Source organism: Canis lupus, chromosome 14, assembly GCF_011100685.1.
Source record: "Canis lupus familiaris isolate Mischka breed German Shepherd chromosome 14, alternate assembly UU_Cfam_GSD_1.0, whole genome shotgun sequence".
Taxonomy (NCBI): Eukaryota; Metazoa; Chordata; class Mammalia; order Carnivora; family Canidae; genus Canis; species Canis lupus.
In genome coordinates this window covers 55,573,632-55,645,720 of record NC_049235.1, presented here as the reverse complement: position 1 = coordinate 55,645,720, position 72,089 = coordinate 55,573,632, and the positions used below count along the sequence as shown (strand labels likewise).

The window sequence follows — 72,089 nt, the reverse complement described above, 5'->3', positions numbered from 1 at the left end:
GTTTTCACCTAGAGGATAGGAGTTTCCACGGGGACTTTGCCCTGGTGGTTGTTCTTGTCTGCCTCAAAAACCTTAGGCAGGATAAAGAACTTGTCCCACTCCTCTGCGGAGCAGAGAGGAAGAATAGTTGTTTCCAGGAATCTGTGCATTCAGAGCAGTGATTGTGAGTTTGTCAGAAATAAGCAAGTGTGAGGCTGCCGGAGGTGGGGAGGTGGTTGGGGTGGTGGTGAGGCTGGCAAGGTTAGAGGGAGGTCAAGGAAAGCCCTTTCCTGATCAGAGGATCAGGGATGTGCCAGGGCAGGCCACAGACTGTTGGAAGCCAAAGGACATAGAAGAACATGTAGTAAGAAAATCAGGCTAAGGCGAGAGCTGATGAGCAAAAAGTAAGTCTTTACACATGCCGTTTGCTTGATTCTGAAGCAGATTTCAGAATGTGCTTTTTACCGGGCCATCGTCTTCTTAGTCTTCACATCTTAGCCTCATGTGAATATTTCTTTAGTAAATGAATGTATAGATGACCATGCAGAGGAAAGAAATATTCTAAGCCTCAGAGTTTGCCGATAGGAAAGAGGCAGCAATGAGAGCCATGGTAGCTAGTGGTGGCGGGGGAGAGCTCCTCGTGGGCAGGGGAGCAAGTTGCTGCCACCCCGAGAAAAGCCACAGAATCTCCGGGTCCACTGTAAGGAAGTGCGAAGGTCAGGATGACAGCTTAAAAAGAGATCAAGACAGTGCCACTTCTGGGTGTTTATTCAAAAGAATCTAAAGCAGGTTGTGAAGAGATCTTTGTACACTTATGTTCACAGCAGCGTCATTCACACTAGCCAAAAAGTCGGAGTACTCCAAATGTCCATCGATGCACGGAAGGCTAAACAACATGTGCTAAATACAAACAATAGACTATTATTCAGCTTTAAAAGGGAAGGAAATTCTGACACATGCTGCAACATGGATGAACCTTGAGGACATTACGTAAGTGAAATGAGCTGGTCGCGAACAGACCCTGTGTTATTCCACTTACATGAGATGTCTAGAGTAGTCGAGCTCATAGAACCAGAGAGTAGAACGGTGGTGGCCGGGGCTGGTGGAGGAGGAAGTGAGGAGATGTTGTTCAGTGGGTGTAGCATTTCGGTTTTGTTTTACAAGATCAAAAACTTCTGGAGATTGGTTTGCACGACAATGTGAATATACTTACCGCTGAAGAAAATAAGTGTTATATGATGTGTACTTTAGCAGATTTAAAAATATATTAAAAAGAAAAAAAAAAAAACAAGCAAAACCAAACAAAATGAGGAGTCGAGAGTAGATGGTTCAGGGCAGAGTGCCTCAGCCAACATCTATGTCTATCTTTTCCTTGAGCCTGAAACCTCCACCTATAGTTCAGCCTTGTTCAAATCTGAGGAATTTAGGCATTTTTAGTCCAACATTCATGCCATTTATGGTCTAGTTGGGCCTTGGCCTTGTAATATTGCCTTGTCGCATTCCAGTTTTGTGAGCTGGGTCCTCGCATCCCTGTCCTGGCCTGCTGATGTCTCTAGGGCTGGGGTCCTGCCTTGCTCTATTATAGCTCCTTCTCTTCTCATACCTCATCCTTATCCTGCAGTGCTCATAGAAACAGTGCTCATCACCTTTCTTTGCTTGTCTTCCTGGGCCAAGAGAGGGTTTTTGAAATGGCCTGCTGGGGTGGGGGTGGGGGTACTTCTCTGGCCATAGGACAGGGTGAAGGCCTGGGTAGGGTTTGAGAGCCTGGCCTTATTAAACTGGCTCGGACCACTAAGTCAGGGATCAGCACACTATGGCCACAGGACAAATTCAGCCTGGCTCCTATTTTTGTCCAATGAAATAGAGTTTTATTGGAACACAGCCAAAGTGTGGAATGGCAAAGTTGACTAGTTATGACAAAGACCATATGTGCTGCAAGGCTTAAAAATACTATCTGGTCCAGAAAAATTTTGCATTAAGCTATTCACAGATTTAGAGGAGAATTGGTTGAAAATATTCACTTTGTCTCTAACCTCTTTCTGGGGTCAGGACCAAACCAAAACAGGCCACCACTTGGCTCAAAACAGCTACTTCTATAATTTGGAGTCAGCACCACAATGCTGATCTAGAGTCGGTGCTAACAGTTTTTCGTTTTGCAAGCCTTATAGAAAGAGACTTGTGTTTTTCACAGAACTCATTGGAAATTATAAACTAGTGTTTGGTGCAAGTTGGATTTGTGCTCTAAGAACAACAACAAAGCACACACAACTTCTTGGAGGCTGCTTCAAGTTTTCCAGGACCATCATTTTTTATTCAGCCTACAAGAATGCTTGACTGTTTCTTTTATTATTATTATTTTTTGGAACTCTCTTGCTCCCCTTGGGTCTTATTGTTCTTATATGTATTTTTTTATACTCATGAGTCAGAACCTTGCTACAATGAGAAAAACGTTTGGTCTCGCAGGCCTGTGCTAGCGTGAGAGATGGCGATGAGGTGCAAGGATGTCACTGAACGAACTAAATATAGGCTCAGCAAGGCGCTCTCAGGCCAGGCCACTTCGCTGTAGAGGGAGGCCTGCTGCATGTCATGAGCCTCCCCCCCTTTCTCTGCCCTGTGTCTTTACAGGGCTCTGCGGAATCTTTCTCCTCGGGGTAGGGCTGATGAAGTGTTCCTAAATTCCCGGAGGATACGTGAAACATCAGGGAGCTTCATGAACCTTTCCTGGAGGAAGCGAGCTGGTTGTGGTGTCCAGGCATAGGGTTGGGAGCCTCCAGATCCCCCGTTAGAGCATGGGTTCTTCCCAGTTTCTTAAATTAACTTGCTGTGCATGTGGGGGGCAGCACTTAGCTCGGTGTGGTTTTCAATGTGCTGCTTTGTACAGATGAATCAGAGTGAAGTTTACAGATTAAACAATGGGGATGTGCATTTTCAACGACATGAAAATAGTAATGGGATAGGGTCACTTGAGGGAGAGCGTGAACAGTACTATATTTAAGCCAAAAAAGAATTGTCCCGCTGATTTTAAGCTTCCTCACTTGTCTGAGGCTGGCTGGCTTAAATCTTCTTAACGGTCTATGTCAGAAGGTAGGTTCCTGATTTCATGACCCTTCTTATAATTGATTCCCCATGTTCCGAAGCACAGAACCTAAACCCCATCCTGCAGGAGGAGAGATACCCCAGCAGAGGGAGAACATGAAGCCCTGCTTTGCCTCTGACTCACTGAGTGACCATGGAAAATTTTGATTACAAAACATGGAAAAGCCAAGTTTTTCCCTTGAGAAACATCTCCTTGACAGTGTCTGCTACCCATCCACACACCCTGTGTGTCTAACACTGACTCCTTGAGGAGCGAAGGAAGCTGGGACCTCCACAATTCTGAGGGAGAGGGGAGCAGCTGGGGTAACCAACTTGGCCGTGAGCCTCGTCTTGGTCATGGGTGGGTGTCTGTGTCGGTTAATCTGAGTGCAGCTGCTATAACAGATAAACCCTGAAACCTCAGTAGTTCAGCTTTTACTCATGTAAGAACCCATTAGTGCTGGAAGGAGGGGCTGGGTGGGGGATGGCATTTTCCGCTATGTAGTCTTTGGAACACCCAAGAGAAGAGATGCTTTGCTATTCCAACACATGGTTTTCATAGATGCCCTTAATCTAGACATCCAGCCGACAGATGGAGGGACACGTGGGAGGATTTTTATGGCTCAGGCCTGGAAACAGAGCACGTAATTTCTGCCCCAAATCCAGTGCCAGATCTGAGTCACATAGCCATGCAAAAACGGCTGGGAGATGTAGTTTAGCTGTGTGCCCAGGAGAAAAGGTAAAACAGTGTTGAGCACAACTCATCAGTCTCTGTCATACTGGCCAAAGTCTCATTCCCAGCATGGCTGATATTGGTGCCAGGATCTTAGAGTCTGATGATAAGTTGTACCTGTTTCTGAGAGAATCTGCTTAGTTGGAAGAGACCAGTGGCAGAGATGTGGAGAATTTGATTTAGTCCCCCTGGGGATGAGAAGAGGAGGCTTGGAAGAACCAAGCAGGGCTGCAGGGTGGAAGACCATAGCTAAATGATCTGGGCCCAAACAGACTTCAGTCCTGGGAGAAGTCGGAATGATTTCCAGGAAGCCCAAGATGGAAACTTAGTCATGATTCCTTGATCAGTGCAACGAAACAGAAGTTATAACCTGGGCTCTGGGGATCCCTGGGTGGCGCAGCGGTTTGGCGCCTGCCTTTGGCCCAGGGCGCGATCCTGGAGACCCGGGATCGAATCCCACATCGGGCTCCCGGTGCATGGAGCCTGCTTCTCCCTCTGCCTGTGTCTCTGCGCCTCTCTCTCTCTCTGTGACTATCATAAATAAATAAAAAATTAAAAAATAAATAAATAAATAAATAAAAAAATAACCTGGGCTCTGGGTGGTTTCTCAGGGTCTGAGATGAATGTACTGGACATGATATGGAAAGTCAGATTCTAGACCATGCTACGTGGTGGAGAGGGATCTCTAGGGCTCCGCTAGACTCAGTGCAATGAACCCTGGAGGTGATTAGGTAAAGGTCTTGTGTTTCTTCAGTTGGTTGGGGTTGAGGAATATAGTTACACACACCCTTTCTCTCTTCCCTTCAATCTAGTGGAAATTGTTGTTGAGTCTCCAAGATCTATTTCACTACAGCTCTCAACTTATCTTGGTTATTTCTTTCATTTTCCTGACCAGGCAACTTGGCAGAGCCAAGAACCCCCCTGTGAATCTGCGGTTGTAGAATTGATGAGAAAGTTTGGAATTCCCAGCCCCTTTGGTAGCCCTCTGGACTCAGTCCACACCTAGAAGTAACACCTCTTTCAGTTGGAGCATTTTCCCAGCACAAGATATGGAGATGTTAGGGATCTGTCCATTTCAGCTCAGTGAATCCGAGTGACTATGGAATTGTAGCAAATCCACCCCCCCCCACTCATGGTGCCAAGGGCCCCAAGAGAAGAACTATTATAAGTAGGGCATCAATCCTAAGGCAAAAGTAGGATGGGGGGCTAAGAGCCTGAGGACTGTAGTTGCCTACCACCCTCCCTTCAGGTGGCTGGAGACACTGAGGCCAGAAGATAGAGCTACTTGGGAAGCCATGGAGGAGTTCACGGCCCAGAATTTCTGACTGCATACTAATTTTTGAAGGGATGGATTTGCAGTGGGCAAAGTTGGAGTATGTCGCTAATGGTTCAGGGCCAGGGAAGCTGGCATAAGGGGCTTACAGTCTGCTAGAACTAGGGCTTTCCTTTTAGATCTCTGAAATTTTAGGACAACCAAAAAGATTTTACTTATACTTCATTTGCTACTAAACACCAGAACCAAAACAATAGTTGACACGACTTACACTGCTTTCCACCCTGGAGTAAGTGAGGGAAAGGAGTAGACAAGTAGACCTGCCCCCAGGTGGGTGTAGTAGACAAAGGTGGAGGGGATGCCGCTGCCTTTCAGGCAGGTCTCCATAGGATCAGGCCACGTGACCGGATGTTGTTAGCAGCACTCTACCCGTATCCTTAGACCTTTCAGTATGTGCATCTCAAGTTTAAGGGCTTTTTTGGAGGTCAGGAAAGGGAGACTTCTTTGCCTCACAGGCCTCACAGGCTGCAAGTACCAGGGAATTAACACCTGCCACCTCCGCCCTGAGCCCTGGGAGCAGGCTTCAATCAACCTGGGAATTGGATATAAATGCTTTCTCTCTTGCCCACTGGGTGGGATATTGTGAGGCATGTGTTGTGCGTTGTTTTTCTGAGTTTTCTTGCACGTAAGCCAACCACAGTAGCTGACTCTTACAGCTGCCTTTCCTTTCCTGTACCACTTTCCTAGCTCCCAACTGATGTTTCCGCTCTTCTCAAATAAATGGTTTACATGTGAATCTTTGTCTTAGGATATCCTTTTGGGAGAATGCAAAGACTCTATTTTTCCAGAAGATAGCCTGGGCTGCATGCAGGGGTTATTCTGATACTTTCAAAATAGTCTTTCCCTAGGCAGATACTTCGGGATCATGATGGAATTTAGTCCCGACTTTCCCCCTTAGCTAATCTTGATTGACACATGGTGATTCCCATTAGAATTTTCTTTTATTTTTTGATATCCAAAGAAAATTTACCTCCACATAAATTACAATAGTGCCCTAAAAATTTTTTTTTGGTATTATCCTCAGTGAGAAATGTGCTCTAGATTGCAACTCACTACACACACATAAAAGCATGTTTCATAAAAGTGAAACAAGTCTTACTAAATTCATCCTATTGCCTTTGCAATCTGTGATCTGCTCTGATATTTCTTTTTTTTTTAAGATTTTATTTATTTGTTCATGAGAGACACAGAAAGAGAGGCAGAGACACAGGCAGAGGGAGGAGAAGCAGGATCCATGCAGGGAGCCGGATGTGGGACTTGATCCTGGGACTCCAGGATCACACGCTGGGCCAAAGGCAGGCACTCGACCACTGAGTCACCCAGGCGTCCCTATTCTAATATTCCTATCCTATCCTATCCTTGCCTATCCCGTCCCGTCCCATCCCATCCCATCCCATCCCATCCCATCCCATCCCATCCCATCCCATCCCGTCTCATCCCATCCCATTCCATCCTACTCCATCCCATTTTATTCTCTTCCCATTCAAAAATGAAAACTATTACCTACTAAATCAGTTTTGTAATTCTATAATAGGTCAGTGCTCACAGTTTGAGAAACACTAGCTGGAGGAGACATACACTTCAAAACAGACTGACAAAAACAGCATCCTTAAAGGAAGAAAGTTCAAGAAGGGGATTTATACACTACTATTTACTGTCCCTCAAAGTAGCTATGTAGCCACCTTTGTTATTAGAACCCACAATTTTTAACATCCTCTGTTCCTAGAAGAAAGAAAAAATTAGTAAATTGTAGGTACCAGGCTGTTTGGTACCAGGCGGGAATTTTTTCAGATATCTCCAGTTCAATGAGAAGATACTCTGCGTTTTCCAATGGACCAAATAGATATTTGGGAGTATCAAATATCTACTGTTTTAGCTTATGTGCAATTATCCAAGTCTCAGTTGGATAATTGGGAGGAAATTGGGAGGCTTTGGAAGGTTCGGAACAACAATACTGGGTTTGCACTTACTTTTAAGAATGGCTCTGGAGTGTTGACTGGCTGGAGGAACCAGCAGCAGGACACGCCCAAGCTGTGTGCTCACCATCATCTCATACGTGTGTGGTTATCTCTAGGTGGGTCATGGCCTTACCAGGGGCGTATTTGTATGGGGCTTAGAAGAAAGAAAATGAGGAGAAGCACTGAACTCCAAGGTTAAGCCCTATGACTGGGAAAAGGAAGAGTTCAAAGAGAATCTCAACCATTCAAGGGGAGAACTCTGAAGGGAGATCAACACTGTTCTAGTCTCTGTAAATTATCATTCTTTAGCACAAACAGAAGGATGTGTGTGTGTGTGTGTGAGTTTGTGTGTACTTTTACCCGAGCAGCGGATAGTTAACTTTTGAAATACTGGGCTAAGAAATTCATACTTTGTGAATGCTCAGCTAATACTTGAAAGAATATAACTAGCAATATTATAGCTTAATCTCCAGGAGCACAAGAAAGTTTGCTAGTCACCGTATGGGATGCTAGAATATTTTTTTTCATTAGTGAAATGAGTGGTGATCAAGTAATGTGGATTAGCTGAAAATATTGTACACGCACCACTGCCCTCGTGTGAGCAATAGGGAGTTTGACTCCAGAGAGAGCCCTACTGTCCACTCCCTTGATAGGGGTCTTCTTGGACCAGGGCCTTACCCAGGCTTTGCTTCAATCTCCACAGAGGATCCTGTGGCCTGACTTCCGACAAGTTCAGATGAATTCTTCACCAGAGCACTGACCTGCTTGAGTGACCCTTTTATTTCTGATGTTGCTTAGGACTCCATTGTCCTTATTGTCTCAGGGTATATTTAGCTGTTTTGGGGGCCTGCGTGTGATGAGTATTTGAACATGTGGCTTCTTTGTTTTGAAATGTGCTTTCCGTAAAACATATCACTTGATATGAAATTGTGGGAAAGAAGAATTATAATTCTCACTTGTTTTTGGTTGCTGGAAGTGATTAACCTAAAACTCACGAGCAACCAAATTAGCTTGTCAGTTTCCTAGATACACTCATTTGATCTAAGAAGCTTCTTTGAGGGTCAGAGAAAAACACTGGTTTTTGAACACAGCCTGGTAAGTTTAATTGGATTTGTCTCCAGCTCAGCCCTCATAGTTCTATGGATATGGGGCCGTGACAAAGGATGAATCCAAAGGCCACCTCACTATGGCCCTAATAAAAAATGTGGAGTGGAAGGCAGCCCTGCTTTGAGGCACAGTCATAAAGTGGGTAGCAGTATGATTTTTCTTCAAAACACAAGATGTAATATTACATTTCTTTCCTTTCTCTAAAGAAATTTAATATGCTCCAGTCCCCCATTTAGCCTGACTGGTGGAAAGGCCAAACTCTGCCATGATGGGATGCTTCTTGGCATCATGTGAATGACCAAAGGGTATTGGTCCCCAAATAAATAAATACTATTCCTCAAGAATAGGGATTTTCCTGAGGCTCTGTGCTTATTGCCAAGGCTAGGAGAGCAGTACTCAGGGTCCAGCCTCCTTAGAAACATTTCCTTCTGAGGTCTTGTCGCATTTTGGGTCACTGCATGGGATCAGGGTAGAGGCTTCCAGTGCTTGTGGAACCCACGCACCTCTGCTATCTCCCCAGTCTTGAAGGACACTCCCCAAGTCACCTTCTGGTCTAGCTCCTTCCATTCCTTTTATTTCTGGGAGGATCCCATGTCCATAAAGTAAGAGTAACTTACTCTTCAAGGCCTTTAGAAACACAGTGTGAAATCTCCTTCTTGGAAGAGTGGTTGGGAAATAATATGCCAGTATAGGGTTTTTCCTACAAACACAGATCCTGCAATGTAACCCTGTTGTGCTGGCAGCCACATCCAATAATGTGGAGAAATGGGTGAGGGGAATAACTGCAGATTTGTCACTTAAAGCAACCCAGCAAGCAGGATATAGCCTCATGAGATATGAAACAGCAGAAAAAAAGTGGAAATAAAAGTGGAAGAAAGCAACTTTTTACTTTTTTTTGGGGGGGGGGGCATATGTATGTCTTTCCAGTGCAAGGAAATGGATTATTACTTGCTGATAATACATGCATCATAACTATGACAATCATTATTTAAAAGTATTGCTGAATTCAAGATGAATAACATTTTAATAATAATCTACATTTGCTTAGCATTGTATATTTTCATACATGTGATCTCATTTGTTGTTGACCACATTTTGGGAAGGAGACATGGCAGGTAGGGGTTCCCCCTTTTGCACCTAAGAAAAGTCAAATGGTTTTCTTGGTACTTGAGCTCCAAAGTCAGTCAACTGGTAGACAGTTGAGTGGGACTAGAACACAAGTAGGTTGCTCTTCTACTTAAGCGCTCTGCCCTAAGCTATAAGATGGGAGTAAAAATATGGTTTATGGATGGTTTATCATGGCTGAGTAATATTCCATTGTATATGTGCATATATTACATCATCTCTATCCATTCAACTATAGATGGACACAGGTTGCTTCCATATTTTGGCTATCGCAAATAATGCTGCAATAAACATAGAAGTGCATATATGTTTTTGAATTAGTGTTTTCATAGTCTTTGGTTAGATACCCAGTAGTGGAATTACTAGATCACAGGGTAATTCTATTTTTGTTTTTTTGAGGAACTTCCATACTGTTTTCCACACTGGCTGCACCAGTTTGCATTCCTACCAACAGTGCACAAGAGTTCCTTTTTCTTTTTTCTATTTTTAAAAAGATTTTATTTATTTATTCATGAAAGACACAGAGAGAGAGGCAGAGACACAGGCAGAGGGAGAAGCAGGCTCCACTCAGGGAGCCTGATGCAGGACTTGATCTCAAGACCTCAGGATCATGACCTGAGCCAAAGGTGGATGCTCAACCACGAGCCACCCAGGTGCCCCAAGAGTTCCTTTTTCTCCATATCCTTGCCACCACTTGTTGTTTCTTGTGTTGTTGAATTTTGCCATTCTGATAGGTGTGAGGTGATATCTCATTTCTGGATTTTATTTGCATTTCTCTGATGATGAGTGGTGTTGAGCATCTCTTTATGTTTCGCCATCTGTTTGTCTTCTTTGAAGAAATGTCTGTTCATGTCTGCTGCCCATTTTTAAATTGGGTTATTTGTTTTTTTTTGTGTTGAGCTATATAAGTTCTTTATATATTTTGGAGACTAGCCCTTTATTGTATATATCATTTACAAATATATTCTCCCATTTAGTAGGCTTTTTGTTTTGTTGTTTCCTTTGCTGTTCAGAAGCTTTTTATTTTGATCTAATCCCAGTAGTTTATTTTTGCTTTTGTTTCCCTTGACTCAGGAGACATATCTAGAAAAATACTCCTATGACTGATGTCAGAGATATTATTGCCTGTGCTCTCTTCTAGGATTTTTATGGTTTCAAGTCCCCCATTTAGACCTTTAATCCATTTTGAGTTTATTTTTGTGTCTGGTATAAGACAGTGGTCCAGTTTCATTCTTTTGCATGTGGCTGTCCAGTTTTCCCAATATCATTTGCTGAAGAGACTTTTTCCCATTGCATATTCTTGCCTCCTTTGTCAAAGATTAATTGACCATAGAATTGTAGAGTTTTTTTTCTGCACCCTCAATTCTGCTCTATTGATCTATGTGTCTGTACCGTGTTGTTTTGATTACTTCAGGTTTGTAGTATATCTTAAAATCAAGAATTGTGATACTTCCAGTTTTATTCTTTTTCAAGTTTTATTCAGCTATTTGAAGTCTTTTGTGGTTCCAAACAAATTTTAGGATTATTTGTTCTAGTTCTGTGAAAAATGCTGTTTGTATTTTGATAGGGATTGCATTAAGTCTATAGATTGCTCTGGATACTAGTGAGTGAATCGGTGACTTTGAAGTATAACTTTTGAATTGACCACAAAAGGCTTTCTTCACAATATCCAGTGAGTGACTAAATTCTCTCTTCCTTTGGACCACTTATTTAACCCCAACTGAGCTGAGAAAATGAGTAGATATTGAATGCTTCTGGAATTCTGAAGCTGAGAGCTTTTGGAGGAATGTATGGAAAGTTTAGTTAGGTATGTTTCATTCATAAATGTTTGAAGAGCAGCTACTATGTGCCAAGCATCATCCTAGACTCCAGTGCTGCTGTGTCCAATACAGTAGCCATGAACCACAAGTTGTGGTTTAAATTGAAATTAAATGCAATAAAAAATTTTTGATCCTGGTCTCACTAGCCACATTTCAAAATAGCCACATATGACTAGTGGCTACTATTGGACAGCGCAGATACAGATTCTTAATGGAATAATGTTCCTTTTGAGAGCTTCCCACTTATTATAATGGAAATAGAGCATTTCTATAATCACAGAAAGTTCTCTGGGACAACACTGCTTCAAAGTCACAAAATGTAAAGGGATCAGACTTGGCGCCTCTATTTTAAGAATTTATGATCGTTGTAGAACAATCAGCAGAACTTAGAATATGTCACAGTAAATTCTATGACAGAATTACCAGTTAAGTTTAGCAGATATTTATTGTGCAAGTCACTATGCTGAACTCTGTGGACACAGTGGTGGCTAAAAATTGGTTCCTGCCCCATAGTATCTTATAGTTCAATGAAGATAGGAATAAAATACCTCAAGTACTTGAGGACCAGAGCAGCTTTCTCTGCCTGGGAAAGTTATGAGAGGAAAACACAATTATGCCCATTTCTTTTGTCTTCATTTACATGAATAGCACAGAAAATAATAACTGTGTTATGTAATGAGCAATTATTATAATTTTGCATTGACATTCTCAAAGTACTGAGCTCCCTTTGCTCTGTTTTATAAATGAGCCTGGACCATAGGATGAGAACCATGACAGCTCCCAAATTTGCTTGGCAATATTATTCATAACGCAGGCAGTCAGACCTCATGCCAATGATACTTCTTGCCCTCGCCTGCTTAAAGCAGAGAGAGGCTCCCTCCTGTCCTCTTCCCACCACCATGGGTCAGGTGCAATAGATATTTGTATTTAATAATAGTCTCACAGTTCTAGGTGACCAGCAGTGATCTTTTATTGAGACTTCTGGCAGCAGCTGTTTTGTGTCTCTTCTCCCTTTATTATGTCTCATTTAAATTGCATAAATAATGAAATAGTTATGTCATTTACAGTAAGATAACTCCTCGTCTAATTTGTGGGCAGTGGCTGAATATTAATTGTATTTTCCAAGACTCATATGAAAGAGGCATCTATTCATTGGCTGAATTCTGGAGGGGAGTAAAGGGGAGCTCCTCATTGCCATCTAGGATTAGCGCCAAGGATTTAACCCTCGGGTTCTTTTCTCACTGGTATTAATGTTACTTTATAGAGAGGAAGTTGCCAAGGAGTGGAAGCACATTGCTGTGAAGACAGAAGTCCAGTTCAAGCTGGTTTATTCCCTTATTTCAGTGACCTTGGGTAGTTACTTCTTTTTATCTGTGCCTGTGTTGCTGCCTCTACGATTGATACTAATACAGCTTTTGTTGCACTTGCTGTTTGTTTTTAAATCTTTGCAATCTTAATTGCTAAAGAGAGACCTGTCAGCCTGAACTCACAGAAAATCTGGATTTCTTTCTTGCTTCACCAGTCATTCGTTAAGCAACCCTAGGTAAGTCATTTATCCTTGGTGTTTTATTCTTTCCATATATAAAATGGGGTTATGAGTACATTTCTCTTGCTATTTCATGGGAATACAGGAGGAGAGAGATGTCAAAGAGTTTGGAAGATTAGAGTTTTATGGAGATTGAGATTGTCATGGACATGTTTGCCAGCTTGCCAGTCACATCCCTATTGCTAATTAGCTTCTCCTTCCTTCCACAATTCCTTGAATGGGCAACCTTTCAAACCAAACTATGACTGACTAGACCAGAGTGGACATCAAATGTAGGAGGAGCCAATCTAGTCTCTAGTCTGAGCCAATCAGACTAGCGTCTGTTAATATAGACTTGAGTCTGTTAATATATAGACCCAGAAATGGAAGTCAGATGATAATGGATCCTTGTAGGAAAAGTCAGGTAGATTTTGGGCATTTTGACTCAGTTCATATTGATGCGCACAAGAAGAGATATGGTCTAAGAAGACAGGCAAAAGAATGGCTTGGATGTGTTAAGAAAAGCAGGTAAGTGACCCAGAGGCACTAGAGAGAATGAAATAGGGTAATGGAAGGAGAGGCTGTCGGAAACTTTTTAATTTCCATGAGGTCTGGCTTGTTTTAGGCATTTTCACACTTTTATTTGCACCACAGTCTAATGAGATAGGAAGCAATATGGTTGCCAGCTGAAGAGAGCTTAGTTACAAGGCTCCTCCATGACCACAGCTGGTTCTGAGGTTGGTTGAGGATTTGATTGTAGGTTCCTGCTTCTATGGTCAAAGTTTTTTTCTGTTATAGGATGGCTTATTATTTTCATTCATTATTGTTTAAGGTTAAAATAAGAAGATCTAAAGAAATTGTTCTAGTCCAGTGTAAATACTGATATATTAAAGGCTGATATATTATTTGTAAATGGCTTGGACAATATTTGACACATATCTTGGTTATGTGTCCTAATGCCAAAACCTCACTGTTAAATTTATTTCCTCCTCAGGAATATAGATGACACTACTACTTTTTTCCTATTCATCTCACCAATATCATTACTCATTTCTGTTAGAAGCAGAGTGTGAGAGTTTGCAAGATGACATATATTTTAATTGGTATGTATTCATGGTTTTGATAGATATTTTCTGACTTTGGTCATCTCCTCAGTGAGCCTGCATCTTCAAAAAATATTAGAACATATTTAGTGATAATCACAAAAGCAAATATCAACATTTAAGTTCTAAGATAGTATAAAAAATGTATTGTTTCATCAAGTCAATCAATGGTTTCCAAATTTTCTTAGTGATGGAATTATTTAACCAAACAAAATATCATGCAGAAAACTAGTATGAAAAATTACAGTGGAGCTTGTCAGTCTGAAGGAAGTGGTGGATGTTATTCCTCTCATCTCTATCCTTATCCTCTGTCATCTTAGAGAACCTACTCAACACTTCTGTATTCTATAGAGCACAGTTTCAAAGCCATCATATTAAACCATGAAATTTATTGTCAATTTTTATTTTACAAAAAGCTATTTTCTCAGCAGAAAAATGGCAAAACGTTAATTTCGTCTTGGAATTGCTTTCATTGATGCTTTTACTGAGCTTCCTTGAAGACAAAAGCCTTCATCTCACCCATCTTTGTCTTATTTTTCTATTCCCTTACATCAAATAGTTGCTCCATAAATGCCTATTGAAGGAACAAAGTGAACTATTATGTGAGCACAACCTTGGACTAGAGAACATATTATTTGCATGACTTTTAACCACTTAGTGTTCTTTTTTTTTTCCTCTTAGTAACACATAATGCTATTGTAATACTGCCAAATGGTGCTCTGCTTTTGGGATTTCTCCCAAGAATGGGATGAATTTCTCCATAAAGAAGAGCTTTGGAACTAATGTCATGGGTGTTAAACTCACTGGGTAACCTTGAGTAAGTTATTGAACTTCTGTTTTCTGATCTCGAAGACAGAGCAGTCGTATCCTCTTGACTTAGATAAGTAGCACAAAAGCCGTATGGCTATTGTAGGAGTACTGTGTGTGAAATGCTTAGCACATTGCTTGGCATATGTTATATGTTCAATATATGGAAGTTATTTTTATTTTGAGGGAAATATAAGAAACAATGAAGCAAAGAACAAAAGTCACTGTAAAAATGTAAAGTCAACCTCAAGGCAAATTACACCTATCAATGTGAGTGTTGTGCTGTGCATTTCACAGTGCTTGCTTGTATTATAGGATTGACAGAAATTTCTGTTCAGAGTTGGCAGGTAACTAAATCTTACCTTTTCCAAGAGGTTATGCAATGTGATAAAGGATTTAAGAAATATCTTCTCAAAAAGGACTTTGACTAATGCCTGGAATAATTATTATCTCATTAATAGTTGCATCATATTAATAAAAATGAAGAAGAGTAGGCTTCACTCCTAAACGGGTTTGGCATTCATAGAGTGGCTCAGGCTGGCAGCTGTTGTCTTTCTCTCTCTTTTTTTTATTGCTTTTCTCCTGTTGCAAACACCCTATGATTTATGCTAGTTTTCTTATATTTTTCAGTTGTTTTGTTAAAGAGCTATTTGGGTGAATAGTAAATGATTCAAAATTCTGTAGCATCAAATCCACCATTCCACTTGATTTTATTTGCTTTCCTCATGTCTCGGTCTCCCCACTCCTCTCTCATCACACACACACACACACACACACACATACACAAAATCCTTCTTCCTTACTCGTAGCTTTCTAGCTCTGTGGAATTTTGTGTGACTCATCACATAGTGGAATTGATGAAGTCAACAGCTGTTGGAAAGTCAACTTTTTCCTTAGTAACTGTATCAACATGTGTTTGCTATTATTCAATTAAGAAAAATACATATATCAAATATCCTGGTAGTTTTTGCTAAAATTTTCGTTGGCGAAACTCATATTTTGACATATCAAAATGGTTAAATGGGTATAGTAGAGAAAGTTTTGATGGAGGAACAAAATCATGGGGAAATAAAGTGGAAGAAGAAGAACAAATGGCTACATTGTTGGGAACTCTGTAATTTATATCAGAATGTGTTCAGTGACTTTCTTTATGACACTATTAATGGTAAAGCAGAAACTTGGCACCTCATGCCTTCCTAGTGTCAAGGATGGTCTGACTACCTATCTATTCATTTATGCATCTAACAAATAATTGGGTGTCTATTATGGTGAAATATCTGCTTCTTGGAGTTTACATCCTAAGGGGGATAAAGAATAAAATATTGTAAATGGAAAAATAAAATGATTGCTCAATGTGATGCGGGCTGTGAGGGAAATAGGCAAGAAGTTAAGATATGGGTTAATTAGGGAGAACTTGCTTCAAGTAGGGAAGACATGGAAGACCACTCTCTTAGAGGTCAATGAGATTGAGACCCAAAGGATAAGAAGGAGGCAGCAAAGTAGAAAGGCAGATGTAAGAGCATTTGGTCAGAGGGAACAGCTGTGCGAAATCCTGTGACCCGATAGGGCTTAATGCGTTCTCAGAACTGAAGGATCAGTGTGTCTAGAGCACAGATAGTGAGGTGGTCTGAGATAAGGTGAGAGAGAGATGTAGGGGCTGGATCATATAAGACTTTGTAGGCCTTGGGGCAGCCCAGGTGGCTCAGCAGTTTAGCGCCGCCTTCAGCCCAGGGCCTGATCCTGGAGACTCGGGATCGAGTCCCATGTCGGGCTCCCTGCATGGAGCCTGCTTCTCCCTCTGCCTGTGTCTCTGCCTCTCTCTCTCTCTCTCTGTGTCTCTCATGAATAAATAAATAAAAAATCTTAAAAAAAAGACTTTATAGGCCTTGATAAAGGGATTCAATTTTAAACAATATGAGAAGTCATTGGAGGGTTTTAAGCTGTGTATGCATGTGTGTGTATGTGTGTGACTGTGTTGCCATATAGCAAAATGGCCAAATGAGTTAAATGGAGTACAAGAGTGGAAACAGAAAGACTGATTAGGGTAGACCAGGACTTAAATGATGGTTGCTCACACTGAGGTAGTGACAATGGAAAGGTGGCAAGAGTTCCAAAAAAAGATACATAGTCAAGATGGAACTGACAAAATTCTATGACCTGATGATGCAAGAGAAACTGCTAAATGGCATGGAGATCATTTCATGGAAGTGAAAAACCACATGACCAATAAATATATGAAGAAATGCTCGACCTCATTTGTAATCAGAGAGTTATAAATCAAAATGAAAATAAGATACCATTTTATGCCCATTTAATTAGCAAAATTAAGAAGTGTGCCAGTTCCAAATGCTGGTTGAAATGTGAATTGCTATCTGATAATAATGATTGAAAAGTCATTTGTCATTATCTAGAAAAACTGGGGATATGTTATACGTCAGGACTGAGTGATTCAGTCTTAATGACAACTCCTAGAGGAACTTATGTCCATAAGACTCCTCAGGACATTTGTCCAAGTATGTTTATAGTGGCACCATTGGCATCCCAAGGGTCCATCAAGAGTCAAATGGGTAAATAGTGGAATGTTCACATACTGAGATAATATATAGCAGTGAAAATGAATGAACTAGAATGATATTCAATAATATAGATGATTCTTTTTTTAAAAAAAGATTTTATTTATTTATTCATGAAAGACACACAGGTTGGGGGCGGGGGAGGCAGAGACACAGGCAGAGGGAGAAGCAGGCTCCATGCAGGGAGCCCGATGTGGGACTTGATCCGGGGTCTCCAGAATCATTCCTGGGCCGAAGGTAGGCGCTAAACTGCTGAGCCACCCAGCAGCCACCCAGCCTATATTGGGATCCCAATATAGATGATTCTTAAAATAAAGTTAAATTTAAAAAATCAAGTACCAGAATATTGCATCCCACATTTTTTTTTTTTAAGAAAAAAAAACATAAAAATAGCTAAAACTAATTTTCTGCTTGGGAGATTGTTTATATATAAAACTTTTTTTTTTTAAGGCAAGGAAATGATAAATACAAAGTTTAGGAGAATGACTTTTTGTCATTTCTCCATTTTAGCAGAAGGCAAAGAAAAGAAGGTTGAGAGCAAATAGAAGTAGATTTGTCCCACTGTGGGAAGAGGAGAGAATTTGCACTGATAGCTCCAGTAAGTTGGATGAGTAACATCTAGAGAAACTCATTATTGCTCAAGCAACTGGCAAATCTGAGGATGCATATGAAAGTCAAGTAAACGAAAGGATTCCTAGAGAAAAAAATGGAAGTGTTTTTAACCTTAATGGTAAAATGTTTTTGTCAGTTACTTATATCCAATTGGATTCCAACATGTTATTGAATTTTCCGAATAAATAAAAGTTTTATGGTTCATTTAAAAAAATTTATGTTTCTTTCCATCATTGAAATCTCTGTCCTGGAGTCTGTACATTAACTTGTCACTAGTCATTTTATGGTCTTGAATGTCACTAAACTATAATGTGATTAAATATACACTATTGCAAAACATTTTTTATGTTATAAAAATTTATATTGAAGTCTTGTAATCAAAGACTTTGGTAAATCTGTGAGAGTAATTTTAATTTTATATTTTAGATGTAAAATGTCTTAGTTTACATTTTAATTGTCATTCATATTGTTGACCATTATTTGTTCTTGATAGAGGTACAACTTGCTTTTCTGGGGTTTTGCATTACCATTAATTCTATGGTTTGGTGCCATAGTTCAGGCTCCAGACTCTGGATCCGAACTCTATGTCACTTGACTTTGTGACCTTGGGCAAGTTACTTGACTCCTCTGTGTTTAAATTTCCTAATCTGCAGAATTGAGATACTAGTGATAATACATACCTCATAGAATTATTGGGGAGATTAAGTGAACTGATAGATTTAAAGTGTGTAGAGCAGTGTTTGGCATGCAGAGATTATTATAAGGTTTAATTATTATTACTTAACTATTGCTGAAGTTTACTCCAACTCTGCTCATATTACTTGCTTATTATGTATTTAAGGATGTATCAAATGATTCTGCAAGTCAGTAGGAATAGGACACTTCATGAAGAAGAGGAAAGGTTAGGGCTTAGAAGCCATGCAGTGTAGATAGGGGAGAGGAAGGAGCAGGGCTTTAGTTGTTAGACACACCTGGATTAAACAAGATTCTTACTAGTTATGTAAATTGGCAACTCACTAAAATGAAATCTTTTGCGAAATGAAGACAATACATTTTGAAATCTTGTATAAATGACATAATGTCTGTAAAGCACTGGGAAATGATGCAATTTTTTGAAACCTCCTCTCCATTTTTTAAAGCAGAAAAAAAATAGTGGATCTTACATATAATTTTTAACTTTACTTTTTAAATTAACACTACATTACAAGCATATTTCCATGTCATTAAATATTTGATTACATAAGAATATTTAAAAGTTAACAGTTGTTTATTTTATTTAACCAGTTCCTATTTCTGAATATTTATGCTGTTTCCAATATTCTCTAATATTGGCGATCAAATAATGAATGTTTATGGTGATGAACCTTGGTATATCTGTTATTTGTTTTTAAAATTTTATTTATTTGAGAAAGTGAAATAAAATAAATAAATAAAATTAAAATATAAAATTTATTTATTTATTTGAGAGAGAGGGAGAAGGAGATAGAGCGCACAAGTGGGAGTAGGGTGGGGAAGGAGGGGCAGAGGGAGAGGGAGAAGCAGACTTCTTGTTGAGCAGGGAGCCTGCTGCAGGGCTTGACCCCAGGACCCTGGGATCATGACCTGAGCCAAAGGCAGACGCTTAACCAACTGAGCCACCCAGGTGCCTCCCCCGTATTTGTATTTAATAAGTGAAATTGTAGGATCAATCAAATATACATTTAATTGTTCTCCAAAAGGCTTGTATCAGTTACATTCAACCACGCAATGGATGACTGTGCTTGCTTCCCTGCACCCTCACCAACTTGGATATTATTTTTTTTTAATCACATCAAACTCCAACAAAAATAGTATCTCATTGCTTTGATTTGTATTATATCATTATTAATGAGTGTGTTTTCATATGATTGTTGAGCACTTCTTTTTGTGAATTATCTTTTCATTTCTTTGCCTATTTTTCTACCGCTAGGTTCCTCTTTTTCTTGATTTATGAGGATTCTCTATATTTCAGTGAACTATAATGCTTTACTATAATTATATATATGTATATATAATTTGTGTTATATTACAGTATCTTTCTCTGCTCTCCTCTTTCCTCTCAGTTTTATAAATATGGATTTTAATTTATAACTAGAATATCAGTACCTAGATCAGAGATGGTATGAGTCAACTATTCAGATGGAGTTCTACTCTTAAGTTAGTGTGTATTATTATTTAAATAACACCTACTGAAAGTGTGATGTATGAAGCTGCTTATTCCCAATATGGAATAAAAGTTGTCTGAAGCCATGTAGTTATTTGTATGTTCAGAAATGGAACTGTTTCATGTGTGTGGCTGAACCAAAATATATATAAGTGAAGTCTTGATTTTGTTAATATCTATTCATTTAGAAATTCAAACAATAAAATCAAAAGAAAGATAATCCTTCTTTAAAGTCACTTCATGAGTTTTGTTTGAATTGGGTGTGTAACTTTGGCCAGGATTTCATATGCTGCCATAGTTAAGACGTGTTTCTACTCCATGTACTGGAAATGGCTTTATTGGGCAAATACAAATGTCAGGCTGGGTTACTAAATATGTTATCTCAGTGCTTTCTTGAGAGCCCAATAGAGAGAGAGAGAGAGAGAGAGAGAGACTCTGTAAACTTCATGAAAGAAATTTCAGAGAGATATTAGAAGAGGATCCCCTTTACAAAATTTCGTTTGGAAGCTGTGATAGTCTTTTGTGTCCACTTAATTAGGCTACGAGGTGCCCAGATATTTGGTCAAATATTATTTTGGGCATTCTTGTGCGGGTGTTTTTTGATGAATCTCACTTAAATTGGTAGACCAAGTAAAGCAGACTGTGCTCCCGAATGTAGGTGTGCCTAATCCAATCAGTTGAAGAGGCTGAATGAACTGATCCTTCTTTGCATAAGAGAGAATTCCTCCTGTTTGCCTTCAAACTGAGACACTGTTTTTTTTTTTTTTTTTTTTTTTTTTTTTTAGTACCTTTGGACTGGAACTAAAACATCAGCTTTTCCTAGGTCTTGAGCTTGCCAGCTTTCAGGCAGGATTTACACCACTGTCTCTCTTGGGTCTTCATTTTGTTGACTCACCTTGTGTATCTTGAGACTTGTTAGACTCCATAAATCATGTGAACCACTTTTTTTTTCACTTTCTTAAAATAAATCTCTTTATCTATATGCATGTCTTTATACATCTATGTATATTATTTTTTATATATACCACTATGTGAATATGGAGAATCCATTTATTTCTGATTGGTTTTGCTTCTCTGAAGAACTCTAATACAGAAGCTCTGAATGTAAACTTAGCCAAGGCCAAAAATAAATTGTGACTGAAATATGCCTCTTAAAAAAAAATCCCAGTTAAGGCGTGGCAAATTTCAAGGCACTAGCCCCTCAAATGAGAGGGGCATTTGTCATTTACCAAATGAGAATATTAATATCTATCACACAAAGTCGTTGGGGCTCAAATTAGATGACATATTGGGTGATTGAGAAGATGGGTTAAATAGATGATGAGGAGTGCCCTTGTGATGAGCACCGTGTGTTGTATGGAAGTGTTGAATCACTGTATCATACACCTGAAACTAATATTATACTGTATATTAACTAACTGGAATTTAAATAAAAATTTTACAAAAATAAAGCATTTGGTAAACTGCTAAACGAATCATTCTTACTAATTATCTTTTTAAAATTTTATTTAAATTCAGTTTGCCAACACATAGTATAACACCCAGTGCTCATCCTCTCAGGTGCCCTCCTTTAATACCCGTCACCCTAATTATAACTTTTATTGGAAGTAACTCATGCATGATGATGGACTTAGAATAAAGATCCCACCTAAATGACTTTGCAATAATTGACATACCTCCCACACACATACTATAAACATGTACACACACTACGTACATGCTCACCACACATAGACACAGACACTAACACATACATAACCGGTTTGGGAGAAAAACAATAAAGCTGACTGTTGAACTGTTAAACATTTTTATTGTGCAGGCTTGTAACCTTTACAGGACATGCAAGATAAAAAAGTGTAAAATATATCAGTAAGCATATAAAATTTCAGCAATCTTTTGGACCAGCAATTGATTCGCATGAGGGACTAGAACAGACATGTCTTGGGATACACAGTTTACAGATTGAGTCACAAAGCAATTTCCCAAGTGATTTTCCTCATATAAAGATAAAAATATCTTTACACTTAAAAAGTATGCAATATACTATATTTTCAGTTATGTACACTGTTTAAAAGTAAAACTATGTCCATGCCAGTGTCTGTTTTTAAATGCAAACTTAAACATAGGTAACAGGTTGATAATTAAAGTGTCAGAAAACTAGAAGAGATGAAAAATGAAATGAAGCAGAATTCCAATAGGTGTATGAAAATAAAAATAAAAGCGTATAACTGAAGGTTAAAAATAATATCCCCAAGGTCAGACTCTTAATATGAGCAAGAGGAATAAAACGCTTTTAGATGTACCAGGCAGCTTTCTGTATGACTCAGGTTTACAGGTGAAATTCCTCAGCTTGAGTTCAGAAGAATTTGAATTTATTCCAGCAAAATTACCTCAATCTCTTATTACTGCCTCCTCCCCCATCTTCTTTCTGAGCAAAGTGATGCTTGGATTAGGCCCAAAGCTCCTGGCAGGGGGAGGGGCTGTGTGTCACAGCATAACAGACGGTTACAAGTGCTTTACTTTGAAGGGGGTCACATTTGCAACAACTCTGACAGTCTCACACAATGGCCTCCGTTCTCTGAGCCCTTCCCCGGAGGCCCACTGATCAGCTGAAAAGGGAACACAATGTTCAGCCACTAAACCACCCCAGTGATGGATTAGTTTGGAGTCAGGAAAGCGTGATTATTCTTGAAAATAAACGAAGCTGAATAGACATGCTGACCTCATTCAGCTGATGAGAGGCAGGGAAAGTTGGCTTCCACTCCTGCCAGCCCACAGAGGGCTCGGTCTCATTCGTCCACCTTAATTCGTTTCATGGGGTTGATGCAGACCATACTCGATATGGATAAAGATGCTGCGTGGCCAAGTGCAGACATGAACTTCATCCAACTCTGTTTCTGAGAGTCAGAAACAAGCATGGGGAATGGATGTTCTAATTTTGGTCATCATGGAGGCTGCTGACCTAATGAGAGTTGATGAGTTGGACCCTATTTGAAAAGGAAAATGTGAAGAACAGGAAGGCACTTAGGGCTCATTATCTATATAACAAATAATTCAGGCACGGAAAGAATCACAGGTTAAAGTTTCAAGAAGTGTAAGGCATTAGTTAAGTTGGAACATGTGAATGCAGATTACATTTTCGAACTTGATAAAGATCATTAGATCCAACTGGATCATTAAAGTGAACGGCAACAATCTACTAACGCTTTAGACGGTTGGGGGGAAGAGTTTGCTCAAAATCTGCCCACATACCTCTACACTTAATGGCCATGGCCCGGAGTTCTTCCCTTACCATAAAATGATCAGTGTTTTAGAAAAGGCACTTCAGGTTGTTTGTTCTTTTTTTTTTTTTTTTTTTTTTTTCCTCCTCAGTTCTTCATATTTCTCTCAAATTACCTTTCAACATTAGGTCTATATCTCAGCCAATAAGACAGTGGTCCACATGCAAATAAGAATGTAAGGAAAAATTCTTAAATGGGTTTAAATAGATGAAAAATAGAGACAAATGATAGTTATGAAAACTGAGTGATTTCTTTGTTCTGAACCATGAAAATTCATTCATATACTGTTGCTGTACCAGCAACTTGAAACTTGAAATTGGCACCAGGAAAATTAAAAGGAAAAAAAAAAGAATCAGGTATACTGCTATCCTTAAAATGTCATTTATGTTTCTTTCTGCATGTTGATGCGGATATTGCTGAATATTTTGCCAACAGCCTCAAAGAACGGGTCACAGAAGGTGTGGACGTAGATGGAATAGACACGGCTGATGCACTGAATCTCAATCAGGAAACTCTTAATGCACGGCACAACTGCCCAGATGTGCAGGAAAGAAAGAATGGCAAAGTAAATGCCCCATATGAGTGCCATTGGGATGCCAAAGAGGGCAGACAGCAAGCGGTAAAACCAGTATTTTGTCACAGTGAAGGTGGTGAAGCTGGCCTTCCAGATGCCATCAAAACTGTGTGTTCCTTCTGGTTCTGCAATCACATCTTCAAAATCAATCTGCAAGGAAGAAATGACAGAATGTGAGCTTACAATCGAAGAAAAGAGGAAAAAAGCACTACCAAGTATTCATAAATATATATTATCTATCATGTAGACATTCTGTGTGGGCTGCTCAAAGGTACGCAGCAGCACCGGCATCATTGGAACTTGTTGGAAACAGGTTATCTGGGCCCCACTTGGGCCTTATTGCATCTCTGGGAGTGGAATCCAGGAGGATTTTTAGCACGTTCTCCAGATGTTTCTTGAAAGTTCCTGCCTTGAAGTAAAACCTGGCGACATGGATAAGTATACAAGGTGCTCAGTCAAATGTAAATGACCTGTCCTAAGCTAATTGAACTCCAGTACAACAACACACACAGTGCTGAGGGGTAGTTAGTGTGTAGTTGATTGCCGAACACTCAATTGGTAGAACTTCTCTTGCAAATTAGATAACTATGAGCCGTGAGGACTCAAGAAGTCGTCGTGGGGTTGTGGGACTTCGGTAGAGCTTGGGGTATGATTTGGAGGGGAAGGGAGAAGGGCCCTTGGGAAGCTCCCAGAAACAAGGGAGGGTGACGCAATGAGTGTCACAGGCCGACAGACCTGTGCGGGCACAGCTAGAAAGATGGGCGGAGGCCAGTCTCAATTTTGTTTTACATACAGCGGAGGGTCTACTGAAGATACTGGAGTGGGGGAACGCAGCCACAAGCAAGGCACTCATTTATCAAGATGAATTCGACAGCAGCGTATGGGCCAGGGAGAAGACCCAAGGCAGAGAGACTGTTCCTGTGTCCCATGTTTAAAATGGTAGGGCCCAAACTGGAATTGTGGCCAGGAAATGAACAATAAAAGAATGAATTTCAGGGATGTTAAGGAAGACTCCTCAGGATCTGGTTACTTCAAGGTTAGAGAGAGGGAAAACCTCAGATGAGCCTGGGGATTCTGATTTGCCAGCTAAGGAAAACCAAGGTGACCTTACCGGCAAGAAGAAAAGTTAGAAGGGAAGCCGGTTAAAAACATGTTAAGGGAGAGCTTCACTTTTGAATTAAACAGAGCAAAGTCTTGAATAAAGACAGATGCAGATATCGGTGGTCCACGCCAGTGAACCCTGTAGCAGGCCCTTTTGGCGGCCACCGGGAAGTAATCAAATGAGTTTGGAATCACCTAGCACTTGACAGTAGCCAAGTGCTTCTACATGCATCCCCTCCCTGTGGTCTGGGGTTTCAAACCGACCTAGAAGGTGAGTTGTTATCCTTTTACAAAAGAAGATACAGAGGTTCAGGGAGGTGAAGGGGACTTGCTAGTGTGAGGCAAACAGCGATGGTGGGACCAGAATGCAGACGTGACACCTTTCCCAGTAGCATTCTCTCCCATGGTACCTGTTACCCAAACCGTGAATTCCTAGGCGCTTTTATCTCTTTGGAAGGATTTATATGAACTCAACTGAAGCATAGGATTAAAGAAATTACTGCTGGAACGGTAGGACAGAGCCAGCTCGACTGCTTGGCAAAGGCAGCTATATGAAGGGATCTAATATAGTTTGAAATCCAAACAAGTTGATGACTGCCAGCACCATTAGCAAACCAGGTAAGCTCGGGATTAGGGAATGAGGACACCGTGGAGCTTCTCAGTTCCAAGATGCCACCTTTGATTCAACACAATAAAACTTCTTTTGGAAAAAGTACATGATGCTTATCAATAGTTAAAGTTTATTTTCTAGAACATTCTGTTTCTTTTTTTTTTTAACATTCTGTTTCTTGATCTGTTGTTCAATGCCTTAATAATGCAATATGTGAAAAATGGTATGTCTGCAATTATGTAAATGAAGTTAAATAGATTTATTGTCATTCCATTTTTTTTTGCCTGTTTAGATCTAGACTCAGACGTAAACATTTACTTGTGTATTTTAAAAGGTTGTGTGAAATATGTGGCAAGTCAGATCAATCCTTTAATGACATTTCTGTGCACTTTACTTAATTGTCTACTACGGCGTTTTGTTCTGACACTATATTTTCCCAAAGCGATTAAGAATAAAAGCCTGTGGTTTTTCTTCATCCAATTGCAAGATCCCCAGTAGTTTTATTTTTTCCAAAGATTTGATGAGGTCAAAATTAATTTTGTAAAAAGATTTGGTGAAGCCAAATTTAATAAACTAGAACAGACATCCTTAATATGGAGTCAAAAGATGAGCAGTTGTGGCCCATGAATGCCCTGAAATGGGGACATGTTTGGAGTGTACAATGTACTTATTAAAAAAAGGAAAGATAGTCTACTCTCAAAGGAGAGCAGAGAGCACCTTATTGGAGTAGGGTATTCGCACGTCTTTACAGAGCAGACTTGAAGGCTGCGTGCCTTGAGATTCTTTTCTTAGGGAACAGATAGTTACTAACATTTGTTGACTGGCTATTAGGATCAGACACTGTTCTCCTTTAACTCACATCAACTCTTAACATATTATTCCTAATTTGTAGGGGAAAATGCAAGGTTCAGAAATGTTAATAAATAGTCCAGGTAGGGGGATCCCTGGGTGGCTCAGCGGTTTGGTGCCTGCCTTCGGCCCAGGGCGTGATCCTGGAGACCCGGGATCGAGCCCCACGTTGGGCTCCTGGCATGGAGCCTGCTTCTCCCTCTGCCTGTGTCTCTGCCTCTGTGTGTGTGTCTTTTATGAGTAATAAAAAAAAAATCTAGATAGATAAGAGGTGGATTTGAAGTTTGAATCTGATCTGAAAGATACTCTTTCTTCAATCCTACATCACTTTAGAAAAATATTTTTCCTATTTTCTTCAAGAGAGTTATACTATATCATAGATAAAAAGCACATTAACAAAAAAGAGTTTGCTGAATTTTACTCTGCTGGTAACTGCAAGAATTCTCACACGGTCTCTGAGGACAATATTGTGATGAGGTTATACACATTGTACATACAATTAGTCCTTAGTGAAGATCTATAGACATATGAATGTGGGTGAGATTTCTTGATAATGACTTTTTTTCCCTCAGCATAACTATAAATGCATTTTTTGGGAAATTTTTGGAAATTCTTAACTGCCAGTGAGCATGATTTATCTTCAGATAAATTTAGAGTAGGTCTCCAGGGGCAGACAGCAACATGACAAAATTAACATGTTATGTAAATATATTTAGTTCATTAGTTGCTATTTTAGTCCTGAAAATTAAGGATGGCTAAACATTACTAGAAGTATAGCCAAGCCAACTAGATACAGCTGAGAAAAAGAAAGTAAGGCAGGTTAAGGAAACAGATTGGAATCAGAAATAAAGCTTAGTTTCTCTCTCCTTCCATTTCTGCAACAGTAATAGTAATAGGATATTGAGAGGAGTACATGAGATATTTCATGTAAAGTGCTTAACATGGGTGTAGAGCATTACAATATAGTAAATGCTCAATAAATAGCATTAAAAAATTCTTTGCTGTTGGTGACTAAGCTTTTTAATTGCCCATCATAATAGAAACTATCAACCACAAAGCCCCAATGGCTCAAAAGAACTAATTTCCATCTATAATGATCTTCACCACAGCTCTCTGAGACGTATGCCATTATTTCCATTTTTTTAGATGAGGGTGGTGTGGGAGGTTAAGAAATTGCTCAAGGTCACATAAATGTTAAGTGGCAAGGCTGAAACTTGTTCAATTTCAAGTGCGAGCTCTTTTTTGCTTTGTACACCTGGGATTATAAGCCCCTATAATAGTCTTACTTGCTCAGTTCTGACCCAGATAGATATGCTTCCTAAAACATTCACTTTTTGATTATTAAAGGAGTTACTGTTGAAAGTGTTTCCATTTTAAGTTAGGACATCTAGTAACTAGGATGTTTTGCATTTTTGGTACCGATTGTATTTTCTTGGCCCTGTACGGTATGTTCTTACAATCCTGGGCACCCAGCCAAGAACTCTCATTCTAACTGGCAGTTAAGGAAACTGAGGCACAGAAGGATTAAAATGGGCCAGACATTCTCAAGGTCCCAAGTGAATCAGTGGAAAAGCTGAAATTAGAACTCTAACTTCCTGATTCCCAGGCCTAGGCCTAGCCCTGTGCTCCACACTGTATCTCTAGAACTGACATCTTTCTCACCATATCCTTTTCTATCTACTCCATTCATATCTGTAGGTCTCCTATAAGTCTCTCATTACCTCCTCAGGTGTTGACTTGAAAACTATCTCTGTGTGAAGTTAGAAGACATGTCCTTTTTGCAGCATGAACATGAACATTTCTGTACATCTACTTAGGGTGAAGAAAACAGGAGGGAATATTATAAAAAAAAAAACTTCAGTGCACATTTTGGTATGTATTCATAAAGCACTAGACCCAATAACGTTCTGGTAGATTATCAGTCATTCCAAAAAGAGTCAGTTCAAAATTCCCCATCACCCACAGTGCACTTTGGGTGTAGAGGTGCTTCCAAATTTTCAGAGATATTTAAAGCTAAAAGAATCCTTGAAGAAATGGAGTCCCATTTGAGAAGTCAATGGCCAAAGCTGTCAAATGACTAGATTAGGGATAGCTTCCCACCTAATGGCAGACACTGGATTGGAATTCAGGCTTAGGAACTCTCCTGGTCTCTTCTGCTACTGTGTGCTTCACCTCCCCTGTCAGTCTAGCTGCTCCATTCCCATAGCCAGTGCAAAAGACAGAGAGGCTTGCATCAGGACTTGAACATCATCTTGCTCTCAAGAGGTCCCACAGGTCCACTGTTGAATGAATGATGGTGCCTCTCTCTGATGACTCCCAAGGTGCTCATTGTTCCCATCCATCATTGGTTGATTGATCCCTCATTAAAACTATCACTCTGCATCCTGTTTCTTCAGGGACTTATTCCTCTTACTCCTTACATGAGGGTGGATCTTGCCAGACTGGAACTTCATCTGCTCACTTAAATTTGGATCAGAAGAGGAATTAGAGGGATACAGAACATAAAGACTCCTAACTCTGGGAAACGAACTAGGGGTGGTGGAAGGGGAGGAGGGCGGGGGGTGGAGGTGAATGGGTGATGGGTACTGAGGGGGGCACTTGAGGGGATGAGCACTGGGTGTTATTCTGTATGTTGGTAAATTGAACACTGATAAAAAATAAATTTATTAAAAAAAAAAGAGACAAAAACGAAAACCAAGAGATGCAGGTGCCATTTATTTTCTTAAAATGAGATGCCTCAGATGAGGCTGACCCGCACCTCCAAGAACTGATTTTCTGTTCTGTAATCTATGGAATAAGTTGCCCTTCTGGCAAGAATCATTGTGCAGACCTCAAGATCAGAGGCATAAATGTGTTTCGGTGATATTTCTATGTCTTAATAGATGCTTTATAAGGAACCAACAGTTTATATTACTAGATTTTTATAAATGACATTAAATTCCTTTGTGCAGCATTGACTAATGATGCTATAATTTTGGAAAAAGAAGTCAACAGAAATCTAGCAGCGGACGTCAAGAAGAGCAATCTATCTTGTGTTTCGATAATACTTTGCTAATGTAATAAATCTAAGAAGGTTTCATCTTGTTAAAAGTATGTCACAGCAATATTTAAAATTTCTTTATCTGTACACAGGATTCATAAAATACAGGGTCATTTTTTGTCCTAAAATCTGGGCATTTTATTTCCGAGTAAGGAATTTTCAAGAAGGAAACTTTAAGTACATTTAGGATTTCATAAGCACTGAAGCTTGCATATTGTGTTTCTGTGCAGAGATATCTTTTTAGACTGCTAGCGGAAATTGTGAATGTAGTGGGTATATAGAATACATAATTAACAATACACAAGATGTTTACTGGAGACTTGTATGTTGTCTGCCCAACATCCACAGAATCCTAATTTATTCAAGTAATAGCAATAATCCTTTGATTGCACAGATAAGTTAGGGTACTTTAGACCTGCTGTGGTAGGGTTAGTCTCCTTGGTGAGCGATTGGTTTAAGGGAGACATTGTGACCCAGTTCTGGATAAATGAAAGTCTGCTGGGCGAGACTTCCAGGAAACCTTGATCTTCCTTGTGAAAAGAGACAGAGGTGCTTGATGTGGCCCTTTGCCCTTTTATCCTGTTTAAAATATGATGCGTTGCCTTGATGTAGGGAAGTCATCTTGTGACCATGAGGTGACATATATGTTTTAAAGATCAAGGGTATAAAAGATGCTGCTTTTGCCATTATCAACCTATAAAAACAATGGCAGTAGCTGTCCATCTCTAGACTTCTTATGTAACACATATATACACTTATTTTTAAGCCACAGCTATTCAGATTTTCAGTTACCTATAGCAGAAAGCATTCCTAAGTGATATAGTTACTAAAAGCTTTTTCTGTCGGTTGACATAGTAGAGTCAAATGTGTATCTCCACATTTAGAGATCTGAGTTCGATTTCTTTTTTTTAAAGATTTTATTTATTTATGAGAGACACAGAGAGAGGGAGGCAGAGACATAGGCAGAGGAAGAAGCAGGCTCCCTGCAGGGAGCCGGATGTGGGACTCGATCCCGGGACTCCAGGATCACGCCCTGGGCCAAAGGCAGGCACTCGACCACTGAGCCACCCAGACGTCCCAGGGAGTTCAATTTCTACCTCAGTGTATCTTTCTAGCACTACTAGACTCTATTCCCAGAATATGTTCCTAACCTGTATCAGAAAATGTTTGCTTTACACTAACTTTTAGATTTAGTAAAGCTTAAATAGGATGATAAGTTAACCATGAAAGAGACAAATTAACATGCTATTTTGTGATAAATATCATCGAAGATGGCTCTCAATGATTCCTTCTCTCCTACTCTCTGGTATTCATGCCCCATGTAATACCCTCCCCTTGAGTGTGGGCTGGAGTTAGAGATTTGGTTGTAAATAATAAAACCTGGCAAGAGTGATGGGGTGTCACTTCCAAGATTAGGTTACAAAAGAGTGTGGCATCTGTCTTGCTTCATTTCTGACTCTCTTGATTGCCTGCCCTGCTAGAAGCCAGATGATGCCATGTTGTGAGTTGCCCTATGGAGAGGTCCGTGTGGAAGGAACTGAGGGAAGACTCTGGCCAATAATCAGTGAGAAACTGAGGTCTATAGTCCAACAGCCCAGGAGGAACTGAATCCTGCTATCAGACGTGTCAATGAGCTTGGAAGGAGGTCCTTTCACAGTTGAGCCTTGAAGTGACTCCAGACCTGATGCCAGGGTTGTAGCCTTGAGGGCCTTGAGCCAGAAACGCTAAGCTAAGCCACAGTTGGATTCCTGACATGATCCAAGATAATAAATGTTTGTTGTTTTAGGCCACTGAATTTTGGGGTAATTTGTTATGCCACCATGGGTAATTAAAACAATTCTAAAACAAACCACCTTTATTTTGATTATCATTTCTTTTCTTTTTTTTCACTTCTTACGTTCTATTTCATTTCTCTTTTCTATTAATTTCATTCTAATGCTTATAGAAAATGATACACAGTGAATATACATAAATATCCTGGAATTTGGCCTTTGGGGCAAAATTCAGAAATGTATAAAGAGGAAAGAGTATTTTCAACTTTCTTCAATTTACACCAAACAGAATGTTTAAAAAGTTAGGCTATTTATGGTGCTATCATTCATTTACTTAAAGTGGCTTGGATTTATAACCAGATATGAACCAAAGACTAAGAGCCAGCTCCATATAGAAGGCCCATCACCAAATCTGAACTCTTACACTTAATACTTGTGACTGAACTAGCACAGGGGCCCCAATTCCTAGGGGTTCTCAGCAGGGTCCACGTGGCAAAGGAATCCTCGGGGAGGCTGCTTGTTGAAATGCAAATACTCAGATCCCATTTCATTCTCAGATCAGATTCTTTGGGGCAGAGCCTGGGGGATCCGTATTTTTAACAAGATTTCTTCTCTTTTCTCCTACAAAAGACTAACCCAGAGTTCTGTCCACTTCTTTGGATCTAGTAACAGTTCCTTTTTGTCCAGGCTACTCTTTCCCCTCCATGCCTTGAAGCCCTTGTTTGCCTCTTTCTTCTCTCTGGAAGCTCCCCATATGCTGGATGGAATCTGGAAGTTGGTAGATAATGAATGGAAATTCTCTTTGAAATGCTTTTCCTAATTTAAACCTATAAATATGTATTATTGGACAAGGATGAATGACTTATTTATTATGAAAAACACACTAACTGGCCGTAGAAATCCTGATTTATTTTCATCATTCTAAACCCAGTAGAAACAGAAGTATATTTAAAAATACCAAATATATACTTCTGAAATCCTAATGTATGTATCAAACTCAATCATCCAGAAAGAAGATTTAGACTAACTGCAAGCTCCCTCCACTATTCTTACATATATTTCCAACATGATGAGCAGCCTTTGAAGTCAACAGAATACATGTGCATGAATGTGTGGGCATAGAGAGGGTTGAGAGCCAGTGCAATTAAATGTTACCAGAACACAGGAACTTTGCCTTAATGCCCACGAGATTTTTCAGGGGCAAGGCAAATACTCATGTGTTTACTGGGCCAAAGTGGCACCACTGAGGGAAAGGGCTGCAGTGTTCTTGCAGCCCCAACTAAAAACAGGAGGCCTGGGTTGTGTTAATGCCTGGAATTACTTGGATTTCCAAATAATGTATTTCAATACACAGCCCTAAGAAAAATGTAAAACACTGATGTGATTTGGGCTGCCTTGGGGTGGCAGGGAGGCAGCAATCTCACCTTGCACAAGAACCTAGGGTTGCCTCCTGGAGAGGAAGGGAGATGGCTGCATTACTAATCAGAGTTTCAAGCTGAAAGAGGGTAAAATGGGGGTATTTCCCTACGTCTCTGAGAGGAGAGGGTTGGGGGGCAGGGGGAGGAATTCGTAGGAAATCTGCAGTCCTTGATCTGGGCCTGTAGCTGGGACCCTTGAGTCTCTTTTTTTGGACTAACATTCCTCTTGTTGCTTTCCAGACTTCACAGAAGCCTCAGAATAATGCTTCACACTAAGAGTGCCCTACTTCACTCATCTGCTTCTCTTTACAAACTTGTGAAATTATAGGTTATCTTCATAATAAGAATGGAAAATAGTCTTATTTTCCCACTAAAAACAGGTTACTTAACTAATAAATGACTGGACCACACCAGGACTTAACAGAAATCTGGGTCTGTTGCACCCATCTTGGTATCTTCCATAATACTTAGTAGTACTATGCACACGTTAATTAGAAAATAAATAATTCTTCAATAAATATACTCTTTTAAAGGAGCTATAAATGTCCATCGAAAGGATGTATGGCATATATATATAACATTTCACTAACCATCACGTTATTTCCTATGAATTCATTGCCTGCTATCCTAAGTGCACTTTTATTTGTCAGGCTTTTTTTTTTTTTTTGGTGTGTCCCATTTTATTCAAAATGATGTTCTTATTCACCCTAGCCCTATAATTCCATGACCATTCTGATCAAAAGAAAGTGGAAGGTTGATTATCATTTAGGTGACTTGGGCACCATAGAAAGGGACAGTTCAAGCTCAGAAGTCTTTACCTTTAAGGAAAGATGGTTTAGAAAATATTAACTAAAAGGTGTTTTTGCTTGGTGGGGTTTTGCCCCAGTGATCTGTATAACTACCATTGTTGTAAACCTGGCCTGAAAACAGTGGGCATGCATGGTGAGGTGGGGGCTCAGAAAGGAAGCAGGGGTAGAAACAGAAGTGGTAACAGCTGGGAGCAGCCCTGCAGGGGGTCAGCAGTGCAGAATGGATAGGGTGAGGGAGTGATCTTGGTTTTTTGCCCCTCTGTGTCCCTGTCCTGTGTGTGTGTGTGTGTGTGTGTTTCCTCGGTGCAGGAAAGGGGGCCTACAAGCAATTTGTACTTTCGAATGCATTTAGGGGACTGTATTGACTTCCTTGGCGGGAGTGTAGGGAGATGTACAGAGAAAGGCAGAGTGTTAGGGTAGTGGATACAGTTGGCCCTGAGCAACATGGCTTTGAACTGTATGGGTTCAATTATACATGGATTTTTTTAATATATAAATACAGTACAGTACTGTAAATGTGTTTTCTGTTCCTCATGATTTTCTTAATAACATTGTCTTTTCTATAGCTTGCTTTGAGAATATAGTACATAATACATATAACAATCAAAATGTGTGTTAATCAACTATTCATGTTGTCAGGAAAGCTTCTGGTCAGCTTATTAGCAGTTAAGTTTTGGGGAAGTCACAGTTAGACATGGATGTTTGCGTGGGAGGTTGGGGCCATTAGTTCAAGGGTCAACCGTATATTCCCAGGCAGCAGACTTTTACAGAGGCCTTGGAACGCAATAATTTACATAACGGAGCACTGTAGGCCTCACTGGGTTCCCATCACAGCCTATATTTGAGGAGCTGCAAGGCAGGAGTTATCTTCCCTGTTTTACAGGCCAGGAGGGCCTCAAGGGAGGTTGTAACCACTGACTGACCAAATGCAGGACTTAGTCTCTTGGATCCTCATGGAGCTCCCCCTCTATCTTACCATTCTTTTTAACTCCATATCAAAATTCTCGTTCTGTTTATGCAACCCTGCTCATTCAAATGGAGTCACATAGGTATTTCTGAATCCACATGCTCTGGTTGCTCTCCCTTGCCTGCACCGATACTTCCCATCCGAACCAACAGAAAATGCCTCCCTGACTCAGCGAATAATGATCTTCACCAGGTCAAGCATGTGATCCAAGCCACCGGATGTGGCTGTCTCCCTGCTATCAAACCTTCATGCTTAGCATTACCCTCACTCCCCAGCAACCAAGCTCCTCTATAGCCAGGACCCCTGGGTCATTTGACTGACCATTGGTTACCATGGTCCCCATTACCTCGTCATCTCACTCTGTTTTTTCCAGATTTACCATAACTTTATATCTCATTCCATTCCTGGAGGGCCAGTGGTTATCCAACATCAGTACACTCAAGGAGTTTCTGGGGAATGTTTGTTAAAATGCACATTCCTGGACCCTGGGATTCTAAAACCGTGGTTTGAGGGTAGGGTCCAGGTGGCTGTAGCCCTCCCCCACATTTTGATGCAAGTGGTCTGGAAACAAAAGCAGCCTTAGGCTTCATTCTCTGCTGGGGAAGAGATTGCAAAGTCTGACGCTTATTTCTAAGTGGGCATGATAGTGGGTTAGTTACTGTGTTCGTTACTACTTTTGAGAGGCTGTGTTGTCCCCCGGTTGACAGCACAAGGGCTGGATTTGAATGTCAACCCCGCTATGTTACCTTACATAAGCTACTAAGCTTCTCTGTCTTAGTTCCTCATCTGTAAATTGGTGGTAAAATAGTACTTATGCGTAGGATCATTCTGTGGACTAAATGACCTAACTCACGCAAAATGTCAGGGACAGTGCCTGAGCAACGGCCACTGCTACGTGAGGAGCTTCTGGCCCAGGCGCCCCAACCAGGAGACGAGGGGAACTATCAGGGATTTCAGGAACAGCGTTGGGAGATTGGAGGGCATACCCTGGAAAAGGAGAACCTCTTGGCATTCCTGAAATGTTTCAGGCAGGTGAATGCCTATTTTGCACGCTACCGTCGTGCAAACAAGAAGGATTATGTCATTTCTACCAAGTACATCAGCCTTCTGGAGTTTATTATAAACCTGAGGCACACAGCCCAACTAAATATGCCCTGGAGAAGAAGCTGCTCCAGCTGACTGGGCTCCTGGATTTGTGAGCAAGTGACACCCACTTGCCCATGTAGTAATGGGACTCTCTTTGCTTCAGATGAATCCCTTTTTGCCTTCTTTTTCTTTTTCATTCATTTGAAAGTAACCGGCATGTTTCTCCATCTTCTGCTCTTCGTAGGAAAGAGTGGGAATTACCCTAGGGTTTGTATTACATTTTGAAATTTTAAATTTCCCTGTTTTGATAACAAAGATACACATTCCTAGCTTACCTCCTGTTATGCATTGAATTGTGTCTGCCTCAAAAAGATAGGTTAAAATCCGAATTCCCAGAACTTCCGAATGTGACCATATTTGGAGACAGGGGTCTTGCAGCTGTAACGAGGATGAGGCCATACTGGAGTAGGCTGGGTCCTTCACCCAATATGGCTGGCATCCTTGTGAGGAGTTGGTAATGAGAAGACACACAGGGAGAAGGCCGTGTGCTTGACTGGGGTTATGCAGCTGCCAGTCAAGGAATGCCTAAGGTTGCCAGCAAAGCACCAGAAACCAAGAAGAGACCAGACGGGTTCCCATACAGGTTTCAGAGGGAGTGTGGCCCTGGAGACATCTTGAATCGAGCATCTAGGCTCCAGAACCATGAGACTATAAAGTTGTATTGCTTGCAGCCACCCAGTTTGGGGTACTTGTTGAGGTAGCCCTAGGAAATGACTACACGTCTCTTGGAAAAATAGCTGAAAACTGTTCTCCATGATGAGACGATTTCCGGGTTCCAGAGCGTTTTCATATTTCCTCAAGTAGGCTGTCCACCCTTTCTTTCGGGGGGATCCCAGGTGGAAATCTATAACCGCATTTGGTGTACCTGCAACCTGCTGGTTCTGAACCTTCTTCAGGAACCCAGGACCATCTCTTCAGTTCACATGGCCTCACATTTTTATGATCACAAACAGTGTCTAGTTGCAGATGGCTCAGTACAAAGCAAGCTGCATATCGTTTGATTCCTTATTTAAACCTTCCGGCTTCTGGTATCGATTTGGTGGCACTTGTTAATGTTGAGTGCCACCAAAAGAATGACATGGAACAGTGAACAGTGGTAAAAATAGGCCATGCAAGGGCTCATGATAGGAGCCCCGAGACTGAAGCATTGAACTTGAACAGGAAGGAGTGATACCTTGGGGGCACTCAAGTGTGCCATCCTTGAGGAGAAATAACTCCAGCCCTTGGAAGTGTTGGAAGTTCTCTTTCTTAATAGAGAAGTCCTGCCTTGTTTAATGCAAGGGAATCTTATTCCATCCAAATAGGCAATTATAAGGATTCATCCGGAGGCCTCACTTGCTCACAAAATTCTGTGTTTACACTTGGGAGTTTGTTATTCTTTTAAACTTCTGGGTGTGTCACGGGACAAATATGAATGATTACCACAGTTAAGAAAATAAAAGCTCTTTTCATTCTAACAGAGACACAAGAAGTGGAAATGTCTTCACCGTTTTCAAAGTACCCATTGGTCTGCAAAGACATTTGTCTGAACCAGAGCTTTTTAAATGGTCTCAACTGCTTTTCAGCTTCTACACTTCACTTCCTGATGGCAGAGGTTGTTTCCTACCATTCAGTCAAGTCAAACTAGGGTTACGAATAGCTTTCGTCTTACCTCACTGCTGGAATATTTTTCCCTCCAGTGCTGGGAGTCTGTTTATTAAACACATAGAAAGTGAACGAAATAAATCTCTGCAGGTCTGAACATTGCTAGGCCGGCGAGGAAAAGGATCTAAACTAGAGTTCTTGTCAGGTCTAAGCAAGGATAATCACAGCCCATTATGTGGCTCCCAAGACACAGCCCCCAACCTCTACCATGGGGTTTCTCTATCTGAGCACCATTGGCATTTGGGGCTGGATAATACTTTGCTTTTGGGGTGAAGATAAGGGTGCTGTCCTGTGCACTGTAAAGCAATTATCAGTATCCCTGTCCTCTACCCATTAGATGCCAGTAGTATCCCCCAAATTGTGACAACTGAAAATAACTGCAGATGTTGCCAAATGTCCCCTGGGGTGGGGGAAAGGGGGCATAATTATCCCTGATTGAAAACCACTGCTCCAGAAAATCAGAATTTTGATGTGATGAGATAGGACCTGAACTTTAGAAATATTTATAGCTTAGAATGCTTGTATATTTATTCCAGAAACTTTTGGTTTATAGTACTGTGGCCTCGTGAGCTCATTCATACACTTATTCATTCAATATGTATGAAGCACCTACTCTTTGAGGATGGAGGAAGCCAAACAAGGAAATAGAGCCAGAATAGAGTTGATGAGCTGGTTATGGGTCATTGAAAAGGGAGTGGTGCAAATGAAATAGAGATGGTCTCTGGCTGTTCAAGCTCACTCAGGAATCCTTACCAAGGAGAGGTGACGTCCCTCTGTGGTGCACTACCTTAACTTTTAAGGAAAAGGAATTCATTTTCTTGCTCTTCCTCAAATCAATAATCATTTGAATGGACACTGGAACTTTGAGTAATTTTGTTCAGGACAATGGCCCAAGCCCTTCCTGGCTTTAGGGCCTTCCCGCCTGCTCTTGGTTTTGCTTGGAACACTCTTTCCATCACGGTTCACCTGGCTATATTGGCATTATTGGTCATGTGTTAACCTAAATGTTCTTTCTTCAAAGACTTCTGGTCTTTGAAGTCTTTTCTCACCTTGATGTTTTTATCATCCAGCCTCTCCGACATTTATTTAATGGTTTGAGCTAGTGACTGAGTGTTTGTGTGAGAGAGAGAGAGACACACACACACACACACAAATATTTCTGCTACTAGACTATAAGCTCCCTGAAATATACTAAGTTAATACTTGCTGAATTAATGAACGAATTGATGAATGCTGCCATTTGCTACGTTATATTTCTCTCTTCTATTTACAAGAGAACCAACCTGATAAAATCTCCTTTAGGAAAGAAGTTCTGAATGTCTTATTATCCTGTCCAAGGGTTATTAATTGCATTCATTGATTGCATTAATTTCTTCTAACCCAGCCACGGTAATTTTGGTAAATTAGTGATCAAAGGTGACTAAATGACAGAGAAGTCAGATCAATTCAGTTTTTGCTTCTCATGAAATTTAAGTTCAGACCGACAGATGTAGACATAGCTCTGCTTAGGTTGCTGAGGAGTTCCTGAAGAACGTTCAGGTAGTCTGGAATACAAACAACTTCATGTTTACCTTCAGAATCATATAGCCTGGGTGCTAAGTGATGGGATTAAAATCATACGAGGCCCTAAATTTGAAACTTTTTATGGGTCAGAGAGAAATAAACCGTAGCTTGGCTAATGGGAAAATCTGACTCAAAGTAACAGTGCTTCTGCTCTGTAGTTCTTAGTCATCTGATCTTATTGCTCACAGATGGGCTGTTAAAGGAGCTTCAGAAATGTGGCCACACGAACTTGGTGAATTTGACAACTGTCAGCACTCAGAAAGTCTGAGCAATTTTTATTTAGTTAGACCCTTTTAAAGACCATTACTCTAACTGAAGTTGCAAGGAATGATGCACTCTGTTGTGTGAACTAAGAGGAATGAGCTGGTTACAAAAAAAAAAAAAAAAAAAAAAAGGATTACTGAAAGTTTGTAACCTACTTTGGAACCCATTTTCTGATCTAAGAACAGTAACAGCCCAATTTTGAGGCAAGCGCAATAAAAGGGAAGACCACAGAGTTCTGAGCACAAATGAGAAGGGGAAATGAACTCCAGCTCTTGGTCTCTTTATTCTCAAATATTTATTTGTGGTATATTTGCATTCAACATGCCCTCTGTCGATAGCTCAGTATTTCTTTTTCTTTTTCTTTTTTTTTTTTTTTGTTTTTGTTTTTTGATAGCTCAGTATTTCAAAGATGATTTAGCTAAACCCCACAGCCTGAATATTAAGACTGAGGATGACGGTAAAATCTACAAAGGTAATGAAAGTAGTAGTGGATGAGAAGTCTTCCACCAATTCTCTCTGAATGGACTTCAGGCACCTTACAGGCTCCCACTCTTTTGTGAATACTGGTCAACTAGATCACAGGATTTTAGAAATGAGAGCAATTTAGGGACCATCTAGCCTCTTCTTCATTGCTATAGGTGAAGAAACTGCTGTCCATAGGGTCCAAGTGGCATTTTCAAGGCCCAAGGTAACACTTGTGGTCAGGGTCCAAGAGAGGGCTAGAATTCAGATTTCTTCTGAGGCTCAGTTTCCCCATCTGCTCTGAAGAGTGATTGGCATCAGTAAAGCACTTCTTAGTGACTTGAAATCTCTTCTCTGTGTCAGGCACTGGAGAAATGAAGGAGACCTGCCTGTCCCTAGGTCCACTGAAGCCTCCTGTGGCCTCTGCATCATTAGAAAAACCAGTGCATGTTGTTAGCTCCATTGTTAGTATGCCTGAGCCATGAACCCAGGTAGAAAAAGGGACATAGGGATGACACTCTAACCGGATGATCTTCCTCTTAAGGAGAATAGAAAAACCAAGCAAAAGAAAGGGGAAAGAACAGGCCCGGATTATGTAAGTGCCATGAGATTTATTCCACATACAATGTCTGTCTTTTGCAATTGCTACAGTAGAGTTCCAAAAGGTATTTTTTTTTTTGTAATTTGAGAGACAATATCATATTCCAATAACGATGTGAAGGACTCCCCAAAACTGATGACCTAAAGAAGTAATAATTTCTCCCACTGTGGTCCTATGGTCCTGAAAGTTTTCTCTTGGCACATGTTTTTAAGGAATTCTAACTGAGAGTCTGAAACAGATTCAGTTCCAGCTCTACATTAGCCTCACCTGGGGAACTTTCAAAAACAAAACAAAACACAGTACGTAGGCCTGGGCCCCATCATAGATCAGTTCAACTAGAATTTCTAGGGACGGGATAGACACAAAGGTATTTTAAAAATGTTCCCCAGGTGATCTATAGCTTGGTAAGGGTCTAAAGTCACAAAACAGCCACCCTTTGCAGGAGCCATACTCTCTCATGAGTTTAAATCACAATAGGGGTTTATACAAGCTGAGAAACTGTATGAATATGCAATGTGTAGGAGGGAGTGGATGGGCAGGCCTGCCATAAAGATAATGTTTCATACTGACCTTTCGGTACATACAATGCATGCATTTTGCAGTGTTCTACTTTCAGCTGTTTACCACTTGCATTCTCAACCACTGTTTAAAACCATGCCGTCAAAAAACTAAATAAATAAATAAAAATAAATTAAAAAAATAAAACCATGCCGTCCTAACTCCTCTTTGCCCCCAAACAAACCAGGTATCCTGCTGCAATAGAGGAAAGTGTTCGTATGTATGCCAGTGCTTAATTGTGAGACGGTATGCCAATGTTGTCATACACCTAACTGTAATTGTAGAGGTAGAGGGATTTGAGAATTAACATAGACAGGTAAGGAATTTCGCACACAATTATTGTAGACACATTCCTGGGGTTAACCACTCTTATTACTTGGATTTTCTTCTCCTAGGATACATTAAAAAAAGAAAGTGTAAAACCCTTCCTCCTTTTTTCTTTTCCCAAATGGTGATTGTGTTTGAGCGGGATTTTTCCTGTAAGTCTCTTAATAACCTGGCATACCTGAAGGCAACTATATCCCAGGTTTCCTTCCAGCTCTTCTAACGAACTGTCCAGACAAAGCAGTCCCTCCTCAGCCATACCTGGGGGCTTCTCTTCATCCCTCATCTCCTTACTTTTGCTCTTCCTTAGGATCTTTCTAGCATCTCTACTTCCCTCATAAGGTCAACATAGGAACCCATTCTTAATAAGTGTGACAAAGAGCAAATGAGGTAGAGAATCTTGTAGGTGACATTTCTTCTGATTGCACTGTCCTTTTGATTCCATCCATTATACTTCCTTTAAACTATCGTTAACTTATTGGGGTGGTTATTATTTATGAACAACTGGTAGACTTAGTTTGCATCCCCTATTGCTCGAGGGAAATGGAGCACGGTGGATTCATTTAAGGGCACACTTATAATAGTGATTATCACTGTGGAGATCTTGGTCCCTTGGGAACTGTGGAATTACGAGCATATCCGTTATACTCACCAAGCGTCTTGGGTTTCCGCACCCCAAGCTCCCAGAAATGACAACCCTTTCCTGATATTTTCTTATTTTTCATAAATTTACCTATTTGTTTTCTTCTTAATATCTATGTTTGTTATTTCTAGTCATTTAACATTATCTCACTTTGTATATAGGTCTTTATTTTATTTTTATGGGTTATTGGTATTGTCAAAGTCACTTTGATGTTATTTTTATCACAGATGTTAACAAAGTCATTGTAATTGGTGTCATTTATAGGTTGTGGGTCCTTTTAACTTGTTCATTCCTGTCACTGGTAAAATATTAAGTGTGCTAGGCCTGTGGTCCCGGCTGTATGGTAGATACTAGTCACATCTAAAATTCTCATTACACATCATCATCCTTTTTTAGTGGTTATTTCCTAGTCTTTAACTTAATAATGATCCTGATCTCCTATACTTAACTTGTTGATAGGGAAACTATTTGGAGTCAAATTGAGGAGTCTTACTTATATACATGTTACAGTAAATCCACAAGAGTTGAGAGAGAGAATCATATCTGGAGAAGAAGCTAACATTTGTTTCACTTGGTACAGACATCAACAATGAAATGAATGATGTCTGTTTTTTTCTAGAGACATCTATGTCTTTTGTCTGTTTTTTTTTTTCTTCTGGGAAGCCATCTGAGATCTATGAAAGACCACTTCTGAGGTACAAAGAAACTTCTATGCTGTTGGGATAGTAGATATTAATGGTCACCATTTCCCAGCTAGTAACATGTCAAAGCTCTGGGTACTTAACATCTAGAAATAATAAAGCCAAAGAGAAGGAAAAAGAAGCTTGGGTTTCTCAAAGCTGTTGTCTCCTTCAGGTGTGCAAAGTTTGGATTTTTCTTCAAGGCTGTCTCCTGACCTAGTCATACCTCTGATGTTTGCCATTGTCCAGAGGCATATAGGTAGTCTGACAGGGAGTCCTTCCACCACTCTCTTTGCAAGGAATTTCTCATGTGGCCTGAGATCCACCTGTCAGTCTTCACATTTCTGCCCCAGTGGGCAATGCCAACAGCAGTGATGGCATCTCTTGGCATTCTGGGAATTTGCTTGCCCTGTCTGCCAGATACTTAGGAGATTAGCCTTATCCTCCAGGCCCCAGATGACCATCCAGGTGCCATAGCCTGCTTACTGAAGGCTCAGAAGAGAAGCATCTATGTTCTCCTCAAACAAGAGATAAATATAAAACTCTTCATAGTAAATATATGCACAGATCATGTTTTCTCTTTACCTTGGTAAATAGAGTATTTCTGGATTTCTTTTTATTTGGATATGCTTTTTCTTAGAAGGTTTAAAATGTGTTTGCTAGGGACACCTGGGTGGCTCAGTGGTTGAGCATCTGCCTTTGGCTCAGGGAGTCCTGGGATCGAATCTACATCAGGCTCTTCACGGGAAACCTGCTTCTCCCTCTGCCTAAGTCTCTGCCTTTCTCTCTCTGTGTGTCTCTTGAATAAGTAAACAAAATCTTTAAAAAAAATGTGGCTGCCATAAGGAAAATGGGCAAAGAAAGACATTCAATAATGTAATCCTATTGTCTTTTCATTCACAGGAGACATTCAGTTACTTAAAGAATTTCAGATTTTTCAGCAGATTCAATTTGACAGCCATTTCTTTTCTTTTTTTTTTTTTACATCCATTTCTAACGGCGGACTTAGTGTGGCACCCTGAGATAGGTCCTGGGCAACCACGGTTCTGGGGCCATCAGGGTGCCACTGTCCTACTCTGAAGGACTCAGGCATGCAATGGGGAGGAAAAGTGGGGAGGAGCCTGCGGACAGAGAAGTGAAAGACTTAGATGGCTGTGATGTATGCCAAAATAGAGATTAAAAAGTGCGGTGGAAGTGAAAAGAAGAGACGGCCAGTTCCTGTGAGGGTGGTCAGCAAGGGCTAACAGAAGCCCCCATGTCTCAGGTGAGCCCTGGCGGATGGCTGCAGTTCTGATAGGCAGGCAGTAGGACTCGTGACGTGCTCTGCGCCTGGTATGGGGCAGGTGCTTCCTAAGTATGTGTTGAATGGCCTTCCTAAGGGAGCACATTATTAGAGAATGATTCTCATTCTCACCTCTATAACAAGAGTAATGTAGGGGTTTGCTCAAAATAGTTTGGGGAATTGGTGGTTATTAACTATTTTAAACAAAAAACTTTCTCTCCTTACTAAAAAGCATGATGCTCAGGATCAAGTGAGGGATAGATCTGTGGGCCTAACCAAAATAATTGGTGGTGAAAGCCAATGGATGCAATTCCATTTCCTTGACATATTTTGGTAAACTCATTTCCAGCTATCTATTATTACTGCTAATCATATAGAAAAGGCCAACAGTGAGTCATGATTGACGGAACATTTCAATTGTTCTTCTGAGAGATTAATGGTGCCTTGTAAAATGCCCTATTAAGTCTGTTCCTTACTTCTGGCATTTGTTTTTGAGAACAAATACATAATTACTAGGGAGGAAGTCTCAGAGAAACTACTAGCAGGATTAAAGAGGCATTTCTCCCACTAGCACAAAACCAAGGTTTTTCTCAATTGTTTTCTGTTTTCACAATGAATTACTGTAATGGCACAAATGTCTGGAAATCTAACAGGTAAACGGAAAGCCTTAAATGAAGCTGTTAAATTCAAAGTGCCTGTCAGGACCTGCTTCCTTCTCTCACACTTGCTCCTCCCCACATACCCAGGCAGGGTTCGCCACACCCTAGACTCTTCCCTGGACCATCAGAGTGCTTTAAAGACTCATGTGACTTAGCACAAGCCACCGTTGCAGTTTGTCTGGTTCTGGGCATGCGTTGTACTTCTAATCACTGAGACCTCTCCCCCACTTTGTACCCCAATTCTGGTCTTTGAGATTTGATCCTCCCTGGCTTATTGGGAACTCAGCCAGCATCCAGATCTCTTGAGGTCTGAGATTTTACATTAGTCTTCACGTTGGTCCTTCCCTCTCCCTCCCCAGCCTACCTGCCAGGATCTAGAGTCTGTCCTTAGAGCTATAAGCCTGTCATTCCCAACTCAGGGGACGTCTGGAATCCCCCTTGCTAAATGCTGCCCACACACTCTAAGGACACAGCCATCTCTTTCTGCACGATGGTGACACCACTGTCTACTTGGATTATGATCTACTGCTGAAGAGAGAGAGAGGCGCTGGAGTGCAGTGGTTAAAAACCTGGGCTCTAGGGTCTCACTGTCTAGATTCAAACTGACTTAGCTATTTTTTACCTCTGTAGTTCCGAGTAAATGGCTAAGCCTGAGTTTCCTTATCTACAAAGTGAATGTGATGGTGATAATAATAGTTTCCACCTCAAAGGGTCAACGGAGGAGGACTCTGTGCCTCCGAGTGAGCCTGTAGGAGTGTTGGAGGAAGCATCCCATCTTCTGTTTCACTCTCTCCTGCCCACCTGGCATTCTTTGGTTGGCCCCATTGCTTACAGTTAGCCCTCTCTATTAGCAATGGCCTCATGAGTTGGCTTCCTGGCCTAATAATGCCTCAGTGCATTGCTGTGGCCTATAAGGGGACAAATGCCTTGGCGGGCACCAAAGGCTCTGCTGATCTGGGTCCTGCTTGTGTCCCTTGCTCTGGCCACACTGTCCTCAGACACGGTAGCATTGTGCAAAGAAATAGACGTGGGGATTCCGAAGTTGGCATGTGCAAAATGCTCAGTCCAGCCCAGAGTGGGTGGCAGGATAGGGAGAAGGGGCCTTGTGGTTTTTTCTTTCTTTGTGTTTCTTTTTTCTCCCAGATTTCCACTTTCTCACTACTTGGGTCTAGATATCAGCATCTTTTCCGGTTACTCATTGTAAGTAAGAAAATGTAATTGTGTTTGAAATCCACAACAAAAAGGATATGATCCAGTGCAGTCTCTAAACACAATTTGTCTTTTTATGTAGACTCTATCAATGCCCGTTTGTACTGTAGTGTCTTTGCTGGGCTCAGGAATTGAAAATTGAAATGCAATTCTTAAAAAATTCACTTTTAAATTACTCTAAGTGCTATTAAGCACATACACATAGTATCAAAATTTAAGCCTCCTCCAAATTAAAAATGTCTGGCTCTTAATTACCTACACAGCTGACAATGACTAAAGAGGAAGCTTGGTTATGCCTTTAGGAATATGTATTTCCCTGCCATGAAATAATGACAAGAAGACATCTTCTCAAGGTTCAATAAAGAAAACAAGATGTATTTTATATCTGAAACATCAACATAGTTCCCATGAGAGGCAGGAAATATGTATTCCTTGCAGGTGTAAATCTGTTCCACCAATTAATTCCCCTGGTAGTTGCACAGTACATGGATCATGCAGATTTCCTTTAAGACAAAATTAAAAACACTTCCCCCACCCTAAACAATGGTTCGTGTGAAAGCATGCCATTTTATGTTTCCTGGACTAACTGAAAAATAGTTAAAACTATTTTAAACATTTAATCTTTGATGGAGGAGCTGACAACATATGTGATGGAAGGATGTCACTTTCATTAACCCTATGTTGCAAGGAAAGAAACCAAGGTTTGAGGGTGTAGTAGGTTGGCCTGTAAGAGTGCCTCCTTCAAGTTATAGTGCGGCTTGATGGCTGTGATGAAGGGTAAGAGAGGGGTCATGCTGGAGAGTAGCGAGGAAACAAAGGCATGCCATGACTGGCGCGTGGAAATTATGCCCATTCTGCTAAAAATTAGTGTGTGTAGGGATTCCTGATGTATTTCCAGGTTATAGGAATCAGCTATAGGCCATTGCCAATCCATCTGTGACCATATAATTTTTCTTCCATGCTAGGACACTTCTGAATGTGGAAAGGGCACTATCGATAGTGCCCCTAATAGTTACTCAGGGCTGATCAGTATTACCTTGTCTGTATGGGACAACCTAAAGCATATGGCTGCCCCACTCCCAGTGACCCAGCAATGCTAAGTTTATGGTTGGCTCTAAGCCCAAGTGGCCTCACAGGGTGGAGAACCATTGAACAAAGTTGGTTTGGGAGCTCTTCATGGTGTTTCGAAACTCTCTGAGTTCAAACTGGCCTGACCCTCAAATATTCTTCTGGCAAGGAGAATGTCTAGAGTTATGTAGTGTTACTCTACAGTCCTCTATTTTCTTGGGATAGAACTACCCAGAGTGTATGTCTGTAAGCCACCCTTTCTAAATCTGACTTCACAATGTAATTATACAGGGAACTTTGAAAAATATAGATCCTTAGGCTCCAGCCCTACATATTCTAATTTAATAGATCTGTGTAGTAAGCTCAAGCACCTGTGTTTTCAAAAATTCCTCGGTGATTCAGATGCCTAGCCACATTTGAAAGCCCTCTTGGATTTGTAAAGAGTCTATGGGGTTTTTAAAGAGCTGCAAATTTCAAATTTTCAATACAAATGTTGGAAGTTGAGAGCCAATACAGGAAGAGAGAATATGAAAGAAGAACAGAAATATTTCCCACAATTTAATCATATTTCGTGTAGGACCAGAACAGAGGCAAATTGTTTAAAAATATATATGTTTCTTATTTTGCCCATGCCTTGATTACTGGCTCAGGAACAATTAGAGACATTATAGATGAGTCATTTTTTTGAACTAAGCCCTGATGGTTATAAAGTTTTAGCAGACAGTGGAATTTGGTAAAAGAATTCCAACAAAAGTTTGCAAAGGAAACTGTATAAAGAGAAGCAAGGAAGTAGCTATAAACTCCGCGTGAGTGGTGCTCATATCTAGTTACATACGGTAGCCACCAGCACGGTGCATAATAATTATTTATTGAAAGGTGGATGACTTTCAGAGGGAGTGCTATCGTATGAGAATGACTCTCATTCTTTTCTTTATAGTTAGATAAATTGAAGCATAGAAACAAAATAGCTTGCCCAAAATATTTTTAGGGCTGGTGTTTATTAGCTTTTATGAGCTAAAGAAGTTTGATCCCATTTATAAGCCTAATTCTTAGGGACTACCGAGGGAAAGAAACCTGTTGGCCTTGACATTCTTTACTCCTTCCTTGGGGTCCAGTCCCACACTAATGGGACTAGATGCTTTCTAGTTGAAAGAGATCATGAAAGCAATAGGCCATTATGTTGAAACCCAAACTGACCCGATTACTGTGTGCATGCCTTTCTTTGACTATTAAAGAAGAGGAATTTTGTGTCTGTGCATGTTTAAGAATGATTACATTCAAGTTTTGGAGGAGAAAGTTACAAAATTCACAAAAATATTTTTTCTTATCTTGGCGCAATAGTTTTCCACTCTATCAGGGTATATGTCAGGCATTTGTCTAGGGGCTGAGGGTTTCTTTTTTTTAGGAACTTCTTTTAAAAGAAGTATACTATGCAAATCTCTTTCTCCATGGCCTTAGGGTACCATAAAGGACATAATATACAAGGTCCAGAGTGTAGAAGAAGAGACAGCATGTGCTTCTTGGCATAAACCATCTTTGTGGGGATCCCTGGGTGGCTTAGCGGTTTGGCGCCTGCCTTGGGCCAGGGTGTGATCCTGGGGTCTTGGGATCGAGTCCCGCATCAGGCTCCTTGCATGGAGCCTGCTTTCCCTCTGCCTGTGTCTCTGCTTCTCTCTCTCTCTCTCTGTATTTCTCATGAATAAATAAAATCTTAAAAAAAATCTTTGTATGAAAACAGCAGTCTTTCCCATTCCCCACACAAACCAAGCCAGAAGGATCATGAAAGGGCCCAGAACCCCACAGGTCAGTGCACACAGCCCCATTCTTATAGGGGCGAATTCTCTGTGGGTATTTCCTCATAGAGAACTTATGTTGAAAAGTAGGGCAAACTGAAAAGCAGTTTCATTCAGAATATGAAAAAGTCTGTTATTTTATGGACTTGAGTGGGCAGGACCATAAGCAGGTGGTTTTTCAAATTACTGGACTTTCCAGATGCTGCTTACTATTGCAGCTGTTCTCACTGTAAGCCCTTTTAAAATGGAGCCAACACTGCTATTAATTGGAAGAATAAGCCACATCGTGAGCTTTTTCATAATTCAAAGGTATTTTTCATAGTTCAAATTATTTTTTGGTGACAGGAGATGGAGAAGAAAGAAGAGACTTTGTTTTAAGAATCACTTAAAATGTATATCATTGTTGAAAGTGTTTGCGGATGCGTAAGAATAAATAATATCCCTCATTTTAGTATTGTTTTTTGCTCAGTGATGTGAGAAAATTTCCCGCCAAAAATGACCATCCTGCTCCTTTACAAGCAGGGGATTCTGAAATCTGTGCATGATCTCATTTGTGGCAAAATATCCGTCACCACTCACCATCGTGTGGAGCTGTCTCCTAAACAAACAGACAAACGAAACCAATACCAATTCCAACGGAAGAGAGTAATAACAGGGTGTTGAGGGCTTTGAGACAATCTGATCTTTTAAATCTTAGGCTTTGATTATATGTATATCAAATAAATATGGAATTTGTAATTGCCATTATATTGAGATCAATCAATCACTTTAGGATGCCTTCCAGTTGAAAAAGATCAAGAAGACGTTGGGATGTCATTTTGAAATCAGAACCGATCTGATTACCATGTGTATGACTTTTTTTTTGGCTGCCAAAGAAAATTTTGTGTTTGAGCATATTTAAGAATGATTATATTCAAGTTTTATGATGGAAAGTTACAAATGTATATTTTTATTTTCAAACAGAAGTCTTCTCTCAGATGTTCTGATTCTTCTCAGGACTAATCTCAGAATCATCTCAATTCATTTCTCCCCTCATAGCAATAGTCTACATGAATCACATAATCTTGTCCATTCTTCCCTTTATCATACATTTCAAAATATCTGTTTTGCACAGTGACCGTCTGAAAACATGGATAAAAATTTTAAACTTCTATGGCCCTTAAATTTCTTTCAAGGGATTGGAAGTTGGGCTGGGAGCCATTATGTTCTCTTCCAATTCTAAAATCCTGTCATTTTATGCTTCTCTGATTTTGTCTCCAGTGCCACTGCACACTGTCCTTCTTTTTCATGTCTAGACCACAGTGCAATTACGTCTTCACTGTTCTCTGCTCAACCAGACTGGCTACCTTTCATCACATCCTGTAGCTTAGCCAGTCATCTTTGAGAAAGCCCACCCTCATCTTGTCATACTCAAGCCTGAAGTCTTGCCTTCTCACTGTTGAGATGATAAAGTCCAAACTTCTCATGAGTGCTGGATAAAGGCCTCTGCCAAGTGGCCATGATCAGTCCGTTCACCTTTATGACCTACCACTCTGCCACGTGAATTCTCTGCTTTCAATCAAAATGGGCTACGAAACCTTCCATCATGCCCGGTATGAGACATTCCCATCTCCATGCCTTGCTTATTTTGAAGCCCTCCTGTGCTTTTCTCAGCTGTTTGCCCTTCATGATCCAACTCAGACTGTACTCCTTCATGCCCTTCTCTATTAAACTATCTAGAATCCATCTTCCTTCCCCGACCCCATTGTCCTATCCACAGTAGGATCTCCCTAACACTACCAATACCATTCACTTAAAAAAAAACAAACTTTATTGAAGAATAATTGACAAATATAATTGTATGTATTCAAGGTGTACAATGTTGGATGCCTGGGTGGCTCAGTGGATGAGTGTCTGCCTTCAGCTCAGGTCGTGGCCCCGGGGTCCTGGGATCGACTCCTCTATCAATCCCTGCAGGGAGCCTGCTTGTCCCTCTGCCTGTGTCTCTGCCTCTCTCTGTGTGTCTCTCATGAATAAATAAAATCTTAAAACGAAAACAAAACCAAAAAACCCCGAAGTGTACAATGTGATGATCTGATATACACCTACATTGTTTGATTACCAAGATCAACATAGTATCATTCACTTTTTAAAAACCTTTTTATTATTCAATATTCAATACTGCTTACTTTTTTCCTTTTTTTATTTCCCCCCCACTCCCCCTAAATACTGCTTGCTTTTGATTTATTACCAAAATGATAATGAGAAGGTTCACAGTAGAGACCACATAAAATAGCATGTCAATTAAAAAAGAAAGTGAAAATACAAAACCAAGAGTGGGAGAGGGTAGTGATGCATATTAATGAAACTTAAAATCTAACTATGTTTCCTAGTAGTCAAAGCAGAAAAGGATCCATTAGTTACCATTTGGCAGTGACTTAGTATTGTGTTATAGTGTATTCTTTAAAACTTTTTATCCATATGCGTCTTGTCTCTCTAACTCTAACCCTTGTGATTGCTACAACTTATTTTAGGAATTATGCTTTCTAGTATGTCGTGCAGTGTATAGTCTAGCATAGGGTGAGTTTAACAAATTAATTTATTGGTGGCTAATATGATGTCAGAATCATAAATCTGATGTTTTATTTATATGGAAATTCCAGTTAAGTACATAGTAAACATACAAATGAAAATGTGAACATGAAAAGAAGACATAGAAATTTCAGAGGGAGAATGAAGGGTCTGAAGTTGTCATCGCTTTAATCAGAGGAAATTTTAAAAAGCATTCATAGCCTACTATTTTGGTATAAATGTCTATAGAGATGTAATATAGTACAGCAGACCTTTAGGTAAGGTAGGAGACCGAACTTCTTGGAATTAAATTGTATAGACTAATCTGCTGACTTTTCTTTCTCTCCCTGAGTAGCTGTTTTATGAGACTGAAAGGATACTGTGCAGATACACCATGCTGCGCCTCACACTGTACATCAGGGTTTCATTTCTTCTCCATCTAGAGTTCTTTTTCTAAACTTGGTATAAGAGCCTTTTTAAAATGTAAAGAACTAGTCTGGCGCTGTCCAAAAGCAATTTCCAGGATGATGGAAATGTTATAAGCCTGTGCTGTCCAATTTGGGAGCCAGTAACCTCGTGTTGAGAACTCAGGATGTGGCTAGTGTGCCTAAAGAACTGAATTTTAATTATAATAATGTTAACTACTTGAAATTTAAACGGAAAGAGCCACAACTGGCTAGTGATTATAGAATTGGCAAAGGCAGCTCTTACAGAGCTGCTTGCCTTTAAACAGAACTTTCCATACCTGATTTGGTACCCTGATCACTGTTTCTTTATTATTACCTGACATTTTAAGCTACCATGCATTAACAGTAAAACTTTGGATGTTTTTGTTATTTTAAGAAGTCTATGTTGTCAAAAGTAAAATTTAGGAAAGTTTATTTACTGCCGTGTAACATGGAGAGGGTCATACTTGTTTCTGTCATCATGTTTGTGCTGGGACTCATAGAAAGCACTTTTTTTTTTTTTTTTGAAAAGCACTTCTAAAACAGGAGTCTCTGCAGGTTATAGGCTACCCCTCCTGGGCTACTGCAGATGTCACTCTTTGGACAGAAATTGGACTTGTAGCCTGGGCCTCTCTCTGCAGGAAGTCCTCCGAAGTCCTTTCTCAACTAGGCCTCTGAGTAAATGGGCCTACCAAATTCTTCCCAAGGTGGATTTTTCTGTCTGAGTGTCTTGTTTTGCTCATAGGCGCAAATGGGAGGGGTTTGCTTTCTCTAGGCCAGCAGGAGCTTGCTGCAACTCTTCCTTTTAATTTTTTTTTTTTTTAATATGAGGATCCCCACACTTGCTCTTTGAAATGCTATTCTGTTAACTGCTATTTCCTCTAAGCCTGTTATGCCTTTTTTCCATCTGCGTTGAAGTCTCTTTTCCCAGTGGGGCCTTTCTTTCTCAGCTTAGTCATGCTATGTGTGGAGACCCACATCCACACTGCTGGCCTCTCTGACTCATCCTGGGAGGCTTGCTTGCTCCAGGAACCCCACTCACACTGCGGTGGAACAACAGGGAGGCTCCAATGAAGCCAGCCCTTTCTGAAATCTGCCTCTTTTCCTGGCATCTCTTCTTCTTGTCCAAAGCTACATGAGAAGGAGAAAAAGCAAAAATGTCTTTCCCTCTCTTTAAGGTGACGCTTTTAGTAAATCGTTTTTAGCAATTCTAATTTCAAGTTTATAAGCTACTTTTTTTTTTTATTGCTGCTGCTTTTAAATATTTCATAATCTGGCTAGTAGAAAAACCTACTAATGCTCCAATTTTCCTTTTTCCTCTACCAGCAAGCCAAGAGAGTCAATTCTGACAGTTACATTTTCCTTCCCGTTACAGGTTAAATTGTTTCCCTTTTTGAAATAAATTATTCATAAATGTGCATAGTCTCTGAACTATGGCTCTTCCCAGCCCCAGATAGGAGACTGGGTAGGTGGAAATTGCTCATCTGCCCCATTGGCTGTTCTGGAGTTGTGCAGAACTGGGTCTTCACGCTATAATCTTCCAGGCCAGGATTTTCCTTGGCCCTCCCCACTCCTCAAAGAAAACCCTCTGCCAAGAATGGCTCAAGCCCATGATTTCCCAATCCAGATGGATTCGGACAATAAATTTCCCTGACTTAATTTGCTAAGAGGGTCAAAGTTGAATAATATAATGATAATCAAAAATTGATCACTGACTCAAATCTAAGTTTGGCCAATAGCTCATTCAGATGCCTTATTATTTTTTTTTAAAAAAATCACCAAACACATTCTGAAAATATAAAAAGGAACTCCAGCCTGAGTGTCTCATTAACTCGGGGAAGCCTGACCCAGGCAGTCACTAAAGAAGTGACTTTATATACCTAGCTAGGGGTGTCTATGGGAGAAATCCAGAGGCGCTCATTATTTTTGGTTGTGGAAATTAGCTTGGTCGTGCACGAGTACCACTTTTTCCCCCTCCAGTTAAGATGCTCTCTCTCCATATATGTGATATATAATATATCAATCTGAAGCATTTTTACCCACCTTATTATAGTTAAGAAAATAACTTGAGGTTACCCTGATTTGAGCTGGGACAACCTGCCCACTCGGTATCCCATAGATCATCGAGCCACAAAGAACTTACACAGTGACCTTACTTGCTTTAATTCTAGGTGCAATAGGGCGCCCCCCTTCGCTAGAGTTTAAGCCTGGGAACAGGCAAGAGGGTGCCCCGCAGGGCCAAGCGCCTCACTCGCCCAAGGAGCGCGGGCCAACCTGTCGCGGAGATCTGGAGGTGTGTTGGCCGGGGAGAAGTGGGGTTCTAGGAGGAGGGCAGTCAGCGAGATTCCAGCCGAACTAGCCGGCGGGGTGATGGGGGAGGGCAAGGTGGGGGGACTGCGGGGCCCCGCGTCCTCAAGCGCAGGAGGCAGCGCGCGCGGGCCCAGGTAGCGGAGGATGCTCGGAGCGCCCCGGGGCGGGCGGGGCCGCCTCCCCTACCTTGACCACGTCGTCGTTGAGATGCTTGGGGTCGCGGTTGACCAGGTCGATTTCCTTGGTGTGCGCGTCGTACACCTGCTTCTCGCTCATCTCCTCCGCCATGGCCTTGTTGTTGGGCTTGTAGATGTTGCCCTGCTCCCGGATGGGAACGGTGTAGAGGTGCCCCTGCGCGGGGTGGGGGGGGGACGGCGGGGTGCGGGAGGGGGGGGCGGAGATGGGAAGAAAATGTCAAAAAAGGCAATGCCAGAAAAAGGAAATGTCAAAAAGGAAATGTCAAAAAGGAAAACGAGCGGTGCGGCGGCCCTGGAGGTCGCCCGCCAACTGGCCGCTCGGGCGCCGCCGGCGCTTAAGAGGATGGAGGCGAGGACACCACACCCCTCGGTGCCCGCGGGGAGCCCCGGCCTCCGCCGCCCGCCGCCAGGGGTCAGCGCGCACCCGCGCCGCCCCCGCCCGCGCCCGCCCCGCGCGCCCCCCAGCGACCGCGGGGACCCGTCCCCGGCTGCGGGGCGCCCCTCCCCCACCCTGCTCTCCAGAAGCTCTCCGGCGTCTCCCTCGGGCCCGCTGGAGCCCCCGGGACCCCCCGGAGGGGCCCCCTTTCTGCCCCTTTCTGCCGCACCTCCCCGACACCTGCTGGCTCGCCGCACTCTCCGCGCCCCCCGCCCCCGCGGGGCTCAGCGTCCCGAAAGCGCCCGTGTCGGGAGCAGCGCCCCCCGCCCCCCTGCAGACCGCCCCGAACCGCGACCTCGCACCTGCCCGGCGCCCCCGACCTCCCCGACCTCCCGCAGGTCCCTCCTAGGCCGCCGGCGGGGCGCGGGGCGGAGGGCGAGTTTGGGGAGCGAGATCCCCGCGCGGACGAGGGGTGGCACTGGGAGGGGAGGGCGGGCAGGGACAGGAGGGGAGGGGAGGGGAGGGCAGGTCCCCCCTCTGCAAACACCCCGCCGGGCGCCGCGATGCTGGAAGGGTTCTTGAGGCGGCCCGAGGGCTTCGGGCGGTGCCAGCCGGTCCAGGCGCCTGGCGGAGCGGCGGGGACGGTCCCCCGGATCGCGGGGGGATGGCGGCGCACCCCGCGTCCCCGATCGCAGCCCCCCAGCGCGCAGGGGCTGGGCCGTGCGGGTCCCGACCTAAAGCAGCGCCCCGGGCCCGCCCACGACCCAGGAGCGTGCTCTGGTCCCCATCTCGGGACCCCGGGGCGCCCCCCGCCCCCACTTTCAGCCTCCCTCTGGTTTAGGGCCCGCCGGCCCCCCTTTCCGAAGAGCAGCCTGGACGACATTCCTGCCCCCTCTTCAGCTCCCCGCCCAGGCCCATTCCTCGGAGGTGCCCGCGCCGGGGGAGCGCCCGGCGGCCGACCGCGGGGGGTGGGGTGGGGGTGGGGTGGGGGTGGGGGCGCCCCGGGGGCTCCCCGCGCGCACCCCGCGAGCCTACCTCGGAGTCTACGTATTTGCCCCCAGACATGCTGGCCGGTGGCTGGGTGAAGGCTCCGAGGTTTCCCTGGGCTGTTATTCAAGGGAACCGAGGAAGGAAGATCTTGTATTGTGCAGGGGGGGGGGGGGGGGGGGCGGGGAGGCGCAGGCGGGGGGCGGCGGCTGGGAGGGAGCCTGCTGGCCGCGGGCCCGGGGCTTGCCGCGAGCGCCCGGCCGGGACCTGCGCGCCGGGTCCGGGCACATCCCCGGGGTTCGGCGGCGCGGGGCGGGGAGCGCGCGGGGAGCGCCCCGCGGGGGTGGCCTAGACCTGGGGCGCACGTCCCCGGGGGGCTCGCGGCGGCGTCCTGCGGGGGCGCGGGGTTGGCGCGGGGCGTCGCGCTCCTCCCCGCGCTCCTCCCCGCGCATCTGCCCGCGGAGAAGCCGCCTCCCCGCCCCCATCCCCGCCCGCCCAGCTCTCCCCCACTGTCACCGGGAGGAAAGGGACGAAAAAGGGCGCAGGACTTTTGGGCACGATGCGCCCCCGACGGCGAGCAAGCACACGTGCGCGCGCGGTGCAGGTGGCGACGCGCCGGCTCACACCTGGCGGCCCCGGACAGGACACACAGACACGCGGAACTCCAGTTTCCCCGCCGCTTCTGAAAGCCCCCCCTGCCCTGCCCCCCAACCCTCTGAAGCAAACGAGAATGGCAGGCTTCGCCCATCTTTCTGGAACTTTCTGGAAACTTATGCCCACACGTTGTGCCACATTTCCAAAAGACGTAAAAATATTTACAGTTGTAGGAATATTTAGTGGGAGCTTCAAGTTTGTCATAGAGGACTTTTTCTTTGCACTTTTTCTAATTTTTTTTTCTATTTTTTTTTTTTTTCTAATGCACTTGCCCGTGCGTTAGAGGAGACCCGGTTCTTCTAGGAACCGATCTGAAGTTTAACAAATCGTTAGCAGTTATTTGCAAATGTTTTCTCTATTCCTGAATGTGCGGCTGCTATCTTTTTATAAAGCGTACGCCTAAGGTGAATGGAACAATAAGCAGTAGTTTTACATCTGGGCTATGGAGAAGTCAAGAAGTTCACTGTCTTTTGGCCTGTGGCTCCATATGCAATCAGAAGGAGAACTAGAGGGGCGGCCCGGGTGGCTCAGCGGTTTAGCGCCGCCTTCAGCCCAGGGCCTGACCCTGGAGACCCAGGATCAAGCCCTGCATCAGGCTCCCTGCATGGAGCCTGCTTCTCCCTCTGCCTGTGCCTCTGCTTTTCTCTCTCTCTGTGTCTCTCATTAATAAATAAGTAAAATCTTTTTTTAAAAAAATAAAAAGTAATAATTAAAAAAGTAAAATTAGAAAAATGATTTTAAAAATTTAAAAAAAGTAAAATCAGGACTTGAAATAGAAAATCTGACAATCTATCTGAAGGGGCACAGGTTACAGGAAACATTTTGGTGGTCTGTCCATAAAGGCGGAGGCACAAAAGGAGGAGGAGAACGGGTAATAGAGGATGGGACCCTTGGAATTGATTATCTAGTTAGAATATATGGAACTGTAAAAGAACTATAAAGGACAGGCTATTGTTGGTGGTAAAAAGCAATACAACCTTTAAATTCTTTTTTTTAAAATTTATTTATTTATGATAGACATAGAGAGAGAGAGAGAGAGAGAGAGGCAGAGACACAGGCAGAGGGAGAAGCAGGCTCCATGCAGGGAGCCCGATGTGGGACTCGATCCAGAGGTTCCAGGACCAGACCCTGGACTGAAGGCTGCGCTAAACCACTGAGCCACCCGGGCTGCGCCAATTTTTAATTTTTTAATTTTTTTCAATTTTTTTTTTTAAAGATCAGTTTCAATTATATGGCAGGGGAAATGTTACAAACGTTGGCGTTAATTATGCTGGCTAGTCATGATTAGAACTCTAAAGATCTTCTAACAATTGGGCTTTAAAATTTTTATTTCTGCCAAAATCCACTTGTAGATTCTTTGAACATATTGTGTGTGAAGAAGCATGACATGCTAGCAAAGAGTGGTGTCAGGGTCACCGGGTTGTGCGGTGCCCCGCTTACCTCTGACGGTTGCTGGAGGACTGCTGTTCATCTAGCTCTTCCTTCATGAGCGTTGGTTACAAAGCAGTTGTGGTTATGGCCAATGGAAAAATGTGGAAACCGTTTCCCATCTATTGTTGTTCAGTCTTCAGCTGCGATGAGTAATCTTGACTGTGAAAAAAGTCAACAGGAACAGGGAGAGAGTGTGTCCTGCATTCCAGCAAGGAATGGACTTTCCGGGGAGGCCTGTGAGTGAATGCTTAACGAGCTCAACCCAGGCAGGTCCATGGCGAAGCCAAATCAACAGCAGCGCCCGGAATCATAATGATCAGTGAAGCGTTGTCAATGCCAAAATGAATTCCTAATGAGAGGAAAAACCACAAACTCTTCGTTAACCTGCCTCAACAAGAAGTTAGACCCAAAAAGAAACAGATTGTATTCTGGTTATAATAGCTGAATTGAAGAATTGGCTCCACCTTCATGAGAAATAAAGATGAATAATGTTGTTAGCGTAGGTATAAGATCTGAAATGGATAGATGATATAATGAATAAAATAGTTTTTCTTCGATACCCCTAAAGATAACTTTAGGCTTGGAGGCAAGTTAATAAATTTCTCCAAATCATTTACTAAAAAATGACCACATGGCGACTTATTTGCCCCCCCTTTATTTTTTTTTAAAGAAGCAACCTTAAAGGGCAGCTCATGCTTTATAGGTTACTAAAAATATAGAGCTAAAAGGGACACCATTCATCCAAATCAGTTGTCTTAGAGATGCGGAGATTGAAGTCTAAATACATAAAAAAGAAAAAATAAATAAATACATAAAAATGATTTGTTCTTGAAGAGTTTTGCGGGAGTAAGGAGCATTTTAAAGTTGATAAATAACTAGAGTTCCTGTTAGTAGTTTCTGGGACATAGGATTCTTAAGTAACCTGGGGAGATCTACTCACGGTAAAATTGTGAAGTTAGTTGCCTTTTGTGTTCTCTTATCTTCTGCAGCCCCTGCTCCCCAACCTCTCAGGTCCCCACCACCCCAGGTCCTCTTACGCTAAACTGGCTTCAGCTGATTTCCACTCTAGGATTAGAAGTCCAAGGTTTGACTGCTTACAGTGATACTGGTGGTTTTAAGAAGCAGGAACCTTTCCAATGTTTATCAACACCGAGAAGCCCAAGACTGCCCAACTATGACTTTGTCAGTGAGTTCAGAAAAGAGATTACAGTTACCCCTAGGTGTGATATAGAAAGAATAACAACCAGGGTGACAGAGCACCCAGCTGGCGTTCCCAACGTGGGTCACAGCTCTGGAGCCTTGGAGTCCCGCTGGCTAGTGAGTTGCTAGCTCATTGGGAGGTTGGGGGCCTTAAGGAGAAAGTCAGAAGGGGAAGAGGGAACATTTCAGAGGGTGTCTATTTACATGCATAAATACCAACATTTTTACAAGCTCTGTGTTCAGCTGAACATTTATCCTGTTTTTCAGCATCACCACCTCACACGCCTTCTACTGAATTCCATTCAGGCCTTCTTCCCATACCTGCTTTACCTTCTTCCATCCTTCCATTTATATATGGAAAAAAATTAGCTTTCTAGATGAAAATCTGGCTAATCCTCTGATCCCTTTTTATCCCTCTTCTGGCTTGAAGTGGTCCCCTGGACTCTTCCTTGTTGTGCCTTTCCATTTTGAGTATTTTAAATATTTTTTTCTATTTATTTTCTTAAAAAAGAACAAACAACTATTTGTACATTCAAAAATCTTCCTGAAAAGATGAGAAAATATTTTTTTCATCCAGTTTTTTTTTTTTTTTTTAAATTAACTTCACTCCGCTTATTTGTAAAACGGAACACATATTGACATCTTAGCGGTGCCATGAACATTTAATGAGGTGATGCACTTAAAGCACAGAAGATACTGCGTAAGTCTTAACAGATGCTAGGGGTAGGGACAAATTTCAGCCTACAGGTTCAGAATCAAAATAAATATATTTTAAAGTATTTTTCTTGTAACATAGCTTAACCATCCAAGATACGGCAAATTGTATAATCAAATATCATTTTGCCATATTTGCTTCAGATTTTTTAAAAGTAGAAAACATGGTTACTACTGAAATCCCTTGTGAGATGTAACTCTCTCTTTTTTTGTAACAGAGCTTAATTTCTTTCACCCCCCCCCCCCGCCCCCCATACCTTCAGGTGGCAGAAACTTTTCTGCCATTTTGCTGGGATTGCACCTACTTCCCAGGGGCTTCTGAATTGCTACGGAATCTCAGGGTGGGTCTGGGGAGGAGTCTCTTCCTTCGCTGTGCATCTTGGATCTGCTGATAGGTACATCATCATCCTGTCTATCTTCAATCATTGGTCCATTCAGGGTGTTGCTACTCTGTCCTTCATGTTCATTCAAAATGCTCTTTAGGCCCAGAGACACTTTTTGCTACTTCTGTGTTTTTTTTGTTTTTGCTTTTTTTTTAATTGGGCCTCTATTTACATCTAATACATTTGAATGGGCAGGCCTGATGTAGCAGCCTGGAGCCACCCATGGTGAAGGTGCTGCAGAGAAGAAATGCCCTGCCGGGGTACAGAGAAACTCTAGGGGTTGCTATCTCCACAGGCCCTACTCAGAAACAGGAGGCACAACTGTCTTAGCGATTATATCCTCTTAATTTATCTGAGCCTTGGCTAAAGACACACATATGTCAAAAATCTTTTTGCTTATTTTCCCAATTTCCTCCCCCTTGCACAGGAAGCCATGCTTGCATATCACCCAACAATTTTTGTGTGACCTGAATTCCCCCAGGCATTCACCAGGGGTTTTGGAATCAAGAAAAGCCTTATCTCTGCTTTTCTGCTGTAAGGATCCTTCCCTAGGCTTAGAGGTGGGTGGGGTAAGGGAGTGCTCCAGGGGCTACTAGAAAAGAACGTAAGTTAACGTATCAGAAGTGTCATCATTAAGTTTTCTTTTTTTCCTTCAACCAAATCCTGCCAAGATTTTGCCAGAAACATCTGATAAGCTCTATCTGGTATTTCTGAATTATAACAAACCCTTAAATCCAAATTTTAAATATTTAATATTTCATTGATAGCCATTATTTACATTTATTTATATTTCATTGATAACCTTGTGTTAAGGCTTTTATCCTTCTAATTAACTCAAAATATTGATAGTGGAATAATATATCTGGCCTTTAGCTATCATGTCAGTTTACTTTCCAATTTTCTTATCAAATGCTTTGTTATCCAAGACCAAACCAATCTGACTGGTTATTTAATATTATTGAAATAAGATTAATTCTTGGGAAAGCTTTTGGATAGCAAATCCTGTGTAGAAAAGTACAATTCTTCTTGGTGTCCTAACTAAAATTGGTAAAGGTATAGTTGTACACACTGAATCAGTGTGGATGAGGCTTTCTGGCTATGTCTGAGTGATATCACAATAGCTAATTAAAAGTGAAAGATGATGTGAAACAACACTTTTTTGTCATCATATATCCACTACATATTTTAAAACTGAATTTTAGGGTGTATCAATCAATTAGTGCTACAATCATTTGGCATCAATAAACTACTACAAAACTCAGTAGCTCAAGAACAACCGTTCGTTCACACAGACCTATGGGTTGGGTGGGCTGGGGCTCAGTTGATGTAGGCTAGGGCCACTGGGGCAGCTCTGCTTTTCACTGTAAGTCTGTGCTGGCTCTGTTCCATATCTCTGTGCTCCTTGGACCCTCAAGCTATTGGGGAAGATTCTTCTCATGATCCAAGAAGTAGCAGATACAAAAAAGGAAGAGGAAAAATATGCCATAGGTTCCTGGAAGCCTAGACCTGGAAATGACACTGCCCCATTCTGTAGGGCAAGGTAAGTCACGTGACCTAGGCCAAAGTCAAGGGTTGGGAAGTGAATTTCATCAATGAGGCCAGGGCAGGGTGTGAATACAGGAAGGCGTAAAGATCCCAAATCTACATTCAGTGTATTCATCGTTAGGAACTGGTTTTTGGGTTTAGTTTTCCATGTTTTAATCTAGTTTATGAGATATACCCTTTTGCTGTCTTTTAGTTCCCATAAAGCTATACATAGTTTATTAAAAAATCTTCCCAATAAGTAATTGATAAAAAAATCTCTTAATCTTAAATGCCAACTTCTGTATGAAGTTTTTTTTTTGTTTTTTTTTTTAAGATTTTATTTATTTATTCATGGGAGAGAGTGAGAGGCACAGACACAGGCAGAGGGAGAAGCAGGCTCCATGCAGGGAGCCCGATGTGGGACTTGATCCCGGGTCTCCAGGATCATACCCTGGGCCGAAGGCAGGCGTTAAACCACTGAGCCACCTCGGCTGCCCTGTATGAAGATTCTTACATATGATACTTGACAGAGGACGTCAGTGAGAGGGACCTAGACAGGTCATAAGATGCGCTCTCCTGCCTTAACACAGAATGTGATTTTCCAGACAGTTAACAATTTATCCTACTTTCAAAACACTAGGCCATCATCTTGTTATCATTGGCATCACCATTATTATTATTTTGAATTATTGTTTTGGATTTTATTGTTGTTCTGATAAAATTTTTGGCTTTCTTTGAGAATGTAGCAAAATATTGTCTCTAAAAGTAGGTGTTCAAAACTTATTTCCTTACATTTTCTTTTACTTATAAAATATTTTCTTTGAGATACTTTTTTATAAATAATATTAAAAGCAGGGCAGCCTGGGTGGCTCAGCGGTTTAGTGCCCCCTTCGGCCCAGGGTGTGATCCTGGAGACCGGGGATCGAGTCCCACCTCGGGCTCCCTGCATGGAGCCTGCTTCTCCCTCTGCCTGTGTCTCTGCCTCTCTCTCTCTCTCTGTGTCTCTCATTAATAAATAAATAAAATCTTAAAAAAATATATAAAAGCAAAATCACAAAAACAGTCTGGTTTGTCATCTTAAAAGTAAATTTAAATATTGAGAAAATGCTAAATGATAAGCAAATACAAATCACATTGAGTTCTTTTTTTAATTTGTGCTTGGATCCATGAAGATTTCCAGGTTCAATTTATCATCTCATTATAAAGACATAAGAAATCAAACTATCTGCTATGAAATTAGATTATCTACCTATTTTGACTATTTTAATAACTGGATTATAATAGCCTTAACAAAATAACTGATCCAGCATTATTTATTTATTTAAAGATTTGGTCTAGCATTCTTTCTTTCAAAGATTTCTTTATTTGAGAGAGATAGGGGAGGGGAGGGGCAGAGGGAGAGAAAATCGCACACGGATTTTGGGGGGCTTAATCTGATGATCTCTTGACCCTGAGATGAAATCAAGAGTTGGATGCTTAACCGACTGGATCACCCAGGTGCCCCTGGCCTAGCATTCTTTAAAAAGAGAAAATCTTAGTCCAAACTTAGAGCCAAATAGTAATATAACCTAAGGATAATGCATTCAGAAAGCACGAACTGAAAGGTAAATAAATGTTTGGCTCATCTTGTCATCTAGATAGATTTATATCAATAATAAAAATAATAATCACAGTTTTATCTAATCCAACATTGAAAATATTAAATGTGAGAATTGGGCATAGCAATTTTTAGAAAAATTGGGATCAAGTGATGAACCAGATTACTACATTTCATCTAATTGAGAGAAGTAGAATGTTTAGATATGCGGATAATGACTACATTTCCTCCTATTCAAGCAAAACAAAATTATGGCCACCCTTTAGAAGTGTGGAAACTCCATAGTCATTCAAAGTATAACTTAGAAAAAACAAAACAAAACAAAGTATAACTTAGAAAACCTAATAGGACAAAATATAATACGATATGATATAATGTTATGTAGCATATCTGCAATATTTACCATTTTATAATATACTAGTAGAGTGATTTTTTTACTAGGAGTGTTTTAATAGCATATTAGAATAAAAATAAACAGTGTATTAGAGCATCACATCTTTTATTTTAACAAATAATTTAAAAATTCCATTTCAATGATAATGAAATGATAAAGAATAAAATGACATTATCCCCCGAACACCAGCAAAAGTTATAAGGAGATACAGACTTCCATATTTTTCCTAAGTTAATGTAAATATTTGGGAGGAGCCCTCCACAAAAGCTCTTTGTTTTGTAACCAACCCGCCTGGCTTTAAGTCAGAGCTCCATTATATAACAACGGAAACTCTCTTTCCTTTTGGCCCTTTCCCTAGTAAATAAACTATTTACCAGGAGCTGCTTTTTACCTGGGGGAGATTTATCTCCACAACTACTCCCTTTGAGGCGATGATGCTCAATCCTAGAGCATTTCACTCTTTAAAAGGTGTATCTAAGTTCATATTAACCATTCATTCAGTGGTTTGGTCTTTACAGAGAACTCTACTTTCTTACAATCATATGATGAGTGAGTTTGTTTTTTCACTAATTTCAGAGAAAATCTGTGATTGCAACATTAGCTTTCCTATGCACTAGAGGATGGGCTTCATTCTGCACTACTGGTTTTGCCTTCAGTTCAGCTTACTTCAGAGGAAATGTGAAAGTTTTAAAAGTAGGTCTGGGGGATTATAGCTGTGAAACAGGTCCTAGAATCCTTCCAGAGGGCCAAATATCTCTGTCAGTTTCTTCTTTTCTCTGTCTGCAGCTGCTTCATTGTCATTTCTTTCTATGTCTTACTCAAGCTCTACTAGGGCCTTATTACTCAAAGTGCGGTCCAGGGAGCTACGGCATCAGCATCTCCTGAGAGCTTGTTAGAATTCAGAATTTCAGGCCCAGTTCCTGATTTACTGAACCCAAATCTGGACTTTAACAAGATCTCCAGGTTATTCGCGTGCACATCTACACTTTGAGAAGCTGGGACCTAGGAGAACCTTGAAAATGCACATTCTCTAAAAGCATTTTAAGGGGCAGGAGTTATGCCATCAAATATTACTTTCCAATGTAAGAACTATAAATGAGAACTCCCCCTCCGTCCCCCACCCCCCAACGCGCCTGCGCACACACACAATTACTTGCCAAAAGAGTCTTTACACGATGGGAAGAACAGTAGGAACTGAAGCCTGGATGACTTAACAGGGAATCCCAACTCCACAGGAGGAAGTAACAAACATACTATTAAAGAAATATTTGTAAACAGATGGAAGGAACCGTCATTTAAGGGGGAACCCTCCAGGCTAAGTTGGCCAAGTTGCTCGCAGGGAACTGGCAGTTCTTTTCATTTCTATAAACTGAAGGCTTCTTGGAATGTGAAATCAAGAATTACAAAATGGGTAGCAGCCAAGATGTTTTTTTTTTTTTTGGTATGAAAGGTCCTGAGCTATATTAAACTACCCCATTAGCCACACCCAAGTAGTATTGGTGGGTAGGAAGAGTTGAAGCACCACTCTCCTGTTAACTTTATAAGAAGATAAAGGGGTTTCTTAGGGACTGCTTGAAAGTCACCCAAACCCATCTTGCACCATGAAATGTTTCATGCTGGGCAGACCTCACTGCAGATTTTAAGGCTGGAGAAATATTCCCTTCAAACTCTGAATATTTCTTCAACTCGAAGCATCATAAAATCGTGAAAATCTTAAAATGAATCCCTAGTTCAATATGCAGCATTGAACCTGTCTGCATTTAATCTGTCCCAGATAAATGAACGTTCATCATTCCCAAAGTTCTTCCAGGAAAAATATTTCACAACCTTCTCTTTACTGTTTCCCTTTGTTTGAATATATTTATGATCACAATCTTATGGTGTGTATCTATGCTAATTATAAGAGAATTCCACTTAGGCTTTCTCTCCGAAAAAAATAGTTTTATTTTTTAATTTTTTTAAAAAAAATTATTATTTATTCATGAGAGACACAGAGAGAGGCAGAGACCCAGGCAGAGGGAGAAGCAGGCTCCATGCAGGGACCCCGATGTGGGATTTGATCCCAGGACCCCGGGATCATGCCCTGGGCCGAAGGCAGACGCTCAACTGCTGAGCTACCCAGGCATCCCAATTACTATTTTTACCTGTGAGTGAAGAATCTGGAGGAGAAATGAGTATGGGGATCACGATACTTGTTATCACTATAGAAAAATGTTTATTACATTTTTACGTGTGTACGATGGAATACTATAATGTCATTCTACAATAGCACCTAATACTGTAGTAAAAATTACAAATATATTTATAACTTTTTACTAATATACATACAGACATACAAAAGCTATCACACACTGCTATTGCAATTTTTAAGTTGTACAAACCTATTGAAAAGCAGTATGACAATATACAACCCTACCATTAATATTAATATGACTGTATACTTCAATCTAGTTTTTTCTGCTTTCAAAAATTTATCATAAGCAAATTACCTTATAAGAGGAAAAACATTTATATATGGCTTTCCCTGGGATTTCCGAGACTAAACAACTGCTAATAAGACCGGATAACATATTTTTTATTTTTATTTTTTTATTTATTTATGATAGTCACAGAGAGAGAGAGAGAGACAGAGACACAGGCAGAGGGAGAAGCAGGCTCCATGCACCTGGAGCCGGATGTGGGATTTGATCCCGGGTCTCCAGGATCGCGCACTGGGCCAAAGGCAGGCGCCAAACCGCTGCACCACCCAGGGATCCCAAGACCGGATAACATATTAAAAGACGTACAAACTGACAAGAAATTTCCAACCAAGTGAGAAAAGATACAAAATGTGGCTTCTGTTTAGAAAAATGCATGCTTAGTGTATATAGAAATCATCACTGTAATTATTAATATTTTACGTGTCAAGCCGTCAAGTATTGAGGAGAAATGTCACCATTGTGCTTTTGATCCATGTGAGGACTTGTTAGAGATAGTGAAATTTTATGAAATTTACAGAAGATAGGAATAATAACTGATATTTGAAAAATATTCTTTCTCATTTAAGCTAGAGTTTAGAGCCTAGAGCACAGACCGTAAAGGGAAAGCGTCTGCTCAGGAGAGCAGGGTATAAGGCTGGGGGAGGGCTCAGGGGTCAGAAGGGGACAGAGTGAGGAGGGTACAGGGCACTCAGTTACCACCAGCTTGGGGGGAACTCTTATCACTGAGGACTTGGAACTGACTCCATTGATCAGAGAAAGGAAAAAAAAAAAGGGTGCTTCTCAGGGCAGGAAAGGTGACATGACTAAGTGATGAATGAAAAAGAAGAATTTGGCTAGAAGGGAGAACAAATCATTAGAACAGCTATGCACACATGCTAGAAATAGCAAATCATCTCTGTAGTGATTAAGAGCCTAGACTCTGGTGTCAGATTCTCTTGGCTCAAATCCTCACTCCCACTGAGATCTTGGGAAAATCCCTCAACTGCAGGGCATCAATTTACTCCTCTGAAAAATGGGGATGATGATAAAATCCATATCATGGGATTAAAGGGCAGATTAAATAAATGCCTAGCAGGTAATAAATGCTTAACAAATATAAATGTTAGTGTTTGTACCAGAGATCAGAATTGTCTTGGTGATACAAGGCATGAAGGATTCCAACCAGTTTCCCCCTCCGTTAAAGAAGCATGTTAATCCTTGCTACTTGCCTCCCTGGGAAATTGTGTGTTTATCCTTCAACTTTCCAAAAGACTTCTTGTTTCACTTGTCCCAGTTAGCTGAGCCAGCAGTTGGCTGGAGCTGGTATGCCATTCAGCTAGAGAAGCAGGTCCTGCTTACTGCCCTTCCCTCCCCTTTTGTTACTGGCAGGTGCTCGATGACCGGCTACTCGGAGGCAGGGAAAGAAAAGAATGCTCCAAAGATGACCTTTTGCTCTGATCTCTTCCTGATGCGTTTATGTCTGGGAGAAATATTTGCCCTTGCTTACGTGCTGTTTCCCACTCTGAGTCATGTCTCTTCCTTTCTCTCATCATTTTCCACCCCTACCTTTTCCTATAATGGCAAAAACCACTTCTCCAAACGTGCAGCCAAGCTGAGTGACCTAACACGTCCGAGTGCAGGCGGATAGGTGTCTCTGTCCTATTTTTGGATAATTGTTGAAGTGGTGTCCTCTGATTTCTCTGACTGCTGCGTGGTCTTCTTTCTTTGCCACAGATAACGTGGCAACAGTCAACAGCACAGAGAGGCAAGGTGAGAGAGAGACCGATGGTCAGAGGTTGTAATTCAGTTTTTGCTTTACCTTTTGCTTTTCAGCATTATCTTTAGGGTACAGGGTAGTAGCAGAGCCCTCAAGTCCCCTTCCACGGTCCTTTACATTCAATCAGACATAAGTAACATTTCTTTATGGAAAAAAGAAAAGTCTTTAAGTGACATCAAGTCTCTCTATGCTCGTTCATTTTCCATTGTCCCCTTCACTAGAGGTTTGGAGCAGGAATGTCCAAAAGCAAAGCCATGATGGCTGAGGATTGTGTCTTTGGAGCCTCCTATTTTCCCTTTTTCTGTCCCAACTTCCTCCTTGGTACTCTCACGTGGAGCTCAGCTCAAAGCCCTCTCGCAGGTCCCTTATGTAGTTTTCAGTATCCCCTTCTCAGATCCTTCATTCACATAAAGTAAAGGATGACTGTTCAGCTGATAGATGGAAGAGTTACCCTACGCAGGGGCATCTTTTACTTAACACAAGCATCAGAGGGTAAGGTGCCATTGGTGGCAGTTCAGACATAGTGCAAAGCAAAAGGCTGAGGAGCAGGTACGAAAATGTCTGAAAAATATAGCAAAGGGTCCCTTTTGTTCATTTTGCCATTTGGGGTTGAACAGGGAGAGGAAACGGGGATGATTAAATTATGGAAGCCTGACTTGTTTTTACTCCTAAAAATTGTTGCCTGAATATTTAGTATATCTTTATCCTCACCTTCCTCCTTTAATACTTTTCTTTTGTCCACACACACACACACACACACACACATGTATATATATAAATACCTTGAAGGAAAGAAATATACCAAATCCTGGTTTATGATAAATTACGTCAATGGTGGTAATTTTTCACTGCAGTACTACCTACATTTTTTTTTTTATTTTTTAGTTTCTTAATGTGCAGCCTTCTTAACATTCTTTAAGGTCTTGTTATCTTAAACATTCTAAAATGACAATGTTGAGAGCTAAAGAAACTGAGCCATTATTTATATGATTTCTCTACTGTGCTATTTAATTTGTCCTGGGATTCAAATGAGACAATGCACGGGACTGGGTTTTCTAAAATGTAAAACCCCATTAAAGAATCTTTTTGTATTATACATTTCAAAATGGGGAATAGGATAGTGAAAGAAATAGCAATTTTTATTTTATTTTTTTTAAAGATCTAATTTATTTATTCACGAGAGACGCAGAGAGAGGCGGAGACATAGGCAAGGAGCCCGATGTGGGACTCAATCCTGTACCCTGGGGATCAAGCCCTGAGCCAAAGGCAGACACTCAACTGCTGAGCCACCCAGGCCTCCAAAATAGCAATATTTTTAAAATACCAGAAACTGTGTTTCCCAATGAGCTTCTAAGTGCTAGTATTTCCTACCCCTGAGATGTGAAAATACATTTCAGATAAGAGAATTGAGAGTAAAGCATTTCCCCAAAGGATGAAATACACCTAATATGTTTTAATATACATTTTTGTTTTCCCAACTGATGGTTCATGAGTGAGAAAATGGTGAGAAAGGAAATCTTATTAGAATCAGTATGTTTCAAACCTCTCTTGCAAATAAAGAAAATTACGAAGTTGAAATGTGATTCCCATCCCAGCTCTGCAATCATTCCTAGTTTTCTTCAGTTATTTATTCTCATAGTCATTCATCCAGAAAATATTGACTGAGCTCACCAAGTGCTGGGCCACCTCAGGAAACAGAGACCAAGTCATGTTTTTGGTTCTCAAAGATCTATCTAGCAGTCTAGAGGGGCTTCATGGGGTGAGTTTTCCATGTGGGAAGTGAGAATAGGGTCTGCACAAGATTTTATCTGAAGTCACAGAAGAGGCACTTGATGTGGAGGAGTTTTAGAAGCGGGGGTGGGACAGGCCTTGAGGAGAGGAGTGATGTTGGCACAGGGACAGAGGAGAGAGTCGGGCACACAAGAGCTGCTTGGCACTTCAGTAAGGGCTACAGTAGGCGGGGCCGAAGATAGCAGTGGGGTGATAGTGAAGGCCTTGTATACATAGCTTAAGAGCTTGGATTTTGGTCTAAGAGCAATCACATACATTTGATAGTTTTATGCAGGAGAGCGTCATGGGAGTTTTGATAAGATCACTTTATTTTTCGAAAAGGAAGATGGATTGGAGAAGATCATATCGAAGGCTGGAAGTGAGGCCCATTAGGAGGCTGTGGCAATGGGCTAGGCAAAAGATGAAGGTGGCAATGATTATGGTGACAGAGCAGTGATTTTGGTAGAAACATGTCCAAATAAAATACATTTTAATTAGAGAATAGAAATTAGCAAAATAATTTTGCTAATTTTGCTAATTTTCTCTGAAAATACCGCATTATTTTCAGAGAAAAATGTAACAACAATAAAGACTCAGAATTGTTAAAGATCTAGGAATCCCTGTCATGGAGAATCAAAGCCACATACTCATCTTCACAATCGACTGAAGATTGAAAAGTCAATGTGGGGGCGCCTGGGTGGCTCAGTGGTTGAGTGTTTGCCTTTGGCTCAGGGCGGGACCCCGGGGTCCCGGGATTGAGTCCCACATCGGGCTCCCCACAGGGAGCCTGCCTCTTCCTCTGCCTGTGTCTCTGCCTCTCTCTCTGTGTCTCTCATAAATAAATAAATAAATAAATAAATAAATAAAATCTTTAAAAAAAGTGAATGTATTCATTATTGTATTTATAGCACATCAGCCTTCTAATTGATAGAAATTTGTGATTTTTAAAAAATTCCTGGTCTGAACAGCTAGATTGTTTTTGCATATACATAGGCAAGTCTTCATCCTACTAAAGTCACAGAAAGCAATGAGATAGGAAGCTCCTGAGATCCTTTAATTTCCTTCATTAGAGATAAGAAAACTGAGACCCTGAGATTAAACCCCTTGCAGGTGACACACCTCAGTAATGGCAGTGCTGAGACTGGAGTCCAGATGCCTAATCTGGAGGGCGGGCCTTTTTCACTCTAATAGCTTCCCAAGAAAGGCATCTAAATAAATTAATGGGAAGTGGATGACTGTTGAAAAGAGATTTTTAGGTTCTTCAAAAATATAAAAAACGTTTTAGAAAGCCAAACACCTGCTTTATTATTAGAGGTTGGTCATTTTTCCAGATTAACTGACGAGAAAATCCGTGCCAATATCAGCAACTACTCTTAACATACTCACTTTCCAAAAATAATTTTGTACTCTAGTCTGGCTTCGTGGTACCACTATCCAAGTACATGTGATTTATATTGTTTTACTTTCTTATTTAAAAAATTGAAAACAGAAATATCAGTTTATTTAGGATTAGCAAGAGACTTCCATTTCATGAGGAAGATGAAGTATGATGACTTTGTGAACAATTCATTGTGTATACTATTCATCAAGTGATAGAAAAATTTATAGGGAACCTGTTTAAGTGCTGGGAAAACAAATAATTAAATTACTAATTCCATAATTTTTCACAAATACATTCCTGAATAAGCAGCAACTCATGTATTTTTTTTTTCCTGTTATGGGTTTTTAATGGCTTAGGAAAAGGTTCTTTACTGATCAGTTTTATATCTAATGTAATAAAAACAATGAACACATTTTATGAGTTTTTAGAAAGTTTATTACTGATACTTATCATCTATTTGCCCCACCCCCAAATAAAAGAACCAACATATTTGTACATGAAACCTGGGTCCACTTGATAAAAAATTTCAATCTTTGAAATAAAATAGTTAATGGCAAATCTCAATAAAAATTCATTTTGACAATAATCAATGCTATTCAGAAATAAGGAAATCATATGTCTTACTTGTTAAAACTTAATGGGTTTTGTTATATGCCTGTGTGTATATATTTTGCTTTAAAACTTATCAATAGCTATTGGAAAAGATATGATTTAAGCTTATGATTTATTTAAAAGCATATTTTAGTAAGCAAATACTTTCGGCCAATCAACATATCCACATATTTTATAAAACACTTTAAATACAACTATATAGTTGTACAGTTTATCGTATAACTATAAAATCACAAGACTGATTGACTTTTAACATAATAAAATCTATGTAGTCAAATGAGTGGTAATGTTTTAAGGTAATGATCATGGGACTCTCAAGGATGCTACAGAGGCACTTTTGAAGTCTCTTTTGTAGCTATTTTCAAAAGGATAGGAGTTTCATAGTTTAATCATTCATTTACTTTGGCCCCCAATAGTATTCCAGTTCAGACATCCTTTATATTTACCAGTCTTGGCAACTTGGAAAAGTAAAACTAATCTTCATCGAATGAAGATTTGTCATCTATGAAGATGTTCAAAGGAATGTTAATTCAGGTTCTGATAATAATTCTGAAATTTGAGCATTTACACACTTTTAAGATGTGTAAATTATAGTAACCACGTATATCATAGACATCTTCTGTATATGCCTCTCATTTTGGAATAATGAGATTTTTAAAACAACAGTGACTCATAACATTGAAATAGGACACTATAGTTCAAAAATGATAAGAACCATTTTATACTGTATAACAAAATCCATATCAGACAATATCTTGGAAGGGTATATCTGTTGGTTTTTGCATGTGTGTGTGTGTGTGTGTGTGTCTGTAGCTCAATCGCATGGGCCCAACAAATTGACAACTTTCCTGTAAGTCTCTCTCCATGAATCACTGCAGTTGAAATAGTGCTTAAGTGTCAGAAATAGCTTTTATGTAAAATGTTATTAAATAGCACCAGTATTACTTGAAGGTAAAGTGAGACATTAACAGGAACGCAGAATACAAGTTTAATTTCTAACTACAAGAGAGAAAGCATCTCCCAGATGAAATACCAGTTAGATTTGGATTATTTTTAAGGTCACAGCCAGGAAAGCATC

The 72,089-nt window shown here is 41.0% G+C and overlaps 2 protein-coding genes across 2 annotated transcripts in view; both read right to left on the bottom strand.

Moving 5' to 3' along the window:
• Window positions 1–23,595: 23,595 nt before the first annotated feature.
• On the bottom strand, window positions 23,596–55,193 carry CAV1 (caveolin 1). Its single transcript, NM_001003296.1, has 3 exons — window positions 55,164–55,193; window positions 53,742–53,906; window positions 23,596–23,937 (listed from the first exon to the last, which is right to left on the bottom strand). Exons 1-3 carry the CDS (start codon window positions 55,191–55,193, stop codon window positions 23,596–23,598), a joined length of 537 nt encoding a protein of 178 aa, NP_001003296.1.
• A 15,624-nt stretch (window positions 55,194–70,817) lies between these two features.
• Window positions 70,818–72,089, bottom strand: part of CAV2 (caveolin 2) — a 7,857-nt gene continuing 6,585 nt past the window's right edge. The window contains 1 exon segment of the mRNA NM_001010997.3: window positions 70,818–72,089. This exon segment is cut by the window's right edge and continues 1,022 nt beyond it. The gene's annotated coding sequence lies outside the window, so the exon portion shown is untranslated.

Coding starts and splice junctions, on each gene's coding strand:
- CAV1 (NM_001003296.1), bottom strand. CDS start 55,193: ATGTCTGGGGGCAAATACGTAGACTCCGAG. Junction 53,907..55,163: donor GCAAATACGTAGACTCCGAG/GTAGGCTCGCGG, acceptor CACCCCGCGCAG/GGGCACCTCTACACCGTTCC. Junction 23,938..53,741: donor TCAACGACGACGTGGTCAAG/GTAGGGGAGGCG, acceptor TCTTCCTTGCAG/ATTGATTTTGAAGATGTGAT.